Source organism: Phycodurus eques, chromosome 10 (assembly GCF_024500275.1).
Source record: "Phycodurus eques isolate BA_2022a chromosome 10, UOR_Pequ_1.1, whole genome shotgun sequence".
Lineage (NCBI taxonomy): Eukaryota > Metazoa > Chordata > Actinopteri > Syngnathiformes > Syngnathidae > Phycodurus > Phycodurus eques.
Window position 1 is genome coordinate 7,544,341 of NC_084534.1, and position 71,216 is coordinate 7,615,556.

The window sequence follows — 71,216 nt, forward strand, 5'->3', positions numbered from 1 at the left end:
CTCTTATTTATTTTTCATTTTACTACAAACATGCATTTTATTCTCATTTATGAGGGATGGACTTCAATACTTAAACTGCATATGTTGGTACTGAGGGTATGGTATAAATGTGGTGTACAGAATTTGAGACACCAAAATGCTAAATGGTTAGCAATCCCGATTAACATTTTAGTTAAAAAAAAAATACTAACTACCAGCTTCAGCTCACTCATACACCAAGTTATATGTACTGTACATTCCACATCTACCAATGTCTTAAAATCACTTACAGAAATAAAATTCTGATAACCGATAAATCAGATGATTAATTTAAATATATAATGAATAAAATAACTTGGTCTTTGGTCCCTTAACGCTTACAACAATACTGATATGAATTAAAGGTAGAACATTTGACTGTTTTACAACACTTCGTCCTTTCGCATTTGTGTGAGAGAGGAAAATTAGCTAAATATCAGCTGATTTGAAAAGGGCTACTATCAGCCGATTAATCGGTCGGGCCCGACTTTTGACAATGGAAAGGCAAGACAATGCATATGAACTGAGCAAAACGGGTCTGCTTGGTTGATATGGTGCTTCTTTTGCCACTCGATCCAACAGGATTTGCTCCGTTCTGCGTTGAGGAGCTATCCAGTGTTTGAAAGGCAGAGCAGAGAGGAATAGCAGATAGAAGTTCCCCTTTTATATAATAATAAAAAAAAAAAAAAAAAATTGATCGAGACCCCTTCTGCTTTCAAAACTCGATGCTATAGTTTTCATTGGCAAAACATTTATGGACAGAGACAAGACCATCACAACAAATGTCACTCACTGAGCTGCCTCTCAGTGCTGATAAAAACATTTCACTTTCAGTCTTCAATCATCAGTAATGAGAGGCTGCCGTGGAATCAACAAAGCAAGAGACGGAAGCATGCAAGGATAGGGATGTCATCACGCTCACCGACACGCGCACACACCACCCTCCCACACGCCAGTAACCACTGCAAACCCCAAACCATGCCATAATAGGTAGAGTCACACCGCAATCGGTGTGACCGCTTCACTTCATATCACTCGCACACAAAACTGGAAAAGATAAAAAGGCACTCCAATCCATCACAGCACACAGCACTGCACGACACTCTCAAGCCATCACTGGCACCTTGCGCAGAGAGGAGATGTGGGGGTGGGACATTTTCTGTCAAACCCTTCCTCGGGACTAGTCCTATATTTGGGGGACAAGGGGGGGGTGTCCTCTGATCGTCAGCTGGCAGCATACAGCAACCGTGGCAGGCAGGAAGTTGGACAGGAGGAGGATTATTGTCAAGCAAAAACAGAAAAAAGACAGATTGGATCATTGCATCAAGACAGGGGCTTTGTAATTTGGGAATGTACTTGACATGTGATTGACGCAAGCAACGACCCAGTGTTTGGGCCCTAACCACGTTGTCACTACAGTCGGTGACCTTTTCGACCCCTGTAGCAAATAAAATACAATTTCAAAAAGAGACAAGCAACAAATCTAGTGACTCTTTGTGGTGTTATTGGAGACTTCGGGAGACCGAGACTCCCTCCAGAGTCAGTACTGCAAATGAACGCCGTTTGTGATGTCACAATTCAGACATTCTCAGAAATAGCCAGATCAAAGATTTACTTGGTTGTTTAATTTCACACTTGATGGGTGGGCAGGCACTCCAGAGACCTACTGTATTTGCAGAGGTGGGGGAAGGAGCCAAATATTGTACTCAAGTAAGAGTACTGTTACTTGAAAGTAATGATTCTTGTCGAAGTAAAAATTAGTCCTCCCAAAAATCACTTGGGTAAAAGTAAGAAAGTACTAGGTGAAAAAAAAAAATACTCAACTACTGATTAAATGGTAACCTCTGATTTATTTTTTTAAATCTAAGCATTAACGTCAAATAAAATACAAATCAACAAATAAAATGTGAATGTGCTGTGTGTGTGTGTGCGATTAGCACGTACCCCAAAAGATGCATCTTTTACAGTTACTTTTAATTACCATAAAATAGGGCTAATGTGCGCAGGTAAAACAACAACAAAAACACCTGCAACTTATTTCTCAATTTAGAAGTAAGATGGAATAGCCACGTTTGGGCAGACAGTCCCAAACAATACTGCGACGGCCAATAGAAGATGTTGTGTGCGGTCATGTGACAGTCTTGTGTCATTTGATTGGTGAAGTAGAGTCAAACTTCACTAGCGGTTACGTTGTATTGGAGCAAACTGTGCCAAATGAGGAAGTCGTGGTCGAAACAGATGGCACACGGTGGGGGGGGGGGAAAGAAAAAGATAAATAAGCAATAACTGATAAATAAAAGTAGCAGGCTGCATGTAGATCATTGTAACGGAGGAAAAGTACCGTATCTTCTACGGTACAAGTACAAAGTATGCTGCATTCAAACCTCTCTGACAAGTACAACTTATCCAAACTGCAAATGTAACAGAGTAAAAGTAGTGCGGTGGTTAGGATTTTTTTTTTCTGTTTGTATAAAAAAATATCAAAGCCAATTTTCAACAATTTGTCCCCTTTAAAAGTCAACCACTTCATCCCTGAGCAGGAGCAAAATACAATGTCAGAAACTAATCTGATGAATGAATGGGATGGTTATACATAGGCTACAATGGTCAATGAGCAAACAAGTAGTATTCAGCCTCATGCACCGCTTGCGACGAGTATACATTAGTGTGTGTGGTGCCCGCACACCCGTCATGTGTACAGAACATGCCTTGTCGCTGGCCTTGGCTGGAGGCCGCTGATGTAAACTACCACATGGAAATCGAAATGGATCATGTGTCGTTCAAATGGAATGCAGAGGATAAGGCGAGACAAAAGCAATCCTTTTATTGATATAACACAACGAGGTGTTTGCTTTAATTTTAACTTCCATCTATAGAGATAAGCAGTAAGTGGACGCTGAGAGCTCTGCTGTGGACCGTGAACCAGTGACAGGGGAATGTGGACACGGGCCAGAAAAAAACGAGATCAGCTGGTTTTGTGCTGACTGCGGCTAGCCTGTGTGATTTTGACACAACGGCACTGTGCGGATGGCCTGGTCAGAGACGCATACTTGAAATGAATGCTTGCAAATATTACAAATCATCTTCTTTTCCTTTCGGCTTGTCCCGTTAGGGGTCGCCACAGCGCGTCGTCCTTTTCCAGCTAAGCCTATCTCCTGCATCCTCCTCTCGAACACCAACTGCCCTCATGTTTTCCCTCACGACATCCGTCAACCTTCTCTTTGGTCTTCCTCTTGCACTCTTGCCTGGCAGCTCCAGCCTCATCATCCTTCTACCAATATACTCACTATTTCTCCTCTGGACATGTCCTAACCATCGAAGTCTGCCCTCTCTTAACAGTCTTCAAAACATCGAACCTTGGCTGTTCCTCTGATGAGCTCATTTCTAATTTTATCCAACCTGGTCACTCCGAGAGCGAACCTCAACATCTTAATTTCCGCCACCTCCAGCTCTGCCTCCTGTTGTCTCTTCAGTGCCACTGTCTCTAATCCGTACATCATGGCTGACTTCACCACTGTCTTGTAAACTTTGCCCTTTATCCTAAGCAAAGACTGTCACATAACACACCTGACACCTTCCTCCACCCGTTCCAACCTGCTTGGACCCGTTTCTTCACACATATATTCTGTTTTACTTCGGCTAATCTTCATTCATCTGCTTTCCAGTGGATACCTCCATCTTTCTAACTGTTGCTCCGCCTGCTCCCTGCAGATCACAATGTCATCTGCAAACATCATGGTCCACAGGATTCCAGTCTAACCTCATCTGTCAGCCTTTCCATCACCACTGCAAACAGGAAGGGGCTCAGGGCTGATCCCTGATGCAGTCCCACCTTCACCTTAAATTGGTCTGTCACACCTACAGCACACCTCACCACTGTTCTGCTGCACTAGTACATGTACTGTATAATTTTAACATAGTTCTCTGTAACATCAGACTTCCGCATGCAGTACCACAGTACCGCATGCAGTACCACAATTCCCCCGACCATAAGGTATTAAAAGGCGCAGTCTCAGTTACGGGGTCTATTTCTGTATTTAACACAGGTAGCATGCATGCACGCTAAAACATACACTAGCATGCATGCTAGCATATGTTTTTAAAAAGGCAGCGGGAGCAAAACTGAGTTTGGTTGCACATTATTGAAGTATTTAACAATGTGACGTTATTTTTTTATCAATCCTCATCCACAAATCCATCAAAGTCCTCATCTTCTGTATCCGAAATGAACAGCTGGGCAAGTTCTCCATCAAACATGCCGAGTTCCCTCTCGTCATTGTCGGAGTCAGTCTCGTTGCCGGGGGGCTGTTCAGCAGAGATGCCGGCTTTCGGGAAAGCTCGAACGACAGTCAAAGCAGATACCTTAGCCCAGACGTCTGTCATCCATCCCTCCCATGCCGCTCGGAACTTCACTTTGAACGCCCTGTTTACGCCGATGTCCAGCGGTTGGAGTTCCTCCGTCAGGCCTCCCGGAATGATGGCAAGCTCCGAGTTGATTTGCTGCACTTGGTTTTTCACAGCGACTGTGAGATGAGCGCGCATGGAGTCACTGATCAACAGGGATGGTAACACGTGGAAAACAAAATCTGGTCTCTTTATGTACACCTCACTCAGCCACCCTCTCATTTTCTCCTCATCCGTCCAGCCATGCTGTCCTCAGTCACGTTCGCCTTTCCTCTATATAAGCAGCGTGTCGGCAGGAAATGCTCCCAGTCAGTCAAGCGGAGTGCTCATCAAAGTCACACAACGACATTTACAGATTTTGGAACTCTGTGCACACATAAGGCGCCCCGTCCATTTTGGAGAAAACTCAAGACTTTTAAGTGCGCCTTATGGTCGTGAAAATACGGTAATCATTGCCACTTCCTGGTCAACCACACTTGCCTCTTCTACTCTCCCTTCTCCCTCATTCATCAACTCCTCGAAGTATTGTTTCTATCTATCTAGCATACTATTGGCACCGGTCAACATATTTCCATCTCAATCCTTACTCACCCTAACCTGCTGCACATCCTTCCCATCTCTAGCCCTCTGTCTGGCCAACCAGTATAGATCATTTTCTCCTTCTTTAGTGTCCAACCTGGCATACATGTCATCATATGCCTCTTGTTTGGCCTTTGCCACCTCTATCTTTGCCCTATGTCGCATCTCAATGTAACTTGTAAATATTACAAATACAGGCAGGAAAAGCCCGACGGCCACATTGTCATCAGGATATCACAAAGAGGTGCGACATATTTCTGGAAATGAAATGACTATCAGGTTTTGCAGTGTAACACGTGTGCATCAGAAGAGAATATCTAATAGTGTTTAGGATATGTCTACACATCGGACTACAAATTTATGAAAAGGAACCTCATTCAGATGGAAACACCCACTTTATATAGAAAATGTGCGAACGTGCACAAGCAGTCTTTCCCAAATGTGTACTTTGAATAATCTTCATCGGTTTATATGAAAGTTTAAAGTTGGACTTCTCCAAGAAAGGATTTGCTGGTTGCAGTAAATTTAAAACACACTGCAACAGCAACAACACAACAGCAGTATTATGATTTTGGTTGTTAGTCAAGCTGATATTAAAAATTAATATTTAAAAGTACTCAACCAGTGTATCTCGTTCCTTTTAGGCATTTACATGGAAACACGCCACCTAGTATCCTTCCCTTTCCACTTGAGGATGAATTCTGGGGAGCGACGTTTCACACCTGTAGTGGTGTGTTTCCTAGGATGCACGCTGCCTCATTAAAAGCAACCCCCACCACCCACCCCTCCCCTTTAACTACCAAACTCGGACCCCCCACTTTAACTCCCACACTGTCTTGCAGAGGTGTCAGCTTTCACAGTGCTAGTGGCAGCTAGGGAAGAGACTGATTTACAGTAAATCAAAACACAGGGCAAAAGGAACAAGCCTACATACATACTGTAGATGACTGTGGACCGGGAAAGTATGCGTGAATATGGTGGGGGCGGTCCTTCATATCAAAAACAATAATACTGGCCTCACCTCCTCTGACCCTTACAGTCCTAAGCATCTGCTGACTATAGCTATAACACACGCGCACACTGTGTACAATACTACTGTTCCGCTTACAATCCCACTTCAGACCATGTCAGCACACCATATGTCGTCAAGGGGGGGTGAAAGAAAAGCCACTTGTAGGCCATGCGTCTTAGGGAGGCCTGCGTCTGTCACTCACCATCTCGAAAACTCAGGGGCAAGAGGACAGGTGCTTGGTGTGTCACTCTGCATCTCTGGTGGTGGCCATGGGTGATTAAAGGGGTGTAAAAGGCTGTAATATGAGCCAGCACCTGCCAGATCCATACCTCAAAACACCACATTTTAAAACCCTGAGGGCTTTTGGAGCAATCTGTGATCGCCATGGTAACAGATATGGGACTTTCCAGGGTCCTCTGTGTGACCCGGAACAAAATGGGATATATTCCCAGCAGATTATTAATACCCAGTGCGGGTTGATTAAATGGGACATGAATAGACAATCACTGCCACTTAAAGACAGTTTTTTGGGGGGTAGCGGGGAGACGTGTTATTTTATCATTGTCCCTATGGAGAGTGGAAAATCCTGGGATTTCCAGGAAGATGCACTCTTAAAACCCTGGTCTGTTCAATATACTGTAAAAGGGCATCACTTTGATTTTGTGAAAAAGGCCCTTGTTGATTTCAACCAAATAGTCCAGTCCATTAAAATTGCCTCCAAGTACACGCTAACAATTGACCTACACAATATACAGTACAACAGAAGCCAGTTAGTATCATGTATATGTACTGTGTTTGTTTAACGTGTTAAACGTGTCATGTAAGGGGAACAGACCCATACTTTATGATTTTTTTTTTGAATAAATTAAAACAGATAAACCTATTTTCTACTCTTGCACTTTATTTTTCAGTTGTAGATGCTTGCAAGCATTGCTATTGTTGGGATGCTTTATATTTTGTCATAATATCAAAGAAGCTCGTGAAAGGTCAGATAACCTCCTCAAACTGTCCATGTTCTGCTAATTACAACGCACTACTTTTTACGAGGATGATGTTTGATTCTATAAAAATGCTGGGAGTGAAGGTGAAGCCACAAAACGTAACTTCATGAATGTACGTCGTACACTGGGTTTAAAAAAAGGTTGATGTAGTGATAGGCAAGAGCCGCAGGTGGTTGGTGGTGTCAAGGTTTCATTAATATAGTGAAACGCTCATTAGGCGCTCAGCAGACCATATCTCTGAGCGGCTGTTTGTACAACACAGCTGCTTCCAGGATGCCCAGCCCACTCAAGGAAGAGTGGACAAGTCAATAAGCTCCTGACAAAACTTAACAAGTGAGTCACACATTCACCTCTGGAATGCCCTTCTATTATCACAGATATGTGAGCTAGCCCCCTGGCCTAGAAAACTCTAATATGCTAATAGAGACCCTCTGGAGTTGCATGCTGGCCGAGAAACTGACATGTACTTTCCAGAGGCCCTGTTTGTCCAAGGAATAGGTGGCCTAGTGGCATCGCACAAAGCGTCTAACACAAGAGCACGCACACAACAAGCGCCCACTCCCTTTCACTTACCCATACTGCCTCTGGATGAATGCTGGGTGAATGGCCTGCACTCCGATGGATATGCCTGCAAGATACGAGGTCGACTGTCAGACACACACACGAAAACACACATTTGCATTTACAGAGGAGGAGCAGAGAACAATATACAGAGACCATGGGGAGACAGAGGCAGGGCCTGTTTAAATCTTTGTGCAAACAATGTGCAATACTGTGAACCCCCCCTTCCGCTATATCGCGGTTCATCTTGCATTCCCCCGCACCGTTGCGGATTTTTAAGTGATCGTTTTTGTGTGTTGTTACAGTACATTGGATACCCGCATACTCACGGTTCGGCACCTGCGCATTCGCTGATTTTTTTCCCATTTTCTCTCCCCCCACCCTGATTAAAAAAATATTTAGTAAATTAGTTTTTTTATTTTGGGGGGGAACCAGCCCCAAAAACACTTATTGGTGCTTTACCCGCACTTATTCAAGAATTTGTTGGATTAAAAACAAGTTTGTTTTTTCTCTTCCAATGCAATTACTACATATTGGGTGTCAATTATCCACAGATTTTTACCTTTCGCGGTCCAGCTCAGTCCCTATTCCCCAGCAAATAGCGGGGTACCACTGTATACAGGTAAGTTCAAATTTAGAGTTGTGCGCCTCCAGTGCAGTACCACGTTGTGCCGCAAAATGCCGCACAGCACTGAGCTCTTTGCAGACACAATTAAGATAAGCGAGGACATGGCGATGGCTCTTCCCCGCAGAGAGAATATACTGTATAGTGGATATAAAAAGTCTACGTACCCCTGATCAAATGCCCGGGTTTTGTGATATAAATAAAATTAGACCAAGATGAATGATTTCAAAACATTTTCCACCATAGTGACCTGTAAGCTTTACAACTCAGTTAAAAAAAGAAGAAATATTTTACAGACAGTAAGTAAAAAAAAAAAAACGAGATAATTTAGTGTGTGCGCACACACTCTTAAAACTTCATGTGGCTGTGTTCAGAACTAACCACATTCACATTCAAACTCATTTTAAATGGGGGTCAGCAGACATCTGCCACCATTTTAAGTGCCTCTGATAACACCAAATAAAGTTCAGATGTTCTAGTAGGCTTTTCCTGACATTTGTGCAGTCACTTCTTACAGCACAAGCTATGGTTCACAGAGAGCTTCCCGCAACATCAGAGGCATTTCATCGTTCAAAGGTATCAGTCATGAGAAGGGTAGAAAATTATTTCCAAGGCATTACACACAACATGGAACACAGTTAAAGACAGTCATCGACAAGTGGCGAATATACGGCACAACAGTGACATTACAGAGAACTAGACATCACTCCAAAATTGGACCGAATCAAGTCAGGGAGTCTGCCAAGAGGCCAACAGCAACATTGAAGGAGCAACGGAAATTTCTGGCAACTAATAGCTGTTCAATACATGTGACAACAATCTCCTGTCTTCTTCATACTGTATGTCTGGGTTATGGGGTAGCCTGGCAAGACAGAAGCCTTATCTTATAAAATGTGTTATGGTCCTTTGAAACCAGAGTTAAACTTTTGGGCCAAAATTCCAAAAGATATGTTTGTCACAAACAACACTGTTCATCACCAAAAGAACCCAATACCTACAATACAGCATGATAGTGGCAGGATCATGCTTTGGGGCTTTTTTTTCTTCAGCTGGAACTGGGGTCATAGTCTAGGTGGAAGGAATTAAGAACAGGTCCAAATACTAGTCACTGGGAGCACAACATCTTCAGGCTTCTACGAGAAAAGCAAAAGTCACGAAAAGCCTACTAGAACATCTGAACTTTATTTGGGGTTAATGAGAGGCACTTTAAATGGTGGCAATCAACATGAGTTCAAAAGTAATTGGTTAATTTTGAAAACAGCCACACACTGTACATCCCCAGTTATGAGATGGTGTGCACACTTATGCAACAACCTTATCTCAGTTATTTTTACTTCTCAAAGAGAAAAAAAAAACATTTCAATTGAGTACATATTATAGGTCACAGTAAAGTAAAAAGTTTGGAATGATTCATTTTAGTCTTTTTTTCTTCTTTTTTTTACCTGGCATTTGAACATGCTTTAAACAGTTGTTTAAAGGTTTATAATTTCCATAAGATCTATGCTAAGCATCTCCATTAACCCAATTATGGCATTTCATCTTACATGTTAGCATTAACCGTTAAGACTTTCATTAATATATGGTTTGGTTAAACCGTTTGGTGTTTAAACATACAATGTTTACCGTGTCATTTTTACAATAAACTTGGAGCGACAAATGCTTGAAGCAAGCATCCTTTACCTCTTATTTGGCAAACTGTGCGAACGAGAGAGTGAGAACTAAGGAATACTTTAAAAAGTACTACCATTAAAACTAATAGTCATAACGAATACTCAAAAAGTGTGTTTCATTCATTTGAAGTGTGTTTAAAGGATGTGAAAGAGGTAAAACAATTTTTCACATTTTTCTTTTGGTCTCGCTATATGTGTGTGTTTTTTTCCCCACCTATTGCAGCAGCCTGTGGAATGCATCCGCTGTGATAAACGGGCATTCACTGTAGCAGAAACAGGGCTGATTGTCATTAGGTTTGGAAGAGAAAAGGATTCAAACACTTTTCCCTTAGGATATGCGATATGTTATCCACCCATATGTTTGTGATCCCTAGTTCCTATATAAGCCTCTATTATCAAGAATAGACTAGTATGATCCTTCATCCAAGTCATAGCTGCAGCTGGCTGGTTTATCAAGATGGGAACACATGAATAAGTAGATGGAAAAAAGACAACATGTCCCACCTGTTTGTAAGCTGCGGGGCTTGGCACCAAGGTAGGCCAGGTTGACATTGGCCTTTCTGCCGTCAATTATGGGGTTGGGATCCTTACAGGCTCTCTCGGCCGCCCCTCGGTCTGTCATCGTTACCTGGCGATGAACATTGTGATAGGAATAATAATTGATGGTTAAGAATTTGGTCGAAGTTGTGTCTTAAAGCAATTGAGGCCACAAAAAAAAAAAAAAAGCACCACACTGATTGGCTGCAACCAGCAGAGATGCCGTTGATTCAGCCTCAACTGGTTTGCTAGAAGAACAAACATGACATCGGCTGTGTGAGGTTGAGCTACGTCCCCTGCAGACCTCCACTGTCCCAACTTCATTGGGCACGAGTATTCTACTGCATATAACACTAGCAGAGAAACAATAGTTTAGCAGACCGTGCATACAAACTACAGTGAAGCCCCGCTATTCACGAGGGTTAGCGAAAATCCACGAGTAATTAAAACCCAACTAAAAAGGGTTTGTAAATCCCTACAGATGCCGCAAGTTGGCAGCAAAGCACTACTGTTGTCGAAATGAAGCTCCTCAATTCACGTCAACATAGTTCCTTGGCACCAAGATGGCATAAGGCACCAAAGTAACTCGTTTATCGCTTTAGCCTGAGAACAAAGGGTTAATATGAGAGTTCTTCAGTGAATAACAAGAGGACAGGTTCTAAAAAAGGAAATCTGCAAATATATGAATTAGCTAATTCTGAACAGAGAATATGGGGGGGTTCACTGTAGTGTTGACTCATTGCCATAAGACACAGAGGAATTCCTTTATGTGAATCTACAGCTTAACTGTCATGCTGTCCAAAAGCATTTTTTAGGGGGGGGGAGGAATAAATACAAAATAAATAAATAAATAAAACACTCATTCTCACACTTAAAATCCAAACAAGGCAAATGATTTTTTTTTAAGCAACCAAATGACAGCAGCCTTGGCATACCTGCTGAAATATGGATTTAAGAGGAGTAACAATTAAGGAGCTTATCCAATTAGGGACGTCATATTAAGGAGCTTGTCTTAGTCCAGCCCCCTCCTTTCTCCCTCCTGGCATTACACAAGCCCGTCTGTTTTGATTTCCATGTTCTGCCAACTCAGTGGCTTCAGTCAGCTCACTGAGTCGACCAAGCTGCGTATGAATGAATTAATTCAGGCCATGGCTATCATTGTTTTAGAGGGCATTTTTAAATGCCGCAAGGCGCCAAAAAGCCCTCTCCGGCGTCTGTGTTGTGAACACAGGAAGGAACGAGGCTTTGTTTACACTGTGTGGAGCCTTGCTGTGGGGGACCCACTAATCCACCTCTGAAGTGTGTTTAGATAAAAGGTGAGCTCAGCTTTGGGCCACCCCGCCCGCCCCCTTTCTGCTGGCTTACACCCACCATCGCCAAACAAAATGAGCAGTTTATGACTTCAGCTGGTCACCTAACTACGTGCATGGCTGACAGCATGCGCATCCCTACAAGCCTGTTTAACCGGAACCACCGGTCTCCACGCTCAACCGTTAGCGACAAGACTCGTAAGGAGAGTTTTCTCTGGTTTAGGAGCTGATATGTAAACACCAAGCAATTGTCTTCCATGGTGCCTGTAAACATACACACGTAACAATTTTCCATTCCTTCTTTGGCCTGATAGAACTGGTGTTGATGGGTCTTTCCAGAGTTCTGGTAAATATTTGCATTGCTCACATGGCTTCTGTGCTTTGTGTCAAAGGGAGAACGGACGGTTTTATCTGGCAGGGACACGGCATAAGTCACCTATTAGCGGGGACTGAGAATGCAACAGGACACTTTTTGTTCGCTGGCTTTTTAAACAATGCCATCATGATTTAGATATGTGATGCTTCATGGTATAGGAGGGGGGCCAAAAGTTAGGCCGGGGCGACTGACTAAAGCCTCCAAAAGATAAGATCTTCGCAAAGTTTATCACACATATACAGGATGAAGACAATTCCTTCCAAAAGCAGCAAAGTTCCAATGTAAATCACCTAAACAGTGAGCAATGGAGGCGCTTCCGTCCATGACAATGGAGGACATGCTGTACAAGGTCAACCTCTCCCACCGCTGCTGCTCCAAAATAGCCATATAAAGGAACCAAGAGCAGTCAGGCAGACTCTCCCACACTTTTAAGCCATAAAACAGGGTTGTTCGGGGGCTGAATGGCGGTGTCGTTGGGGTTGGGGGCAGACATATGCGGAATTATAATCTTCTTAAGTTAACTTGTGTGATCCCTCATCCTCATTAAAAGAGAGACAATTCAAGTAGAAGAACACAGCACGTGCGACGGTTCCACACATAAAAAAAAGAAAAGAAGGACAAACATCACCACGGCAAATGCAATGCGTTCCACTCAGTTGGGCAACATGTGCACTCACTCCATCGCGGGGAGAGGTGACGGACTCGACTTGTACTTACGAAGCCGTAGCCTCTCGATTTGCCGGTCTGCCTGTCGGTTATCACTACAGCCTCGTCAATGTCCCCAAAGGCCTCGAAGTACTTTCTCAGCGAAGCGTCGTTCGTGTGGTACGGCAGCCCGCCGACGAAGATTTTGGTAAAAGTGGTGTCCTTCTGGAGCGCTGTGGGATGCATGGCTTCCAGGGCTCCGTTCATAAACTGATGCAGAAGCATTGGCGAGCCGGCCAAAGCGCCACACGCACACGCTGGCGAAACTGACTTCTCTGAGCTCGAATGACGGCCCGGCATTAGTGGCGGGGGGAAATGTAGAAAAAATAGTACACAAACTCGCTGTGTTGCGCGTAAAACAACTTGGTCGCAACAGTTAGCTAACGTGACGGATCCTCCGGTCGCGTTCACAACTGCTCTGTTCTTAACGGCCACTACGGGGACAAGTGGCGACTGTAACTATATATGCCTGAGATGTGGCTCCGCCCTCCACACAACTCTTAGCCAATCACATTAGCGCTTGCGTGCACACTTCTTCACGTTGTCCCGCCCACTCGGAACCCCCGCTGCACATGCCTTTGTCTTTCAAGGAGGCTCCTAACTGTACCAAAAAAAAACCAAATAATCCAAACCGTGCCTCACTCATTCTCCGTGAGGAAGTTACTACGTCCACATGGCGTGGATTCATTGCCTGTAAATAAAATACAGTACTGTATTAGAGTCCACCACCCCGAATTTGGCACATGTGCTCTTTGGAAAGAAAAACAAACAACCTCCCCAAATAATTCGCATATTACATTCAGCACAGCGACCGTTGCATGAACTTTAGAATCACAAATGTGATTTGAAATTTTTGGAAATTTGTTTTAAATTTTTCAAAACAATTAAAAAATAAGCGTTTGTAGTTGATAAATGTAACATTCAGTAACAACAACTTAATTTTTTGATTTTTTTTAATTGTATTTATTTATTTAAATGATGGTCAATTATACCCTTCGATTGACTGGCGACCAGTCCGAGGTGCAGTCCACCTCTCACCCAGTCCGCTGAGATAGGCTCAAACTCACACGGACCCTAACGACAACAAGCAATAAATTAATTGGATAGGTGGCAAATACTGGATTTGGTTATTGATTAATCTTGCCCTGCAATTGACTGGTGACCTTTCCAGGGTGTACCAGAACTTTCCCCCAATCAGTTGGGATATGTAGCTTATCCCTCAACCCTATGACAAGTACGAGAAAAAAAATGGATTAAGGAAAATATTTGTTTAATGATTATCCAGGGCGGCAAGGTGGGCGACTGGTTAGAGCGTCAGCCTCACAGTTCTGAGGACCTGGGTTCAATCCCCCGCCCCGCCTGTGTGGAGTTTGCATGTTCTCCCCGTGCCTGTGTGGGTTTTCTCCGGGCACTCCGGTTTCCTCCCACATCCTAAAAACATGCAGGGTAGGTTAATTGACAACTCTAAATTGCCCGTAGGTGTGAATCGGTGTGAATGGTTGTTTGTTTGTATGTGGATGGATGGATTATCCATCTTGCCCTGCGATTGACCAGCGACCTGACCAGGGTGTACCAAATCAGATGGAATAGGCTCAAATTCACCCGCGACCCTAATGAGGACAAGTGCTGTAGAAAATTGACTGAAAATATTTTTCTACTAATCATCAATTTGTCCGCGACCCTAGTGAGGAGAAGCGGCTCAGAAAATGGATGGATGGATGGATGGATCATCAATCTGGCGGCACGGTGGGTGACTGGTTAGCACATCTGCCTCACAGTTCTGAGGACCAGGATTCAAATCCCATGCACGCTAGGTTAATTGAAGACTCTAAATTGCCCGTAGGTGTGAATGTGAGTGCAAATTGTTGGTTGTTTATATGTGCCCTGCGAAAGGCTGGCGACCAGTTCAGAGTGTACCCCACCTCTGACCCGAAGATAGCTGGGATAGGCCCCAGCACACCCGCGACCCCAGTGAGGGGAAGCGGTACAGAAAATGGATGGATGGCTGGATTATCAATCTTGCTCTGTGTTTGACTGGCGACCATTCCAGGGTGTACCCCACCTTTTGCCCTGTCGACTGGGCAAACTCACCCACGACCCTAATGAGAACAAACGCTAGAGATGATCAATCTTGTAACTCACTCATTTCGGGGTTTTGTATAGTTAGACAATCCAGTTTATTCTTCGCCATCTCCCATGTTGTGATAGTGGAGCCAGGTCCACTTTCGGGATCATGAATAATGGCCTTGTTTGGTACGCAGCTTTCAATCAGCTGCTTGAAACACTGAAGGCGGTGCAATGGGCTGAGGGTTTACATTTAACACCAAAGATGCAAGCGGTGTAGGAAAGTGGTGCCAGTTGCTCTCACGGACATTAAGAGGAGACGGTGAAGTGCAGCCGCAGAAACATTTTCCCGCCCTTGGCGGCTTGGAGTCCCACTGTTAAGTACCAAGGGTCAGGCTCACAGAGAGGTGATACTCTAATAACCTCAATAAAATGGCATTTAATTCACACCTCGTGCTCTATGACCCAGTTCACTTTTCACACATGGCCTTTGTTGCTACCACTGTGACCTCATTTATATCCTCGTGGCAACCCCCACCCACTTTTACAACTGAGTATACCCAAGTTAAAAGGATTCAACTTGTATAAAGAATCTTTGATCTCATTTGTCCTTTAAAAAAAAAAAAAAAAATAAAAAAAAAAAAGTCTGACCTAACCGAACGCCGCCGGTTAACACCAAAACAAGAGAACATGCTCCACCTGCTGGTCAACTTGCACGACACAAGCATAAGTGTGAAAAGCCAAAACATTTATACGATCCCATTTGGGACTACATTAAGTAACAGGTTTACACCTGAAACAAGGTCGATTTAGTACAGTAATATGATCGAGCTTACCTAGTTTCTCTTAGAATAAACACAATGGGCAGTAGTTTGGACTAGTGGTTATCACATCTTTCCTCACAGTTCTGATGTTCATTGTTCAAATCTTGGCTCAGGCCTTCCTGTGTTCTCCCCTCACTTGGGTTTACTCAGGCTTTCGCCCACATTCCAAAGATATGCATGTTGGGTTAATGGAAGACTATAAATTGTTCATGGGTGTGAATGTAAGTGCAAATAGTTGGTTGTCTAAATGTGCCCCATGATTAGCTTGTTACCCTGCCTCTTGCCCAAGGAGTATTTATAATGAATGGACGGATGTAATAAATGCATTCAAATCAAAGTATCTCCAAGCACTTGTTTATTTTACATAGGAATTTCATTCAGAGATAAACCACAGAGTAACAACAAATTAATAATGGACAGTCTTTGGAGAGGTGTAAAAAAAAACAAACAATAGGACATGTAAGAAAAACATACCCAGATGAATTACAAACCCTCCGTATGTATGCAAACTTATATGACAAGTTTTCCAAGCAGTTGTCACCAGCACTGGGTTGTGTAGGCCTCTGATTGGTCCATGGACAGGAAGCAGCATCACAGCAGCTGATACAGGTGTTTGGTGAAAGGTAGGAGTCTTTCTTGAGCGTATACGCTCCCTAAACCATCTGGTTGTCTGCGTTTCCCCACACCAGATGCAACCTGGCAAGAAGAATCTAAAAGACAGGAGGGGAGGCAGTCAGTGAAAACAGTTTATTAGAGGCTCTTTATTTAATAAATTATGTCCCATTTGGCACAGAATAAACAGTACAAAAATGGTGATTGTCACACAAATATTGCCTGCTCACATGCAATGATTTTAGAAAGATTATAATAATAATATAAAGATATTATCATTATTTTGATCATGTTTTTAAAAATAGCCAAACATTTACCACGGCCTCACTGCAAAGGCACTTTCAAAAACCTGCAAGCTTCATTATCAATCCACTCATTGTAGAGGTGCAAAGGCAGCTTGTACACACTACAGATGCAGAAACCACACAAGCTATCCAAGAGACTTAGTCATTTGTGAAAAGCACTATTCCCATGGAACCAGTTTGCTAGAATCTCTGCTTGTAAAGAACTGGCTTGAAATCAGAGTGTCTACTCATATCCATGCATGCTAGGGGGTGCGCGGTGGTCGCAAAGGCCCGGTGTAAGCCACATGTGCATAGAGGAAGTGAGGATCCCATCCGGTGAACAGAGTATCCAGGCTAATGGACAGTTGTTGCCTGCCTCTCACCATTTCTTGTTCCGAGGCTTCAGCTCCTCCGCAGCATTCCTCAAAAAAATGTAGTTCTTCTTCTGGGGGCTGTAGTACTCGTGACCCTGTGGAAATCAGAACGCTCACCAGTGACCTCAATGCACTTTTATTAGTCACATTATAAAGTCCTCTAGTGTAGTAAAATAAAACTTTTTTTCCAATCAGGTTCAAGACATCTTACCTTTGACCAGTCATAGCTAGAAGCATATGCAAAAATGTTGCCATTGTGGTTAAAGCAGCAGGCTGTAATGGGCTGGTCGAGCTGCTCGGACGTCTTCAACTTGGTGCGGGCGTCTTTGTCCCAAAAACTGAAGCGACCATCTGAGCCAACAGTCGCCAAAGTTCCGTGAACAGGATGGAAGGAGATGGCGTTGACCTGGTTAAAAAGAAAACCCGCATTGGCCATTTGCTTTCATTCCTTCTCTAACACACCAAGCTTTATGCTTCAATAAAGCCATTTTGAAGTTATCTTTCATTGCGTTCACTATTGATTTCTCTCAACAACTCTCCAATGTATGCATTTCCTAAAATAATGGGCAATAAATATACATATAAATTGCATGCATATCATTGATTTTATTTTCTATATTTTTATCTACTCTGCAAAACTTGCCAAGACGGAGGAAAAGATGCTAGCGACTAGTGTCTATCACTTGGAAACAACCGTATAAAAGCTATAAAACAGGCATATCCGTAAAAAAATCACCTGAAGATGAAGCATGTTAAACAGAGTCACACCTGAATTTCTCTAGGTTAACAGCTCTGCAGTCATAGCCCTATATGATTAATTTGACTAATAATCGGCATTATATATTTGGGTGTTTCGGCTTTCCGTTTTCGGCCTTGGGTTTTTCATTAAACATTTTTTGGGGGGGTTTTCGATAAAATAATTTAGAGAAAAGTAATTTATTTATTTCCGCTGTTTATGATTGTTAAATAAACCTACTTTCTAATGTAAACCCATTTGGTCTGGTCCGGTTTTATACATTTATAAACATTAATACAATAAATATTGGGTCATATCGAATATCGACATTGGGGGGTGAATCAAGATATCAAATTTAGGCCATGTTGCACTATGTAGACCCCCACAAAAACAAAACAAAATATAAAGAATTAATATTTCTATGGCATAGTATACTACAACACACTCTGAGAAAGGTGGCCACTGATTGCAAATGTACACAACAAATTCAATTAATGTTGCAAAAATGGGTACATGTAAATTGAATTCTAGCAAAGCAACATTTTAAAATTTTAAAATTCAATTTACAAGAATTCAACTCCAGGCAAGTCTAATAAAAAAAAAATATATATATATATATGTGTGTGTGTGTGCGCGCGCGTGTGTGTGTGTGTATGAATATATTAATATTCACTGAGAAGGACTGCCTGCTTAAAAAAAAAAAAACAATGTTCCTGTATAATGATGATGGTGGGATTTGATTGACAATGTAAGAGTGGTTTACAGGTTGCCTGTTTTCATGGGATTTATTTATGTCACCTTTATTTGTCCAGGTATCGCAATTGAGAACAGATTCTCACTCGCAATGCTGACCTGGTTGCAGCAGACAGCAGCATTTCAAAAGGTGAGGTCTCTTTACTGCAGCTTCCTGCAGTGAAGTGAGTTGTGGCGGCCATCTCGTCTAGTAATGTAAACCATAGTAAAAATTAATGTCTTACAGCATAGATGTCCTGTGGGGTGGCTGTGTTGGTTCCATTAGACCTGTGGCACTTGAAGGTGAAGTTGTCTTTGGCTCTGATTGAAAACAGGTTGCACGTTTGACAGCATCAACAATGGTTTTAATCATGTCAATGGAACAATGTTTACAGTCGTTAATGAGTTACTATTATAAAACAAAACAAAAAGTCGTAGTTTTGATGCTTACGGGTTTGGAGGGTTTATATAGTGGATAGCAACACGTCCCTCAATGCTTCCCAGTGCAAAGCCAGTTGGCTTGTTCTGCTTGTCCTTGAATATGGCCACACAGCGGTGCTAAAAGCCATATTAGAGTTAAAAGTGACTTACACATTCGGAATATTACATTTTGGACTTAAATAAAAGCTATACATACTCATTACATGCTCCTTAACAATGACAAAAAGTACTCACCTGATGCTTAAGAGGAGATTCAAGTCTGCGAAATTCGGACGGCTGGTTCTCCAACTGGTAAACAATCAGGCCACGCTCAGCTGTGGCCACCACCGCCATCGGGTACACCTGCAGAGATATTGAGATGCACCTAGAAAACGAACTAGACACATCATCTGTGAGGTGAGAATATATAGCATAATCCTTCTAGTCAACATACTACATCTGCACAGTAACATCTTTCTGGCATCTGCAGAGACATCATAGGATTGGGAGAGCGGGTGTCCCAAAACTGGAATAAAAAACAAGAAGAGTCTGTTATGTATGAAATGTTGAAAATGTACTGCATGCATTTCAAAGCACAGACGAGGTTGAGTGTACCTTCAGTGTTTTGTCCCAGCTGCCAGTCATGACACAGCTATAGTTAGGTGCTTTTATCCAGTGAATCGACTTGATAGGGCCATCATGCTGTGAAGTTAAATAGATGTGAGTGAGAAAGGAGAGAATTTGATGATTACTCTTTATCTCTGTGGGTTGATTTACACTGCAGGTCCAAGTGCCCAATTCCAATTTAACGCCTACAGTATATCATATATATATATCCATCCATTTTCTGCGCCGCTTCTCCTCACTAGGGTCGCGGGCGTGCTGGAGCCTATCCCAGCTGTCATCGGGCAGGAGGCGGGGTACACCCTGAACTGGTTGCCAGCCAATCGCAGTGTGTGTGTATATATGTTATGAGTGTGTATAAGTGTGTGTGTGTGTGTGTGTGTGTGTATATATATATATATATATATATATATATATATATATATATATATATATTTTTTTTTTACTATTTCCATGTAGATTTCAAGAGACACGTATCTGATAGGGTCGTGTTTATTGTGCTGGAACACATGAGTCAACCCACATGTGCAGCTTTCAACACTGGGTAGTGACAACATGGATGAATACAATTATACCAACAAAAAAACAATACAATATTAAACTTTACATACCACTTAGTTGGCCTGGGCTGACTGTCACCCCCCACTGATTTAAGTGTGGTAAATATCAGCATTACTCGATGGCCGCTGTCAGCAATGATTGTGCCTAATAAATGGTGGACATGCCTCTAATGTACCATATTTCCATCACGGCGAATACTATGTTTTCGCTTTAGATTTTTGAATGTGTTGTGTTTTTTGGGCAGACGTGGGTGTGAATACGCTATCAATTGGTGTACAGTATTTTGATGACGTCAAGCTCTTATTTATTTATTAATCTGTGCGTTTAGGGTGCACTTGCATTGACAGGTATTCGATTCATATCAGATTTTACATTTGGAAAGAGGCCTGATTCCAATCCGTATATATCCAGATGTATGCCTTTTTTTTTAGATTTATGATACCATGGATATCAGATGTTTGCAACATGGGAGCATAAAAATCAATATTGTGTCTCTATAACCAATCAGTGTGAATCCAGCCTGTGCACACACAGTGCACTGAATCCAAATAGTGGATACAAAGTACATCCCATACTACCTGTGCAATCTGCATTGCTTGATTGCTGTTGAGATCCCACATCTTGGCTGTCTTGTCACAGGAAGCAGTGAACACTTTACTCCCATCCTGGATAAAAAGCAAGCAAGTTGAAAATTTTTCTATTTATCTACAAGAGAGCGTCCTTAGCTGTCCTGTATGGTAAGACTTACATCACTCCAACATGTATCAAGCACAGGACCCGTGTGCATCTGTTGAGCTTTGGGGACAGTTTGTCCATTGTCCTGTACCTCCCAGCACCGGACCTAATGACAAACCAAACAAGCGAATGTCCCTATTCTCTATATTAGACGCTGTTAACAAATAAATGCTGACTGGGGGGTAAGACCTGCCTTGCAACACACTTGAAACTGAAACACCCTAATTTACTCACGTCATTAGCCCAGGATCCTCCAATGAGAAAATTCCCAGGCATGGTGGGGGGGCTGAAAGCCAGACAGCTGATGCTGTCATCGGGTGGGGAGGTCACTTCAACATCCTGAGAGAGACAACAAAAATGTACAATATTTGAACTTGTTTCTCAACACAACCAGAAAAAAAAAATCAACGTCTAACCACCAGTTTAGGTTGTTTACTTACCTTCATAGGATTATGAGTGTCAGCCGTTGAGGTTCCAAAAACACCAGTTCCCGTTGTTCCAAATCCAGAGTTTGTGCCAAATAAACTCATGGTGCATTACAGTAATTCCTGCTCTATACCTGGTAGGAACAATACAGTCATCTACTGTCCATTCATCCGGCCTCTCATCATCCAGAATGTAGGTAGCAATTTTGACAGGTGCAAAAAAACTTTGATGCATTTTAAAGCCAAATATGCTAGGACGCAAAGCACTTTTCCTCGCTACGTATTAATGACAAAACATAAAATAAAACAGTATTACACATTTGCATATTCCATTCTAGAGGATATTCAGCATTTCACTATAACTAGACCACAAATTGAGGAGTTAGGGCAATACACAACGACCAAATGTCAAATCAGGATCTGACCTCATTATTATTCTCCAAAGATTATTCACATAAAATGTGGGTTTGACGCCAACGGCAAGTGTGACGAATTCAGAGGGAGCTAACGTTAGCTAGCTCCGTGTTGGAAAGCTTCCCTTCAGACCGGTAAGTGTCCAGTGAGCAACAGCGGTAAACATACTATTTAAACGATACCGACTACGCTTTATCCGTGCGTATACGTACCCTGAATACGTTAATCTCTTATCTCAAACTTGACTCTGAGTTGAGCCGAATATATCGGAATTATTAGGCGCAACAAAAAAAAAATGTGGCGCTTGTTATGCGCTGATGTCGCAGTTTGGTGACGTAAGTACACCCGGAGGAGTTATTCGGAGTCCAACGCGCGTTCCTGGCAAGACACGCCCCTCTGCAACATGATTGGCTCCTGCATCGCGTGAAGGGTAGGCTACGTAGATGTAAGGTGATGACGATCCCAAATGTGTACCACATTTGTCCGAAATAAAAACAAATAAGTTTGTTCTGGTCCGGTTTAAGGCTAGGGTTGGTGCGAAGGCGGTTTAGGATGCGTTAAAGTTAGGATTAGGGTGGGTTAGGGTTAGTGGGAAACATATTAACGCCGCCACACATAAATCACAACACAAACAATCCATCTTTTCCCGTCTGGAAGCAGCAGGGCGGCTTCTACCGGGATACAACAGCCAATCAGAGTGCAGCGGCACGTGACCTGTAGCTAGTAATATTAGAGCAGGGCATGTCGTGCCAGGACAACGCGTGGGATTCTTAAAAACGCCACCGGGAGGGAGGGCCTTCTTCTTTTTCGTCTTCTTGATTTTCGGCAGAATGGGTATGTTTAATGCATTGCTGCCCCTCACTGGTCAAGCGAAGTACACCTGTAACAGAGCAGACAGAGTGGTGCTCAAGGCTATAGTTCTGGATATAGCTCAGTTCTTCTTAGGAGGTTCAACACTTCCTTTCCTTTCTCTATTGGGGAAGCTCCATGTTCTAATAGTTTTAAATGAAAACTCACTGCATGCTAAATCATTAAGTGCACCGAAGAGCGTTCTCCTTTCGACAACATCTATTGGGCATTGCGATATTTGGTCGTGCCCTACTTCCATCACCTCCTCTCAGGGCCCGCAGTGATGAAAGCGAGCCCACTGGGAACAATGTTGCGCTTTGCAGACTTCACGCCTTGGGGTCAGTGTAGGTCAGAAACTTTGTCACATAGACTCAAAGGATATGCTTAGAGGTAGACGTTCATAATGACAGAGACTAGTAGGCTAATCAGAGGTGTCAAAAGTACACAATAATCTCTACTTAAGTAGTAGTACAGATAGCCTACCTGTGTAAGGCTCTGGTAAAGGTAGAAGTAGCTTTTTCAACTCCTTTACTTTTCTTTCGAAGGAAAAGTAAGGAATTACAGACTGATATATACTTTATAAAGTAAAAATGAATTCTCATTGTCAATTGTAAGACCTGTTTTAAAATGAAAACACAGCGACAAAAAGTTCTCTGCACACAAATTAGTTAGCTCTTTTATTAACGTGTATAGTGCTTGGCCCCCTCATAGACACATCCTGGCACTTCAGATCACAGATCCCTCTTGTGTATTTCAACAACACGATGAAGCTCCCTCCAGTGGCATTTAACGGTAAGACAGCTTGAGGAATATAAAAGGGCCATTTGTAAAAGAACAACAAGGAAAAAAGGAACTATTAAGACATAAAGCGGCTTTTTTTGGTTAGTTATATAGAAAAGGCATATTAAGCAATAAGAGAAAAATCTTATATGTCGAAAAATTTAATTAGCATCTACAGAAAGCATGTTGCTAATCATGACATTTCATTTGGGACAGATAACGGTACAGACATTTAGGCAAAAAATAACACTTGAGATTTTTTTTTTTCTCCTTGGAATCAATTATTATCTTTTGAACAACTGCCACTAATTCAAATACTCATCAGTAAAATTTATTGATTTTAAAAAATAAAATTCACTGGGATATACTGGGCCTTTACTGTTACTGATCAAATTATGAAAACGACATATAGGCCTATAATACTTTGTAATTATTTTGCAAGTTCACGAGTATTGTTCGATTCAATTACTATCCTCAAAAATAGCACTCGTTATAATCTGCACCTAAAAATTGGATTTAACTTTTGCCACTCTTCACCCACGCCTTCAGCCATTACCCGCCTATTAAAGTAACAGTGAGTGCTTCGCACATTGTTGCACTAATTCACTGGGGCCATTGGCAAGTCCCTTCATGCTACTGAATTGCAGCCGATCACTCCTCAGAGTAGACACCCCCCAAATGATTAGGGTGGGACCGATTTGGTTGTTTCAGTTCAAAGAAGTCTGTGTTGATTAGGGGAATGTGGGATTTTTTTTTTTTTTTTTTTTTTTTTAATTCTTGAGAGCAGTGAATTCCAACCAGTGTGTCGTGGCAGTGTATCGTGATTCGTGAGAGATCTCAAAAGCTTCAATTTCACAAAACGAATCCATTTGAAAATAAAAATAAAATATATGGTATTGTATTTGTTTTTACAAATGTGGGTTGGAAACACTGATGTAGAGGTTTTTAAATGGTCTAAATACAATTCAAACAATTATCACGGCACTTGGGGTTAAAATGGCCCCACTCAAGTCTCGAACATGACAGGATAGATGCGCTTCACCTATTCTTCACCTTCTCTTTAATCCCACCCTGACCACCGCCCCCCCCACCCCCCGCCCCTCCTCCAGTTGCATAGGGTCTCTAAACGCGCTCCAAAATTGCCATACGAAAGACAAGCACACAACTGAAATACAGGAGAGCACAGTGTTTGAGCGTTTTTGTTTTTTTTTTGCAGCTAGCTAATAGACATTTATGAGGTGATTATCCTGCTTGGTATTTGATACTGGGAATATTTATGTGATCGATTACCAATATCTTTTAGAGAAACGCTTAAAACAAAACATGGTTCGAACTGTGACATGCGCCTTGGGGACACTTCTTATTTTCCTAACATGGAATTGTGGCGTCTTGTCCACTAAGGTGTCCTTCTCCAACTTCTCCGTGGGCAACGAGGTGCGCTCCAGCTTCATCCACCGCCGACTGAGGAGCCAGGAGCGCAAGGACATGCAGCGGGAGATCCTCTCCATCCTGGGGCTGCCTCATCGCCCGCGACCCACGCAAGTCCACACGAGGCTCAACGCTGCCCCGTTGTTCATGCTGGACCTGTACAATACTGCCTCGATTGACGCGCCGCAGACGAGATATTCCAGCTACAATCCCCATTTGCTCCCTCAGGCTTCCAACACGGTGACCCTGCAGGACAGTCGTTTCCTGGATGATGCTGACATGGTGATGAGTTTTGTCAATCTCAGTAAGTTTATCACATGAACGCTTCCAGTGCCATATGTCTGTAATAATATTTATATTTATTATTTGACTGTAAACAGGCGGAACAGTGGGTGTCTGGTTAGAGCGTCTGCCTCAATTTCCGAGGACCGGGGTTCAATCCCCGGCCCCGCCTGTGTGGAGTTTCACTGGTTTCCTCCCAAATCCCAAAAACATGCATGGTAGGTTAATTGAAGACTCTAAATTGCCCGTAGGTGTGAATGTGCGTGCGAATGGTTGTTTGCAGCTCAGATAATGGATGGATGGATTTTAATGTAAACACACAGACCAGCAAACCTGTAGATCATCGAGAATGCAAATTGATAAATATATATCATCTCATCATTATACTCATTTGCAAGACAATGTGGACTGGAGGAGAGGCGCTTTTAATTCAGGTTATGCATTGGTTTTATTTTTTTCCACTTATCATGTTCAGGATTACATGTGAGCTGTAGCCTATCCCAGCGGATTTTGTGTGAGAGCTGGTGTACACCCTGGACTGGTCACCAGTCAATCACAGGCACATACAGGCAGACAATCAATAGGCTCTTTTATGGACTATTTAGAGTCAGATACAACAGGTGACACTGGGGTGAAAAAGGCTTGTTAAGCTTGTATTTCATAAATAGTAATGGTTCTTTCCTAATAATTATAGTGGGTGAATACACTTTGTCTCATAATGACCGTAATGCCATTTTTGGGGTAACTTCAGTGTCTTATGTTTCTGTCAACAGTCTGTGCCCTTTCTCTGCTTTGTGAGGAGTGGGGGCCTCATGTTTTTGGAATGTGGGAAGAAGTGGAGTACCCAGAGAAATCCAATGCAAGCATGGGGATAAAATACAAACTCTAGACAAGGCCCAAGCCAAAATATACACAGAACATTTGACTGTGAGGCAGACATACTAGTTACACGCTTCGAACATGTGCCCCTTTGAATTAAAGTGTGAATTAAAATGGGCCTGATACGACAGTATAAAAAAAGTATTTTTTTCCAAATTTCTTGGAAGCTCTGAGGCAGACGAGGGGAAGTTGCAGTGTTGCTGAAGTTAGTTTTGCCTTTGTTACTCTTAGCTTTCACTTTTTTGAAGGATGTAAATTCAGTTTCCAGCGGAGTTTCAACAAAGGCTTCTGTGTGATAGAAGAGTATAGACAGCTTGGTGCCAGTGTGGATGTTACATTTCATCCTGCAGCAATGCTGCCTCAGGGGCTGGCGGAAGGTTAAAGGCCAATTGGGAAGAGATGAAGTTTATCTTAAAGAAATGTTTATACTCTTAGTCCATTCGCATGAATGTCATTGAGTTTGAACTTATACATACAAATAAACAGCCATCTGAGATTCATAAATCTAAATGAGGACAACGTGGCATGTTTGAATAATACACAAAGGCTTTTAAAATCCATTTTTACACATGCGAGCATGCCCTCTTAAACAATAGATATGAAGACACATCATTAATGCGGGTTTTCCCCTTCTCAAGTACACCATAGCCTCCCATTTCGATCATTTTCTACGTTTGTAACTTGGGCCCCCTCATTGTGTTGGAGCAGCATGGTGGTCCCCAGACGATGGATTTAAGACTTAAATGGATTACGGTATTTCCCCTGTAAAGATCACGGCTTCTAGCAGATGAAGGTATATCCCGCAGGTGGACTATGCTTTAAATGTTTCGTTAGCCCGAGTCAGAGGGAGGCTTTTAATTGCAGTCACCATTATTAGAGAGTGTTTATTCACCCAACACAAAATGTGCAAAGTGCTTGTCGTTGCATACCACAGTTATGGTGGAATGGCATTGTGAGAATGTGTTTGTATTATTGCCATGCACCTTTGAGATTTCTGCACATTGCAATGTATAGTATTAAATATACACATGGGTACAGTATGGACTTTTCTATACTGACAGATTTAACACCTTTTTCGTTGAAAGAAGAAAAAGTTACACGAAAAACACTTAACAGTTGTTCTGCTAAACTGATGTCAGGGATCACGTGAGGGGATCATGTTAAGAAAATCGCTGTAATTTTCTCATTCTGTACACTCACTCCAAAACAAGTGGTTTCCAAGGCGTCCATCCTCGCAGTACTTTTGTAGATTAGACACTACAATTGTGCTGATTGTCAAACTTCATGAATCTCTGCAAATCCTAAACAAACAGACACTGTCTGGAGCAGATGTATGCATACGGGGAACATTTGTTTTGACAAGGTCCTTTTGGTACCTGTGATAATCTGTAAGAAAACATTTTGGAGTCTATGCAATGCTGTCAAACTTGTCAACACATGCAACCTGTAAATGGTGTGAATGGGGGAAAGGTTTTCTCTTGAGTAATAGACCGCATGAAAAGGCTGAGCTTCAAATGATGCACTTAATATCTTAACGTCTTCACAAATAATTTACCAATTCATGTTTTTTTTCTATTTCGCTACCACTCCAATAAGTCTGCAAAAGGCATGGGTGGTTCATGTCTGTGTGGCCCTGTAGTGTCAGGGGTAAACTGAAGTGTTGAAATCCCTCCCAGAGGGAAGTTTGCATATCTGAGGTCTGATCTTTGCAGCTAATGGTCCTTAACGTAAACACGCCAAGTCCTTACAAGCAATTATTGCTTTCATAAAAATACCCCCTCTTCCCCTCCAGCATTTAATTGTGGTCACACAAATGACTAGCAGGGTTCAGAATGCTCAGCTCTTTAGAGCGAGTGAGGCTGTGTGTGCTGTGTGTGTGTGTGTGTGTGTGGGAGGGAGGGGCGGGGGTGGGGGGTGGGGGCTGGGGGGGTGGTGGGGTTATGGCATTAGAAGTGTTTTTAAAAGACTGTCAGTGTGTGTGAGACTTTTCGGGCACTGAAATTAAGGCTTTTGTGTTATATGATGTTACAATGAAGTCAGCAGTCCGTTTAAAGCTGCTGATCACTGCACTGGTCTGCTCTGTACACCTTCGTTGGAGACCTTCAGTGATCTTTCCAAGGACAAACAAGTTGACTAATGCTGCAAAAACACTGGGAAGTGTCACAAGATTTTGGGGTCTTTTTTGACTGCCATTCTTCTGGAAAGTCTGAGCAAGTTTTCATCTGGCAGGGAGGAAAATCCACAATGCTACTGCTGCTAGACGTCTATCGTCAACAATGAGGGACAGTGATACATGGGAAATGGATCAGGGGGGCGTGGGTGGTACACAATCTGGCAGAGACATGAATTGTGTGGATTTCTATACTTAATGTGAATGCGTTTCTAAAAGCACACTGGCAGTTGTGGTTTTCCGGGCAGTGCCTTTTCTTGTGGTCCACACGTGGGAGCCAAATTGGGTTCCGGGTGTTTTTATCCTCCGTATTGGCATGTATGGCAGACTTAAGTGATGTTTAGATCAATCATGTCGTAGACTGAGTCGAGAGTTTTTCTATTCCTGCTGCGCCGCTTCCGAGTTGTGGCGAGAGGCGACACACATCAGAGAATTGTTCGAGTCTTTAACAGTTTTGACAGATCTTGACATCCCTGACTGGTTTAGCATCTGACAGTGGCTTGACTTTTCCTCCCAAGGGACAAACTTTCTCTATGAGAGCTATATGTTTAGTGTGTGGCAGCTGGTTTAAAACAATAAACCATGAATCATGTTGTTATTGTAATGGAGTAGATTGTAAATTGCACATAAAAGCCTCAATCAAATGTTGACTTACAGCTTCTGCCAGAGGTTCAATGTGAATGTGTAAATAATTTCCCCATGTCTATTTTTCTTTTTCCTAACAGTTGCTCGGGATCAAGAACTTCTATACAAGAAGCACCAAAAGGAATTTAGATTTGATCTTTCCCGTATCCCAGAGGGAGAGGCTGTCACGGCGGCAGAGTTGAGGATTTTTAAGGATTTCACCCAGGAACGCTTTGAGAATGAAACGGTCCGAATCAGCCTCTACCAGGTCTTGCAGGAGGCTGCAGACAGGTGAGCATCTTGTTCATTGCTTGTCTCGGTTTTATTTTTATGCTACTTCTCGTAGAGTTGGGGTGGGCAGAGACTGGCTGCTCCATTCATTAACTGACCATTCACATTTGTTGCATTCTTTCCCCCATGGAATTGGTTATTTAAAATGTATGAATTATTTTTTTATTACTATTTCAGCTCATTAAATTAATGCATTCAATGATCTATTGTAAATAATACAATCCAAATATTAATAAAAGCTCAAATGTGTACATAAACATTTAATTAACTAATTGGTTACCAGTAATTATTCATTCCTTCATTTTCTACACCGCTTATCCTCACTGGGGTCGCGGGCTGGCTGGAGCCGATCCCAGCTGACTCTAGGCGAGAGGCGAGAACTGGTCGCCAGCCAATCGCAGGGCACATATAAACAAACAACCGTTCACACACACATTCACTCCTACGGGCAATTTAGAGTCTTCAATTAACCCACCATGCATGTTTTTGGGATGTGGGAGGAAACCGGAGTGCCCGGAGAAAACCCACGCAGGCACGGGGAGAACATGCAAACTCCACACAGGCGGGCCCGTGGATTGAACCCGGGTCCTCAGAACTGTGAGGCTGACGCTCTAACCAGTCGGCCACCGTGCCGCTGTTATTAATTTATATTAAAATAAAATACTATACACATCTAAACTTTTTTTAACCTCGGAATGATCTGGCCGTCTCTCCGTTTTAAATATAAAATATAAATTTATTAATGTATATAAGTAATATTTTAAAATATGTTTGCCCACCCTTGTACAGTGTATTTCACTGTGGAAAATTATATGCATTTATTACTTGAAGTGAACAGCTTGTCATTTTCATTTTGTGAACTCACAATTATTCTCAACCATAGACTGTATATTACATTGCAGTATAAAGTACAAAGATTGCATATTGAAAAACCACTCCCTCAAAATACCTTGAATATACTGTAAGTGGTATCACTTGACATTGCAGCAACTGTCTATTCCCCAAAATAATTTAGCAGAATTTTATTCAAATATCGTTAAGACAACAGCAACAACGGCAAATGCAGTTCTGACATTTGGTTTTGTTTCTGTAATAATTACTTTGTGAATGTCAAAAGTTCCTTGACCGTAAGCCCCTATAACTACAATTTGCGGTTATGGCAAAGTATAATATTTTCGATACAGTATTTTTGTGGAATGTCTGTCATATTCGTTTAGATTGTAGGAAAGCTGGTCCTCGGACAACTAGTCTTCAAAAGTGAATGGAGTCCTCGGGTAGGATTCCTACTGAACCTATTGTTGACCACCCTCCAGTGAACACACCCAGCGAGGCATATATAGCAGCTGAAATAAGTATCTAACACGTCACCATTTTTCTCAGTAAATATATATTCCAAAGGTGCTATTGACTTGAAATTTTCACCACAAACCAAGTAATCTATACATACAAAGAAAGTAGAATAAGTAAGATCGGAAATTAACTTGTGTGCAATAATGTGAAATGACACAGGGAAAAAGTATTGAACACATGAAGAAAGGGAGATGCAAAAAGGGATGGAAAGCCAAGACCACACCTAAAATCGATCAATACTCAAACAGCAATCCAGCCCCTTGTCAGTGCAAATGAATATCAACTGGTTCAGTGCTAATTGATGGCCTACAAAAAGGTCTCATTGCCAAGGCGTCAGTCAAGACACATCTCATGATGGGTAAGAGCAGAGAGCTGTCTCAAGACCATCGCAAACTACTTGTTGCAAAACATAACGATGGCATTGGTTACAGGCGCATATCTAAACTTCTGAACGTTCGAGTGAGCACAGTTGGGGCCATAATACGTAAGTGAAAAGTCAATCATACCACCATAAATTTGCATTGATCAGGTGCTCCTCACAAGATTTCTGAAAGAGGAGCGCAAAGAATAATCAGAAGAGTTGTCCAAGAGCCAAAGACCACCTGTGGAGAGCTTCAAAAAGACCTGGAATTAGCAGGTACTGTTCTCACAAAGATAACAGTGAGTAATGCAATCCGCTGCCATGGCCTGTATGCACGCTCACCAGGCAAGAGCCCATTGCTTAAAAAAAAGCATGTCAAAGCTTGTTTAAAGTTTGCTCAACAACATTTGGACAAACCAGTTAAATACTGGGAGAATATAGTGTGGTCTGATGAGAGAAAAAATTAACTGTTTGGATGCCATAATGCACACCAGGAGGTGTTTTGAGGAGAAATGGCACCCTAAAAAACACCATACCAACCAACAATGATGTTCGAAGGTGGGAACATGATTGTGTGGGGCTGCTTTTCAGAAAATGGTACAGGTAAACTTCACATTATTTAAGAAAGGATGAATGGGCAAATCTAGCTGTGCGGCCCCTTTGCGGGCCCTCAGTGTCACTTGACGCGCACACAGCAAAAATTGTTGCTGCGCGTAGAATGCCGCAGAGATCATCTCTCGTGATCGGTCCATTTTAGTCACTTGCTGTGATGACGTACTCAGCGTTCCCCTTGCTTCTACATACCATCTACGCCGCCACCTTCTTGATCGATTTTGCAGCATAATTAAATGTATCATCTGGTCATCTAGGTAATGCAGCCCTATGGGGGGCACAAGCCAGTGCAAACTGTAGGCCGGTCCCAAGCCCGGATAAATGCAGAGGGTTGCGTCAGGAAGGGCATGCGGCTTAAAACTTTGCCAAACAAATATGAGCGTTCATCCAAAGAATTCCATACCGGATCGGTTGTGACCCGGGTTAACAACGTCCGACCTTCGATCACGGATGGGCATTCAATGTTGGTTTTTGGCCTTTGGTCTTTTTTGCCACCTGTCCCAGCTTTTTTAGAACATGTGGCAGCCATAGAATTCCAAGTTAATGATTATTTGCTAAAAACAATAAAGTTTATTAGTTTGAACATTAAATATCTTGTCCTTGTTGTGTATTCAATTAAATATAGGTTGAACATGATTTGTAAATAATTGCATTCTGTTTTTATTTATGTTTAACACAACGTCCCAACTTCATTGCAATTGGGGTTGTATATCATTACCTTAAATTACAAGGACCGGCTTTGAAGCTGGTCATAATTGCTGTTGGTTAAGGACAGGAAAATGGATGGATGGACAGTATGTACTGTCTGTAGGGTAATAATAATTGTGACCCCCGATGAATTTTAAGTTCCCCCCTGAAGACTGAGGTATGGCGACAGGTCTGGTGTGCCCAACCAAGCATGTGACGAGAAACTACGTAGAACTTCAGATGCGCCTCCACAACCTTGTAGTTGCCCTCAATGAAGGCAAGAAGACCACTCCAGAGTTTTTGTGTGGCATCAGCCACAACCTGCATGGTGGAAAACCCGACACCTACACCTGCTCTGTATATATACTGAGATTACATATGATTGTGATAAATATAGCTCTGATTTGTAAAAATAAGAATAATAAAAAAATATAATAATAAAAATTAAAGTAGTGTTATAAATTTTTCTGTGATTTGTAATAAAGTGTGAAACACTTATCTCTTATTTTTAATAAAGATTGATTTGTTAGCAATTGTTGGTCTTGTTTTTTTGTTTAAAAAAATGTTAGTTGTTACATTTGTAAAAAATAAAATAAAATCAGCAATTAAGTTGTTAAATTTATTGCGAGGACCAATTGTCCTAGGTATGCAATTTTGAGGACCAGTTGCCTGAGGACCAGTTGTCCCATCAACTGTGTGTTTGTTGGGTATCTGGGGTCGAGACCTGCCATTTATTTTGCTTGTGCTTTGCTTTCAAGGGTTTAGGTATTTGCTATGTGTTGTTTTGTTGGAATATTGTTCAGGTTGAGCATGATATACTGTGAAACTTTCAAAGTCGAACAATATGTTTCAGATGCTTTTCAATCTCCAATTTGTTTGGATTTCATTTCCTAGTATTGTGTCTTCATTTAATCTTCTTCCTTCTCATATTCCTTTTTCTTGACCCCACTGGTTGAGACTGGTCCTTCTTTTGAAATAAATATGGCCAAAGAAAAATTGCAATGCACATAGTTAATACTCTTATTCCGAGTGAACTGAAGTTGTGGTACGCTGAGGTCTCACGTGATATACTGTATGAAAAGTAACACCCTATTTTTAAGTACTTGTAATTTATTTCTGAACTATAATTCTTATAAGAAATAAACATAAGAAGAAAGTGTATTGCATAGAGTTTTTTAAAATTCGATGTGGGCGCCAGCATTAGCCACCAGTTTCTCAAGCCGCCTAGGAACAGCATTAACTGCTTTCAAAAGGAACTCTTGTGGGATGGCAGACATAACTTCTCGTATTTGCCCTTCAAGTTCTTCCAAGGTCGTTGGCTTGGTAGAATAGACTTGCTCCTTTAATCATGGAATATACACAAAATTTTTTATTTTAAAATAGGGAGTTACTTTTCAATCACCCTACATATATATATATATATATATATATATATATACAAGTAAACCAATGCACGTAAACACCATTTCCTTACATGCTAACTGCTATTTCCTTTCATGCTAACTGCTAAGATTTGATACATTTTCTTTCCAGCCATGTCACAACACTTCCAACAAAGCGGACATCATGTTAGATTGTATATTAGGGTTTTCATCTTATCATAACTTGATGCATAGCTAACATCTGTTGAATATCTGTTGATATCTCACGAGTTTCCAACAGAAGGACATACCCGGTAGAATCCACACAGATTGAGGAACTGCACAGGACTGATTGAGTCTCTGCATAAACTGTTAGAAGAAACCAAGCCTATTCATATTCTCAGGGCGCCTTGCCACTTAAATCATTTTTATTACAGAAAATGGATGGATAGATGGTTGGATGGATTTTTGTATTTCTATTTATGGATTTTTTTCATCATGACATCACACATACTTATGGGTGGAAAAAACACAGACTAGTAAACATACCCTTGCTTGTCATTTGACCAAGGTAGCATGATTGAGAAAACATGGTAAAGTCGAATAGAAGATGTTATGTAAGGTAAATTATTTCCAAGGGAGACAATGCTGGGTGTAATTTACATTTCAATAGCTAAATTGATTCAGAAACTGATGTGGTGGAAATTCAGACATAGTTTACATGATCATTGAGGGACTGGCGAATTAACTGACAGTGGAACCCCAAAGATAAGTTTTTGTCATTGTTTTCAGTTCAAGTCAGAGATAGTCAATCACTCTCTGCTACCTGGAAAGGTGTATTACTAGTAATTATAATCCCTAATGAGAATTTTAAAGTCACTGTACCGAAATAAAATTCTAATGCTGATATTTTCTTTTAACACTATGAAGGACTGCTTTTACACATTTTAAAGTCACTGTGCTTGACTTGCTTATTCAGCATGTTGGAGGGATGTGGTGGAGGATGGGGAGCGGGGTCCTTCATCGGTGACAGTAGGGCTGACGACACTGATGAGGGCAAGACCATTGTCATTCGCAGTACCTTCCATAAAGGCCACTCAGCACAGACGAGCAGGTGTCAGGAACAAAGACAGACGTCTCCTTGAGGGTCTAAAAATCACTCTGTAAACAAAGCTATTGTCTGTGAAATCTGCCCTTAATAAGACACATGTTGGTTGTTGGAGCAAGACCACACACGATTCAGTCATTTTGCTCAAGCATTGTCTGTGTTATTAACAAGTTTGTGAGGTAAAGTATGATATTGCTCCTGATTTCTTTACTAGTAACATATATTGTTAACTTACTCCAGCAGTGAAATGAATGGGCTGACTCTTAACTTCATTCGCGAAATTATTCACCTTTGGGGACTAGAAGGATTATTTCATGGACGGATGTTGTTTTAAATGCATTTCCCTCAGTGTTTTGAAAATGGTAATACTCTGAATTTACCCAATAACAATATAATACATCTTTTATTGTTATTAATTTCCTGCAGTGAAGTGGAGCTGGTGCTGTTGGAACAGCGAGAGGTGTGGGTTGCAGAGCAGGGCTGGCTCATCTTTGACCTGACTGCCACTAGTAATCTTTGGCTGGCCAACCCAGAGCACAACCGTGGCCTGCATCTGGTCCTGGAAGATAACCATGGTCAGTCAACATCATGCATTATTTACCACATATCCATCCATCCATCCATCCGTTTTCTTCCGCTTATCCGAGGTCGGGTCGCGGGCGCAGTAGCTTTAGCAGGGACGCCCAGACTTCCCTCTCCGCAGCCACTTCCTCCAGCTCTTCCGAGGGGATCTCGAGGCGTTCCCAGGTCAGCCGAGAGACGTAATCTCTCCAGCGTGTCCTGTAACGTCCCCGGGGTCTCCTCCCGGTGGGACGTGCCCGGAACACCTCACCGGTGAGGCGTCCGGGAGGCATCCGAATCAGATGCCCCAGCCGCCTCATCTGGCTTCTCTCGATGTGGAGGAGCAGCGGCTCTACTCTGAGATCCTGCCGGATGAACAAGCTTCTCACCCTATCTCTAAGGGAGAGCCTGAACACCCTGCGGAGGAAACTCATTTCGGCCGCTTGTATCCGGGATCTTGTTCTTTCGGTCACGACCCACAGCTCATGACCATAGGTGAGGGTAGGAACGTAGATCGACCGGTAAATCGAGAGCTTCGCCTTTCGGCTTAGCTCCTTTACCACAACGAACCGCTCCAGTAAGAGTTGGAGATCACGGCTTGTTGAACCGAACAGAACCACATCATCTGCAAAAAGCAGAGATGAAATTCTGAGGCCACCAAACCGGACCCCCTCTGCACCTTAGCTGCGCCTAAAAATGTTGTCCATAAAAGTTATGAACAGAATCGGTGACAAAGGGCAGCCTTGGCGGAGTCCAACCTCGCCGGAAACGAGTCCGACTTAGTGCTGGCCATGCAGACCAAGCTCTGACAGTGGTCGTACAGGGACCGAGCAGCCCGTATCAGGGGGTTTGGTACCCCACACTCCCGAAGCACCTCCCACAGGACTCCCCGAAGGACATGGTCGAACGCCTTCTCCAAGTCCACAAAACACATGTAGACTGGTTGGGGCAATTCCCATGCACCCTCGAGGACCCTGCTGAGGGTGTAGAGCTGGTCCACTGTTCCACGGCCAGGACGAAAACCACAGTGCTCCTCCTGAATCTGAGATTCGACTTCCCGAAGGACCCTCCCTTCCAGCACCCCTGAATAGACCTTACCAGGGAGGCTGAGGAGTGTGATCCCCCTGTAGTTGGAACACACCCTCTTAAAAAGTGGGACCACCACCCCAGTCTGCCAATCCAGAGGCACTGTCCCCGATGTCCATGCGATGTTGGAGAGGCGTGTCAACCAGGACAGCCCCACAACAGCCAGAGCCTTTAGGTACTCCGGGCGAATCTCATCCACCCCCGGAGCCTTGCCACCAAGGAGCTTTTTAACCACCTCAGTGACCTCAACTACAGGGATAGGAGAGCCCGCCTCAGAGAACCCTGACTCTGCTTCTTCATGGGAAGGCGTGTCGGTGAAGTTGAGGAGGTCTTCGAAGTATTCTCCCCACCGACTCACAACGTCCCGAGTCGAGGTCAGCCACATCACCACTATATAGTGTTGGTGGTGCACTGCTTTCCGGGAACTCCGGGCGGATGTCATCTATCCCCGGGGCCCTGCCACTGATGAGCTTTTTAACCAGCTCGGTGACCTCAACCCCAGAACCAGGGGACTCTTCTGGACGTTCCCAGCAGACCCTCATAATACGTTTTGGGCATGCCAGGTCAGACCGGTATCTTCCACTACCATCGGAGCCAACTCACCACCAGGTGATGATTAGTTGACAGCTCCGCCCCTCTCTTCACCCGAGTGTCCAAGACGTGCGGCCGCAAGTCCGATGACACGACCACAAAGTCAATCATCGAATTGCGACCTAGTGTGTCCTGGTGCCAAGTGCACGTGTGGACACCCTTATACTTGAAAATGGTGTTCGTTATGGACAATCCGTGATGAGCACAGAAGTCCAATAACAGAACACCGCTTGGGTTCTGATCGGGGGAGCCGTTCCTCCTAATCACGCCCTTCCAGGTCTCACTGTCATTGCCCATGTGAGCATTGAAGTCCCCTAGCAGAATGATGGTGTCCCCTACAGGAGCGCTTTTCAGCACCCCTTCCAAGGAGTCCAAACAGGGTGGGTACTCTGAACTGCTGTTTGTTGCATAGGCACAAACAACAGTCAGAACCCATCCCCCCACCCGAAGGTGGAGGGAGGCTACCCTCTCGTCCACCGGGGTGAATGCCAAAAGAGTCTGGGGGCAATAAGTATACCCACACCTGCTCGGCGCCTCTCACCGTGGGCAACTCCAGAGTGGAAGAGAGTCCAACCCCTCTCGAGAGTACTGATACCAGAGCCAAAGCCGTGTGTGGAGGTGAGCCCGACTATACCTAGTCGGAACTTCTCGACCTCACACACCAGCTCGGGCTCCTTCCCTGGCAGAGAGATGACATTCCATGTCCCTGGAGCCAGCTTCTGTAGCCGGGGATCGGATCGCCAAGGTCCCTGCCTTCGGCCACCGCCCAGCTCACACTGCACCCGACCCCTATGACCCCTCCCACAGGTGGTAAGCCCTTGGGAAGGGAGACCCACGTTACCTTTTCGGGCTGTGCCCGGCAGGGCCCCATGGGTGCAGGCCCGGCCACCAGGCGCTTGCCTTCGAGCCCCTCCTCCAGGCCTGGCTCCAGAGGGGGGCCCCGGTGACCCGCGTCCGGGCAAGGGAAAACGTCTTCCTGAATTGTTTGTCATCATTGGGGTTTTTGGAGCTATGCTTTGTCTGGTCCCTCACCAAGGACCTGTTTGCCATGGGTGACACTGCCGTGGGCATAAAGCCCCAGACAACTTTGCTCCTAGGATCATTGGGACACACAAACCTCTCGACCACGATAAGGTGACAGCTCAAGGAGGGGTTTTACCACATATAAAGTGTGTTTATTGTGTCATATTTGATCAAGAACACTGTCACCTGCAAAATCCAATCTGAATGGACACATTTTATCCAAGATACTTGCTTTCATAAGCACAACGATGGAATTTGTTGAGATTGAAAAAGATCAGAATCTCAATCAGATTCATCTTTAGTACCCGGGTATGTTAAAACAGACAAGGAATTTATCTCCAGTTGTTGGAGCTAGTACTAGCACTAGTACGGCAGCAGAAAAGCCACTACAAAAGTATACATTTAGAACATAAACACCAGTGTTCAAAATTCAGTCATTAAACTATATAAAGTGTCCAGTAGTGCGGTAATACTGATCAATAATGATGTGTAAAAGATACACAATCAGTAATCAATATACAGTAGTGCTGCAATATCGATGAACAACACCTGTGCAAATAGCTTCAGCAAAGGACGTCTCCAGAAGTCCACAATCATCAGACACTAAACATGGGAATTTCCTTATTAAACATCCATCCATCCATTTTCTGAGCCGCTTCTCCTCACTAGGGGTCGCGGGTGTGCTGGAGCCTATCCCAGCTATCATCGGGCAGGAGGCGGGGTACACCCTGAACTGGTTGCCAGCCAATCGCAGGGCACATAGAAACAAACAACCATTCGCACTCACAGTCATGCCTACGGGCAATTTAGAATCTCCAATTAATGCATGTTTTGGGGATGTGGGAGGAAACCGGAGTGCCTGGAAAAAAACCACGCAGGCACGGGGAGAACATGCAAACTCCACACAGGCAGGGCCGGGAATTGAACCCGGGTCCTCAGAACTGTGAGGCTGACGCTCTAACCAGTCGTCCACCGTGCCGCCCCTTATGAAACAAACAAATCTAATTCTTTTTCTCAGTTTTTCTGTCTAATTCCCCCCCTGTTTTATAAAAAAATTTCCACCTGTTTTTCTGACAAATTCTTATTGGGTCACATCTAACTCACGCGAGAACCTGCGAACTGCAAGTGACTCTTTGCCGACTCCGTAATAAGCAATATGACCGACTTATTTAGTTAGATCAAGTTTTATTTTGATATGGGTTTAAGACACTGGGAGATACTCCTGTCTTTGGGTCACATAGATGGTATTGTTATTAGTCATTAGAAAAAAAATTGTCAGAAAAACTGAAAAAAAATTGTCAGAAAAATGGGGGGAAAATTACTCAGAAAAGCAGGAAATAAATTACTCAGAAAAACAGGGGAAAAATAGTCATAAAACAGGGGGGAAAAACTCGACAGAAAAACTGAGTAAAATAATTATTCAGAAAAAACAGAAAACAATACTCAGTAAAACAAAAAAAAAATATTCCAAAAAAACAAAGCCCTCAAAAAAATTACTCAGAAAAACAGGAGTTTTTTTCCCCCAAGTGAATGCAATACACTTCCGTAAATTATGATTTAAGTACTGTGTTAGGGCGGCACAGTGGACGACTGGTTCGAGCGTCAGTCTCACAGTTCTGAGGACCCGGGCCCGCCTATGTGGAGTTTGCATGTTCTCCCTGTGGCTACGTGGGATTTCTCCGGGCACTCCGGTTTCCTCCCACATTCCAAAAACATGCATTAATTGAAGACTCTAAATTGCCCGTAGGTGTGACTGTGAGTGTGAATGGTTGTTTTTTTGTTTGTGCCCTGCGATTGGCTGGCAACCAGTTCAGGGTGTACCCCGCCTCCTGCCCGATGATAGCTGGGATAGGCTCCAGCACGCCCGTGACCCTAGTGAGGAGAAGCGGCTCAGAAAATGGATGGATGGAAGTACTGTGTTAGCACAGATTAGTAATAGACTACAGTAACCTACATAAAAATTTGGGTTACGTCACCACTGTAGGACTGGAACGCCTTTGTAAAATGAAGACCGCACTGTATTTCATAATGCTCCCCCTGTTGATCACTATTGCACTGCAGGTTATAGGCGGACGCCCCGACTGTCCGGGCTGTTAACAGGCAGCGGAGCACGAGAAAAGCAGCCCTTCCTGGTTGCCTTCTTCAAATCCAATGAGGTTCGCTTTCGTAACATCCGCTCCGCCCACAGCCACAGGGGGCGCCATTCGAACCGCTCAAAACCACAGAAGACTGTCCAAGATGCACTGAAGGCAGTCGAGGCCGCAACAGGTATCAATTTCTAGCATTTTCTCCAAAGACAATGGTTGTCTTGTACAAAGTTCACACTGAAGAGAAAAAACATGTTTGAGAATGAAGTCAAAGAATTATATGAATAAACTTGAACCTCCCCCCCCCCAAAAAAAAAAAACCTCACAATATTACGAAGAAGTCCTACAGTAATTTAATGACAGAAATGTTTAACATCCAATAATGGAGTTGAAGTATTGGCATTTTAGGTTGTTATCTAGCAATGTTTTTAACGCTTAAATGATATTACCTGCCGGAATGTTTACTCCTTATCTAATAAATGTTCAACGATTTTTTTAATATTCCTGCATCTTATAATGATTATTTGACTTTTTAAATAGTGTTTGATTATTTCATTGTCAATTACTTCATAGCTTGTAGTGATCAAATACGGGATAACTACAGCTGCATCTCAGTAAAGAAGAATATGCCAGGAAGGTTTTTTTTTTGTCGTTCAATTCAAAAAGTAAAACAACTGCACAAAAATATAAACTTTTGTTTTTGCTACTAGTTTTCAAGAGTTGAATCAAAGATTTTTTCTTTGTACAAATTTCTCTCAAATATTGTTCAAAAATCTGTCTAAATCTGTGTTAGTGAGCACTTCTCCATTGCTGAGATAATCCAGCAACCTCACAATTGTGGCATATTGAAATGTTGATTAGACAGCATGATTATTGCACAGGTGTGTCTTAGGCTGCCCACAGTAAAAAGTTACACTTTTATCACACAGCACAAAGCCACAGATGTCGCAAGTTTTGAGGGAGCATACAATCGGTATGCTGACTGCAAGACTCTCTACCAGAGCTGTTGCCCTTGAATTGAATGTTCTTTTCCATAAAATGTCACCAAAGGCATTTCAGGGAAATCGGCAGTAAATTCAAACAGGCCTACAACCGCCGACCGCATGGAACCACACGAGCTCAGGAGCTTCATATCCACCATCTTCACCTCCAAGACCATCTGACACCAGCCACATGGACAGCTGCTACAACAACCGATTTGCATAACCAAAGAGTCTCTGCACAAACTGTCAGAAACCGTCTCAGGGAAGCTCATTTGCATTTTGACCTGACTGCAGTTCCTCGTCCCGGCCAACCAACTTGAGTGGGCAAATGCTCACATTCGATGGCTTCTTGCACTTTGGAGAGGTGTTTTCTTCACTGATGAATCCCAGTTTTCACTGTATAGGGCAGATGGTAACACACTCGCTGGTAATGTAGATTTAGTGGCCCATGGTGCATGGTGGGTTTATTGTATGGGCAAACATATGTTATGGACAACGAACACAGGTGCATTTTATTGATGGCATTTTGAATGCATGGAGATACTGTGACAAGATCCTGAGGGCAATTGTTGTGCCATTCATCCACGGCCATCACCTCATGTTGCAGCATGACAATGCACGGCCCCGTGTTGCAAGAATCTGTAGATAATTCCTGGAATCAGAAGACAACCCAGTTCTTGCATGGCCAGTATGCTCACAAGACGTGTCGACCACTGAGCATGTTTGGGATGCTCTGGCTCTGCATATACGACAGCATGTTCCAGTTCCTGCCAATATTCAGCAACTTCCCACAGGCACTGAACAGGCGTGGACCAAAATTCCACAGGCCACAATTAACAACCGGGTCAACTCTGTGCGAAGGAGAAATGTGTTGCACTGCGTGAGGTAAATGGTAGCCACACCGGATACTGACTGGTCTTCGGACCACCCCCACCCTCCAATACAGTAAAACTGCCCATTTTAGAGGGGCCTTTTATTGTGGCCAGCCAAAGGAACACCTTTACAATAATCTTGCTGTTTAATCAGCATCTTAATATGCTACATCTCGGCAAAGAAGAACTGCTCACTATCACAGCTTTAGACCGATTTGTGATCTATATCTGAGATAAATATGTTTTGTGTGAACATATAAAAAGTCTTAGATCTTTGAGTTCAGCTCATGACAAATGGGAGCAAAAACAAGTGTTCCGTTTATATTTATGTTCAATATATATTATCATATACATTATTATTATTCCCTGATATTTATGGATTATTGACACACAGAGTGGAAATCTAATGTTTTTAAAAAAAAAAATAATTTGTTCATTATATCTTACTGCTAACAAAAACAAAATATATGTTTTTTCTAATTTACTGCACCTGTATTTACAGTACCTGATATCTAAGAAAATGTAATTCTTAATATTTTTCAATTCTCAATTTTAGATCTCGGCATATCTAAGGATGGATGTAAGAAACATGAGTTGTATGTCAGTTTCAGAGATTTGGGATGGCAGGTAAAGTGTATTTTTTTTGTTTAAAATAGTTCATATATTCTTATATTTATATTAGGTTTTATGTATTATTTTTTTAAAATGTAGCTGGATTTGCCTGTTTTATTCCTTTCAGGACTGGATCATCGCACCAGAGGGCTATGCAGCGTACTACTGCGAGGGGGAGTGCGCCTTCCCGCTCAACTCCTACATGAATGCCACGAACCACGCTATTGTGCAAACTCTGGTATGTCTTAGACAGTCCTGGTGACAGCCACTTTTACCGCACACGTCATGCTCTGTGACAAACTGTGTAAACTGATTTATACGTCTTCTAAACACAGGTGCACTTTATCAACCCGGGAACCGTGCCGAAACCTTGCTGTGCTCCCACGCAGCTCCACGGGATCTCCGTGCTCTACTTTGATGACAGCTCCAACGTCATCCTAAAGAAGTACCGCAACATGGTGGTCAGAGCCTGTGGCTGTCACTGACCGCTAATCATGCATTATACAGTATGAGCTCATTTCTGAGAGATGTTCCAAATAAAAAAAATACAAAAAAATATGGAGGAAGCGGTTGAACCAGAGAAAAGAAATGATTTACTGCCTGTCACAGAGTAGGCTTTTATCTCTGGGACTCTATTTATGACCAGCAGCTGAGCAAAGTGTTTTTTTTCCCCCTACTGCTTATTTGTGTGTTCTTCAGTGCAACTCGGAAATATGCACTAAAATCAATCCGAGCAGAGATACTTGAACTGGTTCAAACGGCATTTATCACTGTTAGGATCAGATACTGTCTATTTTAGTTGTGACCTTTCACCCTCAGATCAGATCATGCCTGCATGAAAGCAAAGGTTTGTCCGAGACTGTTCGGCAGGCCAGCTCGACCAAGTCAGGTGTAGTAGCTGTTCGCAACGTGTCTGCTGATGTGACGAATGGCTGCTGACACAAGTCTGTCGATAAAAATGTGTGGGCTTAAAAGACCTGAATGATGGGTCTAGTTCCTTGGTGTAAATTTTAGGGCGGTCTATCGATTAATTTTAAAAATCAGATGAATCACACTTGTGAATTTTGACGAATCGTGATTAATCACAGGTGCCACTCATAATACCACATTTTGCTTTGAGATGGTATTTTAAACCTGTTGTGCTTTGATGTAAACAGAGTTCAGTGCTGCACTAGATGTGATTGACATTTGTTTTATGGAAAGTCCCATCAGGGTGACTTTTGAAGCAAAATTTGCACACCAGTTGGGGTGACTGGTGTGCTCCTCCCTCATCTTTGCACAGGTGTAAGCATTGACCATCATGACCACTGACCTTATAGCAACCTGTGCCTTCCTCCTTGTACCTCCAGATTCAGATTCGCGGTTAAGGTAAAGGACCGCGTGCGGTCAAAAGACATTGTTTTATTAAGTTAATTCATGATTAATGTGATAGTTTTGTGATTAATCAATTGCATTAACACTATAACTTTGACAGCCCTAGTAAATTTACATCAGCTTATAAAACGGTGTCAGTGATTCATGCTAATGAATTTTCACATTATGTTTTGCACTGTCTCCTGTTCTGCAGAAAGCTACTCATCCGTTTTTTCCATTGTCACATTTACTTAGAAGCCTAATAAAGTGAAATGTCACAAGAAAATGCATAGAAATACAGCCTGAAGCTGCCTACACTGAATTGTCTTGTTTGTATTGACATGCATGTGACTAAAGGGAACATGAGTGTGGCTTCCAGTTTGCTCAAATATCTATCCATTCATTTTCAGTACTGCTTGTCTTCATTCGGGGTTTGGATGAGCTGGAGATCATCCCAGCTAATTTTGACCGAGACGTGTGGTAAACCGTAGACTGGTCGCCAGCCACTCACAGTGATCATATGGACAAACAGCAATTCACACTCACATTCACACCTTTGGACAATTTAAAATCTTCAATTAATTGAATATGCATGTTTTTGGAATGAGGGAGGAAGCCAGAGTACACCCAAGTGAGGGGATAACACAGGAAGGCCTGAACCAAGATTAGCCTCAGTACCCTAAGCACAAGCACGAAAAGAGCATGCAAAATGCCACACAGAAGGGCTGGAGCCGAGATTCGAACCCAGGACCTCTTGACTGTGAGGCAGACGTGCTAACCAATACAATTGTCTTCATATACGGGTTAAAGCCTGTCCTCTTCCTGTTTGACGTTTTGCAAATGACGTCATTGTTGGATACCCGTCAGAAGCAGAGCAGCATCTTATTTCTTGCTTTCGAAGGGGAACCACCACTAAAATTGTATGGGGAAGCTACAATAGGCTACAGCACAGTCGAAAGTTGGGGGTCAAAGATAATGAAAAAGAGCCTAGCACTATTCAGGATTATCCGCTGAAGATGGTCTGCCACTCCTTTGCCTGTCACAGAGGTCACTGGGGCAGCCGTGGCCCAATGGTTAAGATCGTCGCCTACCACTGTGGGGGACCTAGGTTCAAGACCCCGACTGGACCATCCGCCAACATCCCCCGGACTCACGGCTGTGGTGTCCTTGAGCAAGACACTGATACCCCGAAATGCTCCCCGGGCGCTTCAGCTGCCCCCTGCTCGTGTGTGTTCCACTAACATGTGTATGTGTTCACTGTGATGGGTTAAATGCAGAGAACAAATTTCGTGTGCATGCATGCATGCATGCATGCATGTTCATGACAATAAAATATGATTCTTCTTCAAAGCAGGCTGTTGTTCTTCACCTTTGAAGAATGTGGGGGGGGGAAGAATCCATCCCCAACATCCCTAAACCTGCTCAATCTCACTGAAGATTGAAAATGTAATAAGATTCACTGAATAATGACAGTGTTACAACTACGGAAGGACAGTTGAGCAATGCAATCCAGATGTTTTACACAAGGTACCTTAATATTAAAGATCTCATTTAAACTTTAAAAGATTACGTTTCATCACAATGACAATGACAATTCCTACACACTCAGGGGTCTTCTTCCTTCCCGCTGGGATAATGAGGCATGGTGGCTTTTAAATGCATGGCTTTAGGGAACTTGACAATAGAGGTCACAGTTGAGGTCAGACTAGCATACTTGGCAATAAATTGCGGGTTTTCACCCTTTATCTTTCACATTCGTAAAAACACACATGATAGTTTAACTAACTTTCAATTGTCCATAGGTGTCAATGTGAGTGTGAATGGCTGTCTGTCTGTACATACATACAATAGGCACTGTACTGGTGACCAGTCCATGGTGTACGCCGCCTCTTCCAAAGCCATCTTAGATAGGCTCGAGGTCACCGGTAACCCAAATGAGGACAAGTGCTATAAGAAAATGGATGGATGGATGAGTATTGCAGCTTGCAAAGGTATTCACAAGGGGGTGTTATTGTTCTTTTTTGGAGTACTCCTTTGGAATTCACTCACTATATAAAAAGTATTAAATAACATTTATGAGTTCTTTGGAACATTTGGTTCAAATGCAGTCATTGTGCAATTTTATGCAAAAAAAAAGTAGATAAAAAAGTATGAATGTATGCAGTACATATATATGTAACACGAACTTTCTGATATCAGTTTTTTTATTGCCTAAGTGTATTGTAATCGTAATTTTACAGAATGGTTTGAAGTAATACGTATTGTTTTATACCTTTATGCATTTTGGTCACTGTTATTATAATATGAAGCACAATCAAGATTTGAAAAAGAAATTGACTCGTACAAATTTATGAATTTTAGATTCATAAATATTCAATTTAATTTCTTTAAAAGGCTTGCTCCAATGCAGCCACAGTATATATTGTAGTTGCACAAATGTATTTTATTATTATTATTTAAATAATAATAAGGAGTAAATAATATGACTGCTGGGAGCTATTTTCATCATGTCATCTAACCAAACCCCCGAAACACGCCGGCTGTGCCTAGGAATTCTGTCCTTGTAATGAACAGAATCGGTGACAGAGGGCAGCCATGCGTCCACCTTTTACTCGAAACGAATCTGACTTACTGCCGGCAATGTGGACCAAATTCTCAGACCGGTCGTACACGGACTGAACAGCCCATATCAGGGAGTCCGGTACCTCATACTCCCGGAGCACCCACCACAGGACTTCCTGAGGGACACGGTCGAACTCCACAAAACACTGCTGAGGGTATAGAGCTGGTCCACTGTTCCGCGGTCAGGATGAAAAGCACACTGCTCCTCCTGAATCTGAGTTCCAACTTCCTGACGGACCCTCCTCTCCAGAACTCCTGAATAGACCTTGCCAGGGAGGGTGAGGAGTGTGACCCCCTATAGTTGGAAAACCACCCGCCAGTCCCCCTTCTTTAAAAGGGGGACCACCACCCCAGTCAGCCAATCCAGAGGCACTGTTCGCGATGTTGCAGAGGCCTGTCAGCCAGAACAGTCCATACAGAGCCTTTAGGAACTCCGGGCGGATCTCATCTATTCCCGGGGCCCTGCCTCTGATGAGCATTTTAACCACCTTGGTGACCTCAACCCCAGAGATAGAAGAACCAGGGGACTCTGCTAGACGTTCCCAACAGACCCTCACAATATGTTTGGCTCTGCCAGGTCTAATTGGTATCTTCCCCCACCAACAGAGCCAATTCATCACCAGGTGATGATCGGTTGACAGCTCCGCCCCTCTCTTCACCCGAGAGTCCAACACATGCGGCCGCAATTTCGATGACATGACCACAAAGTTGATCATCGAACTGCGGCCTAGGGTGTCCTGGTGCCAAGTGCACACATGGACAGCCTTATGCTTGAACATAGTGTTTGTTATGGACAATCCATGATGAGCACAGAAGTCCAATAACAGAACACCACTCGGGTTCTGGTTGAGGTGCTGTTCCTTCTAATCCCTCCCCTCCAGGTCTCACTGTCATTGACCATGTGAGCGTGGAATTAAGGACCCGTCCCTCCACCTGAAGGAGGTGGGAGGGAGGCTACCCTTTTGTCCACTGGAATAAATCCCAACGTACAGGCACCAAGTCGGGGCGCAATGAGTATGTCCACACCTGCTTGGCGCCTCTCACCATGGGCAACTCCAGAGTGGAGGAGAGTCCAACCCCTCTCAGGAGCACTGGTACTGGAGCTCAAGCTGTGTGTGGAGGTGAGCCCGACTATATCTAGTCAGAACTTCTCAACACCAGCTCGTGCTCTTTTCCTGCCAGAGAGATGACATTCAACGTCCTGAGACCCAGCTTCTGTAGCCGGGGATCAGAGCGCTAAGGACCCCGCCTTCGGCGGCCACCCAGCTCACTACGCACCTGATGCCTTTGGCCCCTCCCACAGGTGGTGAGCCCATGGGAAGGGGGACCCTCGTTGCCTTGTCAGGCTGTGCCCGGCCAGGCCCCATGGGTGCAGGCGCAGCCACCCGGTGCTCGCTTTGGAGCCCCACCTCCAGGCCCTGGCTCCAGAGGGGGACCATGGCAACCGCATCCAGGCAAGGGAAACCTAGGTCTATTCATACTTATCATCATAAGGGGTCTATGAACCATACTTTGTCTGGTCCCTTACCGAGGATCTGTTTGCCATGGGTGATCCTATCAAGGGCATCAAGCCCCGGACAACTTATCTCCTACGATCGGGTCACACAAACCCCGCCACCACGATAAGGTGACGGCTCAGACAGGAAACAGACATACACACACACACACGCAAACACAGGCACGCACACGCACACACACACACACACACACACACACACATGCACACAAACACACACACACACACACGCACACAACGTTTCATTCTTTATGTGTATTCCTACCATTATATAAACACAATTTTTGTTTTAATTTAATTTAGAACAGTGCCACAATATTTAATAAAAACAACTTAATTTCATAGCATTGCAATTTGGAAAGAACAAAAAGCTTCATGAACATAAAACCTGAAATTGCCATTACATGCAAAGTGCATTAGTGTCTTTCAGTTGAGCTTGAGGGTATAGAGAGATATAGAGAGAAAAAAAGAAGAAAGAAGAAAGAGAAGGTAGAAGTGGGTGTTTTGGAATACAATAATAACTCTTAAGTCTCTCTCTGGTATTTTCCACTTCATTACATAAAATCCCTCTTGTCAATCCCTTCCACTCTCTCAGCTCCTCCCTCCTTCCTGTCATTGGTCAGCTGATCGACTTCACAAAGCCCCTAACTTGTTTCCTACCCCATCCAAGGGGCTCATAGTCCACTAAAGGTAAAAAGGGAAAGGATTACACTGAGGCAGTTGACATCAATTCCTCTGGGATGCGGAGGAGGTGGGAGATGATTGACGGGCTCTCTGTGGAACGCTCACGGTACTAAGACATCGTCATCGACATCATCATCATCGACAACAATAACAACAACAACATGAACTCCTCATCAGGCAACCTTCACAGCAAACACCTTCCTTGTAAGTCATTGTTTTAACTCCTCAGTTTTGGGAGGGCTCAATTCTTCTGCGGACGTTGTAAGTCTTAGATGGGTCAGGATTCCTTGAGGGGAGATCGTGTTTTTCATTGTTATGGAGTAAAGGAGTGATTGTACGCAAGACAGAGGAGTGAATAACAACTTCTGTGCATGGGCGAATGTTAGTATATCAGTCTATACAGTCAGTACAAAAAGTCCACAGTTTTTTTTTTTTTTCTCCAGATTTCTGAGATCCATCCAACAGAATAACATTACTTAGCTGGTTGTAACTTAACATATTTAGTTAATGGGCTACAGTACAAGGGAGCTTTTCTGGGCATGACTGTGAGTTTTATATACTTATGACAAAATCTGATTTGATTCAGGGCTGCATAATGTGTGTGTGTGTGTGCCCATGTGTGGCCTCAAAAATGGAGAAATGCGCGACTGTGTGCGTATGTATCGAGGGGGTGTGGCAGACAGACATAATGTGTGAGGTGGTGTGACAGCTCATCCGCAGCGTTGAATAGCTGCGTTGACGCTGCTTGAAGTAACTGCAATGAAGAGTGCACTCGCAGCCAAAATCAGACAGGCATGTTGAATCATCAGCCTGAATAATGTTCACTAATTCCATCTGAATAGGTCATACTGGTCATCACTGGTGCAGGAACTAGAACTACATGCTCCCTTGAACACATTCACACACAGACAGCTCCCTGCATGACCTCTTATTTCTAATAGGATTATGGGATGCCGTCAGAGTGCAGTGGTTTTGTTCCTCAAACATGCCACCTCTGAGAGGACTTACACATACTGGACCTGAGAGTAAACTTGTGCAATTAGACAAGGCGATAAAGGATCAAGCCGTCACTCGAGTGAGCTGTCGACCATCTGTTGCTCTGCTCCGAGCTTCTCTACGTCATCTGTCTGTGCCTTGATTACTGGGGGAACACAAGAGGGGCACATCGGCATGTTGCAGAATGAGGTTCTTGTCAGCTGTTGTAAACATGTTTCACTCTGTCAGGGGGAGATTGGCTTAAGCTGAAATACTTTACAGCAGGCATGCCCAAAGTCCGGCCCTCGGGCCAAATCCAGCCCGTGTCCAAATTTCCTCCGGCCTGCCGAGTCATGTCATAAAATATGTGGCCCGCCAGCGCAGTTTACCACAGTAAACCATACACACATACAAAAAAAAAAGTCGTTTTATATTTCACCAGAGGGTGGCAGTAGACCTGTGGCCGCACTCTCGTCGCGTGACCCCTGTGGTATGTTTTTAGCCCATTTCTAAAATGGCAACTGAAACTAAAAAGAGGAAAATTGACAACGAGGGCCGCCATGTCCAGGACCAGTGGATTTTTTCACTGACATACGAAACAACTGTGTCTGCCTAATTTGCCAAGAGACTGTGGCTGTTTTCAAAGAATTTAATATTAAGATGTATTACCAGACGAAACATGCTAACTACGACAAGCTAACGGCGAACAAACGCGCTGAAAAACTGAAGCCACTGGAAGCGGTTTTGATAGCACAGCAGCGCTTATTCACAAGAGCCCGTGACTCAAATGAAAATTCTACAAAGGCGAGCTAATTGATTTTTTGTGATGATCAAACGACAGTTTTGTCAAATTTTTGTCATCTGATTTGACTACAGTATAGTCTAGTCACTATATTATTCTTTGTCAAAATGCACTGGGATGTGATTTGTTAAAACAAAATCAATAAATACATGTTTCAACTTTCATAAACTGGTTCATTTGAACACACATATAAACAAACAACCATTTGCACTCACAGTCACACCTACGGGTAATTTAGAGTCTCCAATTAATGCATGTTTTTGGGATGTGGGAGGAAACCGGAGTGCCCGGAGAAAACCCACGCAGACACGGGGAGAACATGCAAACTCCACACAGTTGGGGCCGGGGATTGAACCCGGGTCCTCACAACTGTGAGGCTGACGCTCTAACCAGTCGTCCACCGTGCCGCCTATAGTTACACATTTACATGTTAATTTACAAGGGTAATGATTCGAGGAATGTCAGGCCTAATGGTCGGCCCCCATACATTTTCATCTGTACCTTACCTTATAATACCTTATATTCGCTGTAATCATACTTAGTTATGCCCAGAAGTATTTGAACACTGATACTGAGTTTTTATGATTTTACCTTTATACCCCACAACAGTTGCTAATGCCCTATGTTTAACTGGAATAAAAAAAAAAGTTCAACTGAAAGTCTCCATGTTAATCACAAGGCAACATCCTAAAAACCGTTGCCGTCATTTTAACAAATGACACAAATTTGGACTGTTGTCACTGCCCAAATGCTTGTGAAACCAAAACTTGTTCAGTCCACTTGGACCGAATCAGGTAAGATTTAGAAGGAAGATGCAACGTGTCAAGGCTTCATCATTTTAAGACCTAAAAAAAAAGTATTGTCTAGCTAGGATATAAAAACTCTCCCTCTATTTGTAAGTGTAATTACATAATTAAACCTAGCAGCAAATACTGTATGACCCCTCACATCAGTAACTCTTGGGAGTAGCGTTTTACTTTTAGGGGTGAATGTTGAAGATGAGTTATTGATTGTATAATTGTTCACTCGCTTGACTTTGTGCAGGCAGTATGTGTTTAGTTCCTACTCAGTGATGTGTGACTGTTCTTTTGTCTCTCTGTGCCCTGTGACTAAGGAGCTTGTCTAATGCAGTGCAATGGCACCGAAACAGCTCAAAATTGAGAAAAATTTAATTTTGTTGTGAAGCCTTCAAACGTATTTCAAGTTTCTGAAGTCATTATCTGCGTACCCGCACACCAAACTTTACCAATAAATCTGCAACACTTAATATATGACGTTTCATTAGATTCTGCACACTGTATTGGCGTACCAACAAAACTGATTGTTTATAGAAATAAGCCCCTCATACCACAGCGTTCCTTAATTAACATGTCAATCTGGATAAGAGGATTTGGAAATACAGCTAAAACCACGGATGTGTCAGCTGATAAATCCTCTGGTGCTTCAGGGTTTACGGAGGCCAGTAGGGCAAGACAATGACCTACAAACAGTACTAGGTAAGCGTGGACTTGATGCTGGGAAATATGTAGATGGCTAACGCGAATGCCGTTGTTTGGCTGGAAAAACTGGGTTACAAGGATCTGGGTTTTTAGAGTGCCACCTCTCTTAATGGGGAGATGGTGTGTTTGATTTGGAACAATTTTGTTCAGATTTGATGCAATAAAATATATGATATATACAGTATGTATGTATAATACAAACCCATCACTTCCTCAACTGTCTCCTCCGCAGCCATTTCGTGCCATTATGCAGGGTACCTATGATCTCCTGTCTGCAGTGAGACTGGACATGGCCACAAAGTCATTTATGTTAATCTTGATCATTTGAGTACTTTAAACTTGTATTCATTTCGTATGCATTTGTGTGATGTTGTTTTAGAAGTCTAATTTAAGTAATATGGGCATATATGTGATGTTTAAGTGAAACTGCTGCCGGGCAATCGTCAAGGTAGAGTCCGCCACTGACCAGAAGTTGCGCAATTTTGGGGTTCAAAATAAGAGCGATAACCGAAGTGCTTTGTTTGCTGCTTAAATGGTGCTGGTTTAACATTGTTTTGACAGAATAGAAAGCCTTTTATTGTCACTTATATTCCGAATAAAATAAACTTAAACTTAAAAATATCATAGGAATAAAGTATTATCAAGCCAAGTTTCACCTCGATGTGTTTCTTTAGTGATGAAAATAACATAGTACAGACAGTGGCGTGCGTTTGGGACCTGCCTCTTAATCACACCATGACGTCGCATAAATAATATATAAAAGTGCTCCACGTAGTGTATAAATTACAATATAGGAGCTCACAATCCATATTTATCTCACAACGTGCCAAAAACGTCAAAACCTTTAATAAAATACACCAGACTCACTGAAGATGCTGACAGGGATGGAGCGGACCTTTCTTTTCTCCTGGCTGTCTGTGTAAGCTAGGGTTAGCTCATACATGCTGCTCTGAAAATGCCTCAAAATCCCTTTCCGGGTTGAAAACAAGCCAGACAGTAATATGTTGGCTGACCGAGCCCCACAAAGTCGAGTCTTTTTCTTTTTCTACATACATACAGCACTGTACGGAAGCAGAGTGAAGCACGCGCACACATGCTATTAAATGACGACAAAAATAAATAATAATTAAATGACGACAAAAATGAAATAAATTAACATATATTATTATATATAATATTATATATGTTTCAGTAAATGATATGTATTATAAAAATAGTAAAATAATGAATTATTGAATGACGTTGTAATTGTAGGTCAGCGCTTATGATAGTGTTTAGGCCAGCAGAGAAGGCTTGCAAGGCCCGCACGGCACACCACTGAGGACAGTATATGCAACAAAAAATATTGAATCTAGAGGATCTGAAATACGAGAACGAAAGCTTTTTTTTCCTCTTTTCTTTTTTATGCCTGGCAAAGTACTAGGGAGGAAATAAAGTTTCCCATGTAGGTTGCTTTCTTAAATGCCATTTACAGAACCTTGACAGTGGGGACCAGAAGTGAGTCGATCACTTAGAGGCAGTTTTCCTACCTGACCTTCCCTCTCCTTGTCACAGAGGAGTCAGCCGGTGATCTCACTTATTCATTTGACACAGAGAGGAGTTAATGGCAGCCCGTGGGTGACAGTGAGGCCTGACATCACTGCATTTAGCCTCCAGATCAATGTGTTGCCTCTGCTGTTCCTGCAGTTGCCGCTTGTGAACTGCACCTTCAGGGTCCTGTCCTTGAAAAAGGCTGATGCACGTGGTGGAGTGACCTAACTGTTGTTGTCACTGAAACAGCTGGGCAATTAATAATGTTATTGTTATCACGTGGGGATGATGCTTTTATGCATTTCCATTTTTTTTCTTCACAAGTTATTGTGTGTCCTGATGATGCCTCATCATTTGCCTTCACTTAGAATGAAAACAAGCAAGGTTTTGAACCTATCTACTCTGAGAAAGTCAAATGAAAGTCTAAGAGGTTAGATTCATTCACGCTCCGCCACACCTTGAGTGGTTTCCTCTAACTTGCATCATGTCAAAGCAGTCCGGTCAATTCCTTTCACTTAAAGCTGTGCTTTTATGCAGCTCTGAATAAGCTTCCCCTTGGAGTGCTTGTCCGAGCTTTTTGTGACAAGGCAGAATGTCACGCAGGCAAGTCCGACCCACACTGCTGCTGCATTCTATCCTTCTGCCTGTTCCTGTCACTCCGCATTTCCAGCTGGTCCTGAGCCCTTGTCAATGACCTTTTCTTTCTCAGCTCCCAAAGCACATGCCGAGGGAAGAGAAAGGACACAGAAGAAACATCGGAAAAAAGGAACACCAATACACGAAGCAGAGAATGATAGAAAACAGAATGACTGATGGATGGGTACTAAAACAAACAATAGCCTGTGAGAAAGAAAAAAGTATTGAAGTTATCAGAGACAAAAGGTGAAACTAATAAGACTGAAGTACTTAAAAGCCAAACAGTGGTTGAGCCCTCGCTCTCTCGTCAGGCGTCTTCTGCCGTGAAATTTAAGAATCCCACGAAATATAAGAATGTCTATGTTGTGTCTGGCATATACTATAGCAGCCTAGACATGTGGTCACATGAGCTGCGGGCATATGTTGTGGTTTTCTTAAAAACAAAGGACTTTTGCACATGATCTGCTCCTGTCAGAGGTCAACCAGATCGTTTGAGGTTGGGGAAACAAAAGCGATCATTGTGATTCAGTGGAAAAAAGAGAAGCAAAATCAATATTAGGATACGCATCTGTATGGGCATCAGCCTTTAGATGAGAGGAGTTCATGGTGCAATAAGTCAGTGTTAACTGACTCCTGGATAGCAGACATTTGGCTTAAAGTGCCACTGAAGAGACCCATTCTGTAACTCCTGTCTACATGACTCTAATTCTTCCTTTCAAAACAAAGCTTGGGCTTCATCATTCTGATAAATATATAAGACTAAAGCCCTCTTTGCGTCACTCTGCAGATTGAAGACAATAGCCTCTGTCAGAGATCAGAATCAAAAGAGAAATTATTAACCTTTAAATCACATTTATATTCAATACTCTGTCATAGCAACAACAAATAAAATACAGCACCCAATTCCAATGAAGTTGGGACGTTGTGTTAAACATAAATAAAAACAGAATACGATGATTTGCAAATCATGTTCAACCTATATTGAATTGAATACACTACAAAGAGAAGATATGTAATGTTCAAATGGATAAACTTGATTGTTTTTAGCAAATAATCATTAACTTACAATTTTATGGCTGCAACACTTTCCAAAAAGCTGGGACAGGGTCATAATTATATTATATCATATTTATATTTAGGTGTGACATCACCTTTTCTTTTAACAACATCCAATAAACGTTTGGGAACTGAGGACACTAATTGTTAACGCTTTGTAGGTGGAATTCTTTCCCAATCTTGCTTGATGTACAGCGTCAGCTGTTCAACAGTCAGAGGTCTCCGTTGTCGTATTTTACGCTTCGTAATGCGTCACACATTTTCAATGGGAGACAGGTCTGGACTGCAGGCAGGCCAGTCTAGTAAACGCACTCTTTTACTAGAAAGCCACGCTGTTGTAACACGTGCAGAATGTGGGTTGGCATTGCCTACCTGAAATAAGCAGGGGCGTCCATGAAAAAGACGTTGCTTGGATGGCATCATATGTTTCTCCAAAACCTGTATGTACCTTTCAGCATTAATGGTGCCTTCACAGATGTGTAAGTTACCCATGCCATTGGCACTAACACAGCCCCATACCATCACAGATGCTGGCTTTTGAACTGCGTCCATAACAGTCCGGATGGTTCTTTTCCTCTTTGGCCAAAAGGACAAAAAAAAAAAAAGGACAAACTCCGACTGCAACGGACAATCAAAACTGCTGAAAGGATTGTCGGTACCCCCCTACCCACCATTGAGGACTTGAGGATGGGGCGCTGCTGACCTCGACTCGGGACGTTGTGAGTCGGTGGGGAGAATACTTCGAAGACCTCCTCAATTCGACACACCCTCCCATGAGGAAGCAGAGTCTGGGGTTTCTGAGGGGGGCTCTCCTATCTCTGGGGTTGAGGTCAGGTTAAAAAGCTCCTCGGTGGCAAGGCCCAGGGGGTGGATGAGATTCGCCCGGAGTTCCTAAAGGCTCTGGATGTTGTGGGGCTTTCCTGGTTGACACGCCTCTGCAACATTGCGTAGACATCGGGGACAGTGCCTCTGGATTGGCAGCCTGGGGTGGTGGTCCCCCTTTTTAAGAAAGGGGATCGGAGGGTGTGTTCCAACTACAGGGGGATCACACTCCTCAGCCTCCCTGGTAAGGTCTATTCAGGGTTGCTGGAGAGGAGGGTCCGTCGGAAAGTCGAATCTCAGAATCAGGAGGAGCAGTGTGGTTTTCGTCCCGGCCGTGGAACAGTGGACCAGCTCTACACCCTCGGCGGGGTCTTCGAGGGTGCATGGGACTTCGCCCAACCAGTCTACATGTGTTTTGTGCACTTGGAGAAGGTGTTCGACCATGTCCCTCGTGGAGTCCTGTGTTGGAGGGAGTATGGGGTACCGAACCCCCTGATACGGGCTGTTCGGTCCCTGTACGACCGGTGTCAGAGTTTAGTCCGCATTGTCAGCAGTAAGTCGGACTCCTTTCTGGTGAGGGTTGGACTCCGCCAAGGCTGCCCTTTGTCACCGATTCTGTCCATAACTTTTATGGACAGCATTTCTCGGCGCAGCCGAGGCATAGAGGGGGTCTGGTTTGGGTGCCTCAGTATTGCATCTCTTCTTTTTGCAGATGATGTGGTTCTGTTGGCTTCATCAAGCCGTTATCTCCAAATCGCACTGGAGCGGTTCGCAGCCGAGTGTGAAGCGGCTGGGATGAGAATCAGCACCTCCAAATCTTAGACCATGATCCTCAGTCGGAAAAGGGTGGTGTGCCCTCTCCAGGTCAGGGATGAGATCCTGCCCCAAGCGGAGGAGTTCAAGTATCTTGGGGTCTTGTTCACGAGTGAGGGAAGAATGGAATGAGAGATTGAGAGGCGGATTGGTGCAGCGTCTGCAGTGATGTGGACTTTCTATTGGTATGTTGTGGTAAAGAAGGAGCTAAGCCGAAAGGCGAAGCTCTCAATTTACCGGTCGATCTACATTCCAACCCTCACCTTTTGAACAAGAACAAGAACAAGATCCCGGATACAAGCGGCCAAAATGAGTTTCCTCCGCAGGGTGTCCGGGCTCTCCCTTATCGATAGGGTGAGAAGCTGGATCATCCAGGAGGAGCTCAGAGTTGAGCCGCTGCTTCTCCACATTGAGAGGAGCCAGATGAGGTGGCTGGGGCATCTGATTCGGATGATCCAGGACACGCTGGAGAGACTATGTCTCTTGGCTGGTCTGGGAATGCCTCGGGATCCCCCCGGAAGACCTGGATGAAGTGGCTGGGGAGAGGGAAGTCAGGGCGTCCCTGCTAAAGCTACTGCCCCCGCGACCCGACTTCGGATAAGCGGTAGAAAATTGATGGATGGATGGAAACAGAAAAGATCTGTTCTCCATGTTGCCTCTCATTTTATACTGTGCCTCCTTGTCATGGTTGCACACAGTGGTGGTGTTTTCACCTGCCTTTCAAATGTGGCATGTAAGGTTGCGTAATCAGCCATTGCAATTGGTCTCAGGTTTGTTAAATCACATTGCGCTTGCTAAATTAATCTATTTGCATATACCACTCCTAGAATGGATAAGCATAATAAAAATTCTAAAACAACGAGCTACACTCCTAATAAAATATTCAATGAGCGAACGACCGCAAACTATAACTGGACTCAATGAAGAAAAACATTCAGAGAATCTATCTAAAAAAAAAAAAACCCAGACGCTGGGGATTAACACTAGGTTAAACAAAGTAGACAGACGGAGAGAACATATCAGTTCTGTCAAAGACTTCAACTGATGAGGCTCATGAGCAAAACAGTTCTCATGCTCTACACTAAAGTCAACAGGCTGTGTTCTGTCTCTGCTTCATGAAGTATATAAATGTAACAATCTTCTTCAGCATACAGTGAAGAGTGCTATAGAATACAATATTTTCATTCTCATCTGATCAAAGGCGAATGAATGAAGTGACACGCTGTCAGATTCACTGTGGTGGCAGACATGACACAGAAGCAGCATGGCACGAGTGGATGCTACTCATAGAAGATTTGGGTTGAGGTGTCACTGAAGAAGGAAACTCATTGATGCATTTAGGTCACATCTTTATTTTAAATTAACAGTGACTATGATGTTATCCTCATTGCAGCAGATATTATACACTATGAACACATAATAGAGAATGTATCTGATTTGTGTAGACTATACGACATAAAGTTACTAAAAATATTTTCTTTTGGGGGCTTTTAACATCTTTCATGTTTCTTATCGCCAAAATCAACTTATTTATGAAACTACTCTGCCTGACACTGAGAAAATCATCATAATAAACTCAGTTTAGACAAAAGCTCGAAAGCATCATTGACCCAGTTCACGTCCTTGAAGAATGCATTGTTTGCTAACAGAGAGGCAGTCTTGTGATCTTCTCTGTACAATTATTTAGGACATCCACTCAATTTATTCTCCTCACCCACGGGTTCCACTGGATTAATTAAGATTCATTTTCATTTTTTAAAGAAAAAACCCTCAACCTTGTGGGGAATGTCTCACTGCGCAACCCCGAACACAACAAGAACATTAGTTTAGGTCAGCAGTATAGTCACTCACGTTATGCTACTCAAAAGCATCCTGGTGTCTATTGTTTTGAAAAATTATGAAACGATCAATTGAAATCTCTGTTGAAATCTTTTCTCTTTTTTTTTTGTGAGTCCACCAGCATTGTTTCATCCCATTCAGCACTCAATTTAGTTGCTTGCCATCAGAGTGATGAACCGTGTGTGTGATGTATCATCCTATCTTGTGTCTATCCTACTATTAATTTTCAGATATTAACAGACATAACCTCATGCCAAAACTCAAGTCTGATACTGTATTTCCAGCGGAGACAGAGCGAGGTCCGAGGATTCCAGATATGGACACAGCCCATCAACTTAAAGTAAGAGAGAGGCAGCGTTTCTTTGAGGAAGTCTTTCAACACGATGTTGACGTCTACCTGTCCTCAGCACACCTTTCGATTAGAGACTACACGAGACGTGAGCTGGAAGGGTAGAATTTTTTTCAAAATTGTTTTCCCCACACAGATGTTACTTTTGACTTCTTCTCTCTTTGTAGCACCTATTGGTAGCATCTCATCTATGGAAGTGAATGTGGACATGCTGGAACAGATGGAGCTGATTGACATCTCTGACCAGGAGGTTTTGGATGTCTTCTTGAGCTCTGGGGGAGAGGATAATGTCCTGAACTCCACAATGTCCGGTAATAGAATGGGTTGCAGAATGTGATATTAAAACAACACGAATCCACCACTAACATTTTTTCCCCCTGATTTACAGTCAATGCCAACAACAACCCTGAGGGAGTCATCACTAATGGACTCCTTCGACATGTCCTTGAAGGTTTTGACTCCAAATCCCGCGTGTCGTCCACAACTTCAAATTCTTCTTCTGACAGCCATATTACTAATGCCAATCTAGGTGACACTTGTGGAGTCATGTCACAGGATTGTGTCACATGTACCAACACCGTCAAGAGAATAGCATCACCACAAGAAAGAGAGGAGAAAAGTCTGACCTCATCATCTCTGTAGAAAGTAGGCTCCCTTCACCAGACCGCCACCTGCAGCCATAATAAGAACTGTATCTCTACGCCACAAACATCACTGCTCTTAGCGTTTAATTGTTTTAGGATGGGTTTTGGGTGGATTAGAGAGGTAGGAATTATAGACTGTGGGCATTCATTTATACCTGTGTCGTTGCAGTAAACAAAATACGGTCATAAAATATCACCCGTACTGTTCTCATGTTTCATGTGTGATAAACATTTTCTTCATTTTTGTACAGCATTAACGCAATTGAGAACTGAAAAATATAGGGATTAATTCTACTAATGAAATGTTCAGGAGTATCACATTTTTCTTCCAATGAAGATTTTCTGTTTTCGCTAACTTCACTAACATGTTCTTTGTTGAGCAATAAAGAGGAAGAGCAAAAAAAAACCAATGTGTGACACAAAGTGTTATTTAAAATATTTAGAGAAAAAATAGTACTGATACAACATTTCGCAGACCCTTGCACAATACAATGGCAAATAATAGTTCACATTATATGTTAAAGCACAGGAATGTTTTGTGAAAATAGTTGTCTTGTGAACCTGCGTGTGTAAAAAAAAAAAAAAAAAAAAATTAAAAATATACAAATTGAGCACAAATCTTAGATCAACATACAGTAGAAAATAAAATTTCACACTTTTTCTACGTTAAAAAAACTAACCAACTACCAACCAAGCTGCTGCTCCAACTACCGAACGAGCCTCCACTTTAGCTAGCTACCAAGATTCTGTTCCAGCTATGAACCAAGCCACTTCTCCAACTACTAATAAAGCCAATCTCGACAGAAGAAACTTTAGCCCAACTGTTGTTCGACCCTTATCAAAAGCCAGACAACAAAAACTCCCCTAACAAAAAGGAAGAGGAAACAAACGGAAACATTTACTGACAGACATGTCAAGATGGAAACGGAAAATAAGCTTGCCCCTCAAAAAAAACAAAAAAAAACCCGTTTGATTGTTGTAGCTAGTGCACAGTGGCACCTTTGTACAGCTTTATTACTATAAATATGCAGATGTTAGTGTAGTTTAAGTCCTGTATTCTGCAAAACCACTGCAATTGTGTTTAAAAGTTTTGAACAAGAAAGCCTTCAATATCTTTAGTCATTGCCACTGGCTTTCATAATGTTACATTTCACCCGAAGGTACAGTACTGTATTTACAGGCTGACCCAGACTACGGGGTCAGTTGTAACAATTCACCCCTTGTATTTGAGATTAAACCATGCATTGTTTGTGTTGAACAGACATTTTTGATGCAATTTATTAGCAGACACTTGAAGCTAGTTTGCGCAGTTTGAACACCCTAGGTCAGGGGTGGGCAAACTACCGCCCGCGGGCCACATCCGGCCCGTTGATCATTTCAATCCGGCCCGCCAAAGATTGGTACAGAATCGCCCAAATCATATAAAAAAAATCATGACTACATTCATTTGACCTTGTCCTGTAATGTTGAGTGGTTGCACCATGTTGTGCTGTAATGCCTAGTGGTTCCACCAAGTTGTCCTGTAATGCTCAGTGGTTCCACCAGGTAGCGCAGTAGGTACAGTGATACATTGACTTGACTTTGGCTGTTCTGTTTTTACTCTGCTACTGCTCTGAACCCTTCTTCAACCCTGAGTGGGCCAAAGAAAAGAAAAGGCAACAGTGAGTGCCGAGTGTTTAATATAGAATGGACTATAGAATACTTTTTCACTGAAGTCCGGTCAAAGGCTGTATATCTAATTTGTGAAGAAACCATTGCGGTTTTAGAGGAATATAACATCAGCCGTCACTTTTCTACCAGCATGCTGATTATGCTAACAGCCAATCAAGGCAGGAACTGATGGCTATGGCTCAGCGGTTAAAATCAAGCTTGCAGGCTCAGCAACACACCTTCATCTGACAAACTGCCATCCAAGATTCAGTCACACAAGACCCTGAAACAGCGCCACGGGAGCTGCAGATGAAACTTACTGATCTCTGATGTGATACTGTCTTAAATGAGAAGTTCGACTGTCAAACTGGATGAGTTTTATGCTTCATTAAGTGCAGACAAATTTCCCCAAATCTGGAAGATGGCACAGAGAAATGTGACAACGAACTCAAGTAAAAAACTTTCCAGCTTGTTGTAATGGAATTATAGGTTAGGTGTTTAAGAAGTTGATCGCAAGAGGGAAGAAGCTGTTGGAATGTCTACTAGTTCTTGTTTGCATTGATGAGCAATTGACATTTGAAAAGTGTCAAGGTAATTTTTATGCGTTGATTTAGAGAACCCCTTGGAATTATGGCTGGTATGATGTTTTTGGTGGATATTTTTAACTGAAACTCAGTGGCGGTTTAAGATATGGGCAATACGGGTGTTCTGTTGGTGGGCGGCACTCCCCCCGGTCCCGTTGACGATCGGCCAGAGGTGTGCAGTTGCTCGTCGTTACACAGGGTGCCATCAGGTGCAGGAACGCCTCTACTGAAACTTGTCAACCAATTGAAGTAGCAGAAAAACCGGAAAGGTCAAGGAGATATCCATCCATTTTCTGAGCCGCTTCTCCTCACTAGGGTCACGGGGGGGGCTGGAGCCTATCCCAGCTGTCATCGGGTAGGAGGCGGGGTACACCCTGAACTGGTTGCCAGCCAATCGCAGGGCACATAGGAACAAACAACCATTCGCACTCACAGTCATGCCTACAGGCAATATAGAGTCTCCAATTCATGCATGTTTTTGGGATGTGGGAGGAAACCGGACTGCCCGGAGAAAACCCACGCAGGCACGGGGAGAACACGCAAACTTCGAGGAGATATGTTGGGAAATAATGAACGTATGAGTTATGCCATTTACTCTAATTGGAAGGTATTTTTGGACCAGATTTCTTTAGGCAATTACAGACAAAAACATTATAAAGGCAATTTTATTTCAAACAAAAAATATTCAAGCTCTCCAGAACCCAATATCCAATACTCAAAATTATTGGTGCATTGTACTCAGGTTGTAGTGGTCCTTCTAACAAGACTTAACATTTTGACAGTGTCATTTCTCTCCACATTGCCAATTTAAGCAGTGTTAAAGGTGCCATATTTGACAAAACCAACTTTTTCTACTCTTTGAGATCTAATATTGGCTGCATGGTACCTCAGTAAACGTTTGAAATATGAATTAAAATCATCCTCGCATTCCTGAGTTCCAGACATTTTTTTTCTGCCAGGAGGGCTAATATCACGTCATTTGAATTTCCCGAGCTTATCTAGGTCCCTAGCGAAGCTCTCCATCTCTCTCTTCTCCCGAGCCAGCGCTATCAACATAACACGTGTGCGCTCTCAGGTAGTGAGAGTTGGGTCTTCTAGGAGGAGGCAACCAATCAGAGGAAAGGGGGTGTTCTTAGCCAAATATGGATAAAGCAGACACAAAACTGGGTCAAACAGAAGTAGCTGTCAGAGGGGCCTACTCTGGACACTCATCGTTTTTTTTTTTTTTTTAAATGAAATTGACACCAAGTCCTTGTTACACTAAATCCATGTTAAAGAGTCACTCTATGGAGGTCTAAATGGCCAAATTATGGGACCTTTAATATTTTATAATGCTACGTTGGCTTGTATGAAATCTACTTCAATTAAAAATCTCTTGATGAATACTTAGGCCTACGACTAATGATGGGCAAATGATACCGAGGTTTTGGAGCTTGTCTCACTCTTCCTGCAGCGGAGTGATTCGAAACTCTGTGTCGGAGCTTGCATCAAAACACCAGTGTCACGTGACCGATGAGATTTGAAGCTTAGAACGTCATCGCTGTTTCACTTGGCGCTTCATGCCTTCAAAAGGTTTCGAAGCTTTTCATTGGCTCATGGCATTTCAACGTATTCTGAGCCAATGACAGCTTGACAGGTTTGACAGATGAGTGGTTTGGCGCCATACTAGCTACAACGTATATAAGGTGCATAATTATGCTTCAAAAAGGGGTTGTCAGGAGAGAATATTTTGGCAAGTCAACCATACAAGTCTCCAAATGACAAACTATCTTTAAAGGTTTTCCTTAAAAATACCACACACACACACACACACACACACAAAATGGTTCTGAATTCATACACCATGATCATTTGCAGAGTAGGAAAGATCTCTAATCCTGTTAGCAACTTTTAGTACAGTTTTTAAACGAAGCTCAAAGTTTTAAATAAACCTTGAATCACATTTAACATTTGTATTTATTCTTTGGGTTAACCTGGAATGCGTTTTAGACTATCGGGGAGGGCAACTGCATATTTTATTATAACGACGATATAATTTGGCATGAATGAACAAAACACTTGAATGACCATACAGACTTTTCTGAACTTTTGCCGTCATGGGAAACCGTGCCAGTGCTTCTGTCGTGCCGTTCAGAGGTTGCTCTGGCTTCAGTTGTCCACCAGATGTCACCATCACTGAAGCCTTGAATCTTTTTCGGCACAATTGTTAGGAAAGCCTCAATGCTTCACTTGCCCACCACTACCTACTACACTACTGTATTTTAATTTCATAATGGGGGGGACTTTGAATTTTCTTTTAGGTGATACTTTGTGGAAAAGGTTTGATAACCACCGCAATTAATCATTGCATGAGCAAGCTAGAGACCCATGTTAAACTAAATAGCATCCATCTCAAATATAAAACTGACCAAGTGGAAGCTGGAAGGAAAAGTGGATTATGCAGACTGACGTTTGAACAAATGCTCAGAATTTTGGCTCGAGCTAGGGAATTTACAGTGACAAGGAGAAAAGAGTTTCTATTAATCACATTTAATAGCAACTTCTACACTTATCTCCAGTATTTTACAAACACTAGAGGTATGGGAAAATAAAGTACTGTTGACTGTCCATTCCATTTTGGAATATCCTCATAAAACTTATTTGGATTGACATGGACAGTCAAGTGCAGAACAACATCCAGACCTACAGCACAAAATTAAATCGCATGCTTGATTCTCTATTCAAGGAGATCTTTCGTTACATGCTGAACTACAAATTAATACATTTACTTGATGTACAGGTGCTGGAATAAAATAAATCTCTCCCATTTTAGATTATAGAAAATGTACAGTGCACCCATAAATGCATATTTGGAATAAAGAAACAAAAATATACATCAAGTGCTTCAAATTGAAAAAGGGGGAGGCAATTAAGTAGAAAACTACAATATTTACAGGGAAAACCAACCACAACAACAACAAAAAAAATAACACTTTCACACTCTCCCACCATCAATTTTTGGAAGGAGTCGCTGTTCAGCTTTGCTCTGCCCTCTGCGACCCCGGAATCTTCTGCCTCCCAGGAAACGTCCCTGCACTCCGAAAGTCTCCAGGTTTAACTTTTGCGCCTCTTCCCATGTGATTGTCCTAAGGATGCTCACAAATGGGGACTACATCAACTTGATGAAACCACCACAGAAAAACAGAGTTTGCATCCTCACCTGGGCTTCATGTCTGATGAGAGGTTGTCAAAGAAGCCCTTACTCTTGTCGTAGTACTTGTCCCCAAGTGTCTCCTCTTGTGTACACAGGCTCTTAGGGGCTTTCTGAACTGAAGCAGGCACCCAAAACAGATCAACATTTGATTTGTTTGAATATAATCCAAATTTATATACAGTGAACCCCCACTATTCACAGTGTATAGTGACAGAGCCCCATTCCTCCCCCCCAAAAAAACCTGTGACTAGGCAAAGCTGCAAGTGCCTGACCGCATATATGCAGGGGCTCACTGTACACCTGAAATAGACGCACCTAAAACCTCCGTGAGATCTTTAAACTGAGCATTTGCTGTTTCAAAATCAAAATCTGACTCAAACTTCAAAGTCGTAGGCTTGGAGTTCTTTACAGGAAGCTGGCCTCTGCTCCAGTTCTTTGACCAGCGACTTCCTGCACAGGAGCACAAAAAAGACGATGGGCCAAATTTTACATTAGACTTGATTTGGCAAATGCTTGAAAACAGCTGATAAAGCCAGATACCTTGTTTTTGTCTTCGTTTTTTATTATCGGTACTTTTGACTTGTGCCTTGCCGCCACTTGGCTGCGATGCGGTTTGAGCTAAAAGAAGGATTAGATTACTTAAACATGGGATTCAGAAGATTAAATTCTCTTCGATTAAAAAATAAATAAATAAATAATACAAATCTTACTGCTGGGGACATTCTCTTTTAGAACTTGGGAAACAGCAGGACGATTGGTCTGTCTAACCTGCTGCGGCTGAGTTGAGGATTTCCCCTTTTTCTGAGCACTGCTGGCCAATGGCACCGTCTGAACCGCTTGCTCTACCGTAGGAGCTCTTCTGGCAAGGATACCGTGAAATCCTGGAACTGTACCAAGACAAACTGTGCCATAGACAACAGAAAGATGTGCTAGTGGACAAACACTGTACCTAGCCCCAATGCTGCATTGTACTGCTGGGTGAGGAGAGAGCTGGTAGCCAGCTGATTGTAGGTGGGCATCATGTCTCTGTAAGGGCTCCAACGTGGGTGACATCCAGAGGAGCATCCAAGAGGGGACTTAAACAGCAAAAGACATATGGAAAGTCGTTTTAGCCCCCACCCCCCCACATATCCACCATAAGGCCTATCTACTAGTAGTCTCTTTGGCCTCACATTAGAGAACTTGGAAAATGTTTTGTCCTACTACTCGTGCCAAGGTCAACCTCAATTTCTTTTATGAGATGAATAAAGTATCCATCTATCTACTACTACAGACATAAAATTCTACTAGTTAACATCTAGGGCCTCTGTGCTTCACAGGTCAACTACTTTACTTTTTCCTCACTAGTAGCATTTAGTAGAAGGCACTCGTGGAGAAACACTTTAAGGAAACCTGAATTGTCTTACCCCTTTTAAATAAATAAAATAAATAAATAGTTATTGTAAATGTACCTTACGCTGTATAGCAAGGATATAGACTAACTGCTCATATAGCTTTCCATATACACATGTAAAACCAGCTCTACAATTATCATTCAACTCAAACAAAGCAGAGAAAGAAAACCAAGAACTCACCAGGACAATAGCAGGGTCTCGAGGGAGCCCGTGGAATGGTTTTGTTGGTTCAGACACCGTGATGTCCTTTATGTCACTTCCTCGAAAGATTATGTACTCATACATTTCCTCTTTAGGGGGAACTGGACTGTAGGTGTGCCTGTCCTCTGTTCCATATGACTTTACTGTTTGAAATACACCCATAATCATGATTTTGATTCTTCAGCATCTCAGCAGTTGGATACAAATTAGGTAACGACAAGAAACCTACCTTTGGCCAAAGCAACAGTGGACTTATCTGTGTCCACGGAGGATAATATACCTTCATAACGAATCTGTGCCTTCGATATTAGACTTATTTTGCTGCCAACGTAAGGAGTTCCTCCTCGAGCGCTCATGTTTCCAGCTGATTAACGAACAGAGACAGAGGCCGCAGTTTATCTAAGCAGCAGGACATCCACTCATCAGCGACGAACAAAATTAGCAGCACCTGTGTAATTTATAAGATCAGCAGTGACGCAATTTGGTTGGCTGACAACCTGCATTAAAAGAGGGTTGGTTTGATTCTTCAGCCGACGTACACTGATATTTCGATAAGTGAGGCAGTGGAATGTTTTTTCAAATTTGAAAAAATAAAAAAATTAAATTATGGGGTGCCATTTGTAAAGTGGGTCACGCTGACAATAACAACAACATTTTGTCACGATTAGCCTCAAACAATGTTTAAAAAAATGGCGTGATTTTGTTGTCACTTTTTTGCACATTTACAATAAAATGTGACAATTTAAATCCAAGTTACACCTAAATCTTAAATATATAAATGTTAATTATCAGAATCAGAATCATCTTTATTTGCATTATACATCTAAACATAAATGTTAACTCGAAACGCTATATATTTCTAAATCTTAAATGTAAATTCCAACACATTTTAAATCTAAATGTTAATTATATACATAAATCTTAAATCTAATTGTTAAATCTAAATATTTGCGGCGGAACTAAATATTTAGCTAATATGCAAATCCAAACTGCCGATAACAGGAAGTACCAAAATAAAAGCTTGATGTCTGTAGCGCCAAATAGCATGAAAACCATCTCATCTCGGGAAACGGACATGGATTATGTATGAGTACTTTTGAGTTGTTAGTGTCACTTTTAAATGAACAATAGTTTTATTAAGAGACCTCCTGTAACTGTTGCCGTCGCTGTGGAAAAATTTTGTATTACCAGAAAATAGCTCTGCTGATATTCTCCGCCAACACTGATTAGCCAGACATGCGTGCAGAGCAAGCACGGTGGTCAGTAAAGTGCTGGGCGGGGTAGGCTTTTGCCGGCCCTTATGCAAGCAAACATGCCAGATCGGTCAAAGTGAGCCCTCTCGTGGCTAGATGAAGTGCCTATACATGTCATAAGTCCCGCACTCTTGATAAAAGTCACACTAAAAACTCAAAATTCTCTTCAAATAAAGTTTCTCCAAACGTGTTTGTTATTTCAGGTAGTTATTATCACTAGAATCTATGTTCCAGAGCCTACTACACCAGGTTTGATATATTTTTAATATTCATTATTTGACAAGAAAAACACTCTGACCTCGAGCTTTTTATTTTGGATTCAGATTTAACTTTTATATTTGGATTTATATGTAAGGTTAGAATTTATGTTTAAGATTTAGATGTATTATTTAGGTGTAACATTTAGATTAAATTATTTAAATTGACAAATATTGTTGTAAAAATCCCTATCTTTGTCATGTGCATATAGCCCATGCAGCTCTTGGCGAAGGAATCCTAGGCCCCAAATTCTCCTACCGCTTGCACTGAAGAGAAGCGTAGAAGACAATAGGTTCAGATTTCTGCGCCCCAGACTGATAATACTTCACAAAATCAGACAACACAGATGAACGAGACAACGTTTTTCATCATTAACTATATAATTATCCTGCTCATCAAAAATATACATACATATCCATCCATCCATTTTCTTATCCTCACAAGGGTCGCGGGAGTACTGGAGCCAATCCCAGGTATCTTCGGGCAGGAGGCGGGGTACACCCTGAACTGGTTGCCAGCCAATCGCAGTGCACATATAAACAAACAACCATTCGCACTCACAGTCACACCTGAGTACCGGAGTACCCGGAGAAAACCCACGCAAGTACAGGGAGAACATGCAAACTCCACACAGGCGGGGCTGGGGATTGAACCCTGGTCCTCAGAACTGTGAGGCAGACACTCTAACCAGTCGTCCACCGTGCCTAAACATACATAATTTTTGAAATATTATATTACATATATAATATTATGCGGCACGGTGGCCGACTGGGATAGGCTCCAGCACAGCCGCGACCGTAGTAGGGATATACAGTACGGAAAATTAAAGATGGCGCTTATCCATGTGGACGTCTCGGTTACGTGCTCTCTAGTATTGTCTATGTTTTCGTGTTTTTCGTTCGTCTTTGGAGACATTATGCAACTCACTTACACAAGAGAAGACTTACAAAACATCAGGGAGTCTGCCCGGGACTTTTTTTCACCAACTTTCGCAGCTTTTTCCCCTGAGTTACTCATCGGGGGGCGGCTGCGGTCTATGGCGCATGGAGACGTAGACGACGAAGGGGGCCTCGCCTGCATCCAAGTTAAGCTACGCAAGAGAGGATACAGATTGGCATTCCCGTCAATCCATTTACCCAACAAAATGGACGAGCTTCATCTTCTGACAAACACCAGTAAAGACTTCGGACGTTCCGCCGCCCTGTGCTTTACGGAGACTTGGCTTTGTGAACTTGTTCCCGATGGCGCCGTAATGCTTCCCGGCTTTTATCTTCACTGGACACACCGCGTCATGGAGCTATCGGGGAAAACAAAAGGCGGCGCAATATGCTGCTATATCAACGAAGAATGGTGTACTGATGTCACGGAGCTCAGCACACACTGTAGCCAGGATTTAGAGTCGTTGTTTTTGAACTGTAAGCCATTCTACTCGCCTAGTGAGTTCGCATCTTTCATTCTCGCCGGTGTTTACATTCCGCCTCAAGCTAACATGAACGCCGCACTGGTAATGCTCGCTGAACTAGTGAACGATATTGAAAAACAACCACCCAGACTCACCCCTCATTATTCTTGGGGACTTTATGAAAGCTAAGCTCAATCACGAACTCCCTAAATACAAGCAGCACATCGACTGTCCTACCAGGGAAAATAACATTTTAGACCACTGCTATACTATGCTAAATAACGCATACCGTGTCAAACCTCGTGCAGCCCTGGGCTCGTCTGATCACTGCTTAATTCACTTAATACCAACATACAGGCAAGAACTTAAATGCGCAAAGCCTACAGTGAAAACAGTGAAAAACTGGACCAATGAAGCAAAGATGGAACTTCAAAGCTGTCGAGACTGCACAGATTGGAGTGTCTTTGAAAATTCAGCTGGCAGCCTGGATGAATATACGGACACTGTCACATCCTATATCAGTTTCTGTGAAGAGGTGTGTGTACCAACAAAGTCATTTCGCACGTTCAAAAACAACTAACCGTCGTTCACTGCCAAACTTAAGCCACTTCACCAAGCTAAAGAGGACGCATATCGAAGTGGGGATAGGGCCCTGTATAATCGCGCTAGAAACCAGCTGACTAATGAAATTGACATTGCAAAGAGAAACTATGCAGTAAAGTTAGAAAACTGTTTTCCGCTAACGACTCCAAATCAGTCTGGCAGGCATTACAATCGCTAACCAATTTCAAGCGACCAACCCCCCAAGCTGAGAACAATAAAAGACTAGCCGCCGACTTGAACACCTTCTACTGCAGATTTGAAAATGACACTTTCACACACCCAACCCACCCACCCAGCCGGACCACCGACCACCATCACACCTCAGACTTCTGCGTTGACCATCCACGAACAGGATGTGAGATGCATCTTCAAAAAACAAAAGATTAACAAAGTGGCAGGCCCAGACCTTGTGTCCCCATCCTGCCTCAAAGTCTGCGTGGACCAGCTTGCCCCAGTCTTCACAAAGATATTCAATACATCTCTGGAACTGTGCAAAGTACCATCCTGTTTCAAACGCTCCACCATCATCCCAGTTCCCAAGAAACCTGCAATCTGGGGTCTGAATGACTATAGGCCTATCGTCTTGACATCTGTGGACCCCCTGCAGTTTGCCTAACGAGCAAACAGGTATGCGGATGGCGCAGTCAACATGTGACTGCTCGAACATCTCGACGGCGAGGGGACCTACGCGAGGATCCTGTTCTGTCCTCTCTCCGCTGCTCTTCTATCTCTACACGAACGACTGCACCTCAAGGCACCCAGCTGTCAAACTCCTGAAGTTTACAGACGACACCACAGTCATCAGCCTCATCAAAGATGGTGACGAGTCTGTGTATCGACAGGAAGTGGAGCGGCTGAAGCTGTGGTGCGGGCGACATAACCTGGAGCAGAACACACTCAAGACTGTAGAGATTATCGTGGACTTCAGGAGGCATCCTTCGCCACAGCTGCCCCTCATGCTGTCCAGTTGCCTTGTGTCAACCGTCGAGACTTTCGAGTTCCTGGGAATTACAGTCTCTCAGGACCTGAAGTGGGAGATCAACATCAACACCATCCTCAAAAAGGCCCAGCAGGGTATGTACCTGCTGCGGCTTCTGAGGAAGCACGGCTTTTGAGGCAGTTCTACACAGCAGTCATCGAATCAGTCCAGTGTTCTTCCATCACAGTCTGGTTTGGTGCTGCTACAAAAAAGGACAAACTCCGACTGCAGCGGACAATCAAAACTGCTGAAAAGATTGTCAGTACCCCCCTACCCACCCTTGAGGACTTGCACGCTGCCAGAACTAAGAGAAGAGCGTGCAAAATCCTCTTGGACCCTCCACATCCTGATCACCACCT

The 71,216-nt window shown here is 42.9% G+C and overlaps 5 protein-coding genes across 6 annotated transcripts in view; 2 read left to right on the top strand and 3 right to left on the bottom strand.

The window, feature by feature from the left end:
- Nucleotides 1-13,222, bottom strand: part of LOC133408989 (RNA-binding protein 38-like) — a 16,482-nt gene extending 3,260 nt beyond the window's left edge. Inside the window, exons 1-3 of the mRNA XM_061688444.1 lie at nt 12,811-13,222; nt 10,375-10,498; nt 7,588-7,642 (exon numbers count right to left, since the gene is read on the bottom strand). Coding sequence (XP_061544428.1) covers nt 7,588-7,642; nt 10,375-10,498; nt 12,811-13,098 — 467 coding nt within the window. The 5' untranslated portion in view covers nt 13,099-13,222. The remainder of the gene's footprint in view (nt 1-7,587; nt 7,643-10,374; nt 10,499-12,810) is intronic.
- Nucleotides 13,223-16,063: 2,841 nt separating this feature from the next.
- Nucleotides 16,064-21,943, bottom strand: rae1 (ribonucleic acid export 1). 2 transcript variants are annotated; one of them, XM_061687555.1, is made up of 13 exons: nt 21,816-21,943; nt 21,205-21,323; nt 20,999-21,103; nt 20,778-20,870; nt 20,608-20,694; nt 19,460-19,546; nt 19,299-19,370; nt 19,100-19,207; nt 18,876-18,982; nt 18,670-18,745; nt 17,168-17,362; nt 16,966-17,051; nt 16,064-16,396 (listed from the first exon to the last, which is right to left on the bottom strand). In XM_061687555.1, coding segments are annotated over exons 2-13 (1,107 nt in total). In that variant the 5' UTR covers nt 21,295-21,323; nt 21,816-21,943; the 3' UTR covers nt 16,064-16,395. The 2 variants fall into 2 exon arrangements, with proteins under 2 accessions (XP_061543539.1, XP_061543538.1); XM_061687554.1 differs by lacking the exon at nt 16,064-16,396 and having other exon boundaries at nt 16,962-17,051.
- Nucleotides 21,944-24,464: 2,521 nt separating this feature from the next.
- On the top strand, nt 24,465-43,848 carry LOC133408447 (bone morphogenetic protein 7-like). Its single transcript, XM_061687410.1, has 7 exons — nt 24,465-24,964; nt 28,717-28,906; nt 34,812-34,960; nt 39,708-39,914; nt 42,145-42,215; nt 42,328-42,438; nt 42,536-43,848. The coding sequence occupies exons 1-7, from the start codon at nt 24,556-24,558 to the stop codon at nt 42,683-42,685; spliced, it is 1,287 nt and encodes a 428-aa protein (XP_061543394.1). The 5' UTR covers nt 24,465-24,555; the 3' UTR covers nt 42,686-43,848.
- Nucleotides 43,849-48,330: 4,482 nt separating this feature from the next.
- On the top strand, nt 48,331-59,536 carry LOC133409161 (dysbindin-like). The gene is made up of 4 exons (XM_061688797.1): nt 48,331-48,579; nt 58,632-58,784; nt 58,864-59,007; nt 59,085-59,536. Exons 1-4 carry the CDS (start codon nt 48,537-48,539, stop codon nt 59,336-59,338), a joined length of 594 nt encoding a protein of 197 aa, XP_061544781.1. The 5' UTR covers nt 48,331-48,536; the 3' UTR covers nt 59,339-59,536.
- Nucleotides 59,537-64,226: 4,690 nt separating this feature from the next.
- Nucleotides 64,227-66,718, bottom strand: LOC133408955 (protein LSM14 homolog B-like). The gene is made up of 8 exons (XM_061688364.1): nt 66,592-66,718; nt 66,342-66,505; nt 65,717-65,843; nt 65,478-65,654; nt 65,308-65,385; nt 65,083-65,217; nt 64,774-64,882; nt 64,227-64,699 (listed from the first exon to the last, which is right to left on the bottom strand). Exons 1-8 carry the CDS (start codon nt 66,716-66,718, stop codon nt 64,549-64,551), a joined length of 1,068 nt encoding a protein of 355 aa, XP_061544348.1. The 3' UTR covers nt 64,227-64,548.
- Between the last annotated feature and the right edge of the window lie 4,498 nt (nt 66,719-71,216).

What these genes read in the sequence shown, in the direction of transcription:
- rae1 (XM_061687554.1), bottom strand. Translation starts at nt 21,294, where the DNA reads ATGAGTTTATTTGGCACAAACTCTGGATTTGGAACAACGGGAACTGGT. An exon ending in GAGGATCCTGGGCTAATGAC is followed by an intron (nt 20,871 to 20,998) that starts GTGAGTAAATTA and finishes GTTTGTCATTAG; the next exon opens with GTCCGGTGCTGGGAGGTACA. An exon ending in CCCCACAGGACATCTATGCT is followed by an intron (nt 17,363 to 18,669) that starts GTAAGACATTAA and finishes CTTTTTAACCAG; the next exon opens with GTCAACGCCATCTCCTTCCA.
- LOC133408447 (XM_061687410.1), top strand. Translation starts at nt 24,556, where the DNA reads ATGGTTCGAACTGTGACATGCGCCTTGGGGACACTTCTTATTTTCCTA. An exon ending in TTGCAGGAGGCTGCAGACAG is followed by an intron (nt 28,907 to 34,811) that starts GTGAGCATCTTG and finishes AATTTCCTGCAG; the next exon opens with TGAAGTGGAGCTGGTGCTGT. An exon ending in ACGCTATTGTGCAAACTCTG is followed by an intron (nt 42,439 to 42,535) that starts GTATGTCTTAGA and finishes TTCTAAACACAG; the next exon opens with GTGCACTTTATCAACCCGGG.
- LOC133409161 (XM_061688797.1), top strand. Translation starts at nt 48,537, where the DNA reads ATGAACTCCTCATCAGGCAACCTTCACAGCAAACACCTTCCTT. An exon ending in TCACAGCAAACACCTTCCTT is followed by an intron (nt 48,580 to 58,631) that starts GTAAGTCATTGT and finishes CTGTATTTCCAG; the next exon opens with CGGAGACAGAGCGAGGTCCG. An exon ending in CCTGAACTCCACAATGTCCG is followed by an intron (nt 59,008 to 59,084) that starts GTAATAGAATGG and finishes CCTGATTTACAG; the next exon opens with TCAATGCCAACAACAACCCT.
- LOC133408955 (XM_061688364.1), bottom strand. Translation starts at nt 66,718, where the DNA reads ATGAGCGCTCGAGGAGGAACTCCTTACGTTGGCAGCAAAATAAGTCTA. An exon ending in AAAAGAGAATGTCCCCAGCA is followed by an intron (nt 65,386 to 65,477) that starts GTAAGATTTGTA and finishes TCCTTCTTTTAG; the next exon opens with CTCAAACCGCATCGCAGCCA. An exon ending in TCATCAGACATGAAGCCCAG is followed by an intron (nt 64,700 to 64,773) that starts GTGAGGATGCAA and finishes GAGCATCCTTAG; the next exon opens with GACAATCACATGGGAAGAGG.